The sequence below is a fragment of the Callospermophilus lateralis genome, chromosome 3 (genome assembly GCF_048772815.1).
Source record: "Callospermophilus lateralis isolate mCalLat2 chromosome 3, mCalLat2.hap1, whole genome shotgun sequence".
In the NCBI taxonomy this organism is placed as follows: domain Eukaryota; kingdom Metazoa; phylum Chordata; class Mammalia; order Rodentia; family Sciuridae; genus Callospermophilus; species Callospermophilus lateralis.
In genome coordinates, this window is record NC_135307.1 from 78,379,912 (window position 1) to 78,452,000 (window position 72,089).

The 72,089-nt window shown below is 36.5% G+C and overlaps 4 protein-coding genes across 4 annotated transcripts; all 4 read left to right on the top strand.

Annotated features, from left to right (window-relative positions):
• The first annotated feature begins 9,001 nt into the window (after positions 1–9,001).
• LOC143393900 (olfactory receptor 11H6-like) lies at positions 9,002–10,602 on the top strand. Its single transcript, XM_076848397.2, has 2 exons — positions 9,002–9,008; positions 9,656–10,602. Exons 1-2 carry the CDS (start codon positions 9,002–9,004, stop codon positions 10,600–10,602), a joined length of 954 nt encoding a protein of 317 aa, XP_076704512.2.
• A 12,284-nt stretch (positions 10,603–22,886) lies between these two features.
• LOC143394679 (olfactory receptor 11G2-like) lies at positions 22,887–23,849 on the top strand. Its single transcript, XM_076849342.1, has one exon. It carries the CDS (start codon positions 22,911–22,913, stop codon positions 23,847–23,849), a length of 939 nt encoding a protein of 312 aa, XP_076705457.1. The 5' UTR covers positions 22,887–22,910.
• A 17,400-nt stretch (positions 23,850–41,249) lies between these two features.
• On the top strand, positions 41,250–42,185 carry LOC143641520 (olfactory receptor 11G2-like). Its single transcript, XM_077109025.1, has one exon. It carries the CDS (start codon positions 41,250–41,252, stop codon positions 42,183–42,185), a length of 936 nt encoding a protein of 311 aa, XP_076965140.1.
• Positions 42,186–70,219: 28,034 nt separating this feature from the next.
• LOC143641531 (olfactory receptor 11H6-like) lies at positions 70,220–71,661 on the top strand. Its single transcript, XM_077109060.1, has 2 exons — positions 70,220–70,226; positions 70,706–71,661. The coding sequence occupies exons 1-2, from the start codon at positions 70,220–70,222 to the stop codon at positions 71,659–71,661; spliced, it is 963 nt and encodes a 320-aa protein (XP_076965175.1).
• Positions 71,662–72,089: the final 428 nt, after the last annotated feature.

Consider the following 72,089-nt stretch of genomic DNA (forward strand, 5'->3'; position numbering starts at 1 on the left):
TGTTGAAGATGCTATCCTTCCTCCATTGCATGTTTTTAGCCCCTTTATCAAATATAAGAAATTTGTAATTTTGTGGATTGGTTTCTGTGTCCTCTATTCTGTACCATTGATCCACCTGCCTGTTTTGGTACCAGTACCACGCTGTTTTTGTTACTATTGCTCTGTAGTACAGTTTGAACTCTGGTATCGCTATACCTCCAGATTCGCACTTCCTGCTTAGTATTGTTTTTGCTATTCTGGGTCTTTTGTTATTCCATATGAATTTCATGATTGCTTTATCTATTTCTACAAGAAATGCCATTGGGATTTTGATTGGCATCGCATTAAACCTGTAGAGAACTTTGGGTAATATCGCCATTTTGATAATGTTAGTTCTGCCTATCCATGAACAGGGTACATTTTTCCATCTTCTAAGATCTTCTTCTATCTCTCTCTTTAGGGTTCTGTAGTTTTCATTGTATAAATCTTTCACCTCTTTTGTTAGGTTTATTCCCAAGTATCTTATTTTCTTTGAGGATATTGTGAATGGGGTGGTTTTCCTCATTTCCATTTCAGAAGTTTTGTTGCTGATATACAGGAATGCCTTTGATTTATGCGTATTGATTTTATATCCTGCCACTTTGCTGAATTCATTTATTAACTCTAGCAGTTTCTTTGTAGACCCTTTTGGGTCTGTTAAGTATATTATCATGTCATCCGCAAATAGCGATAATTTAAGTTCTTCTTTTCCTATTTTTATGCCTTTAATTTCTTTTGTCTGTCTAATTGCTCTGGCTAGTATTTCAATAACTAAGTTGAATAGAAGTGGTGAAAGAGGGCATCCCTGTCTAGTTCCAGATTTTAGAGGGAATGCCTTCAGTTTTTCTCCATTTAGAATGATGTTAGCCTGAGGCTTAGCATAGATAGCTTTTACAATGTTGAGGTAAGTTCCTGTTATCCCTAGTTTTTCTAGTGTTTTGAACATAAAGGGATGCTGTACTTTGTCAAATGCTTTTTCTGCATCTATCGAGATGATCATATGGTTCTTATCTTTAAGTCTATTGATGTGGTGAATAACATTTATTGATTTCCGTATATTGAACCAGCCTTGCATCCCAGGGATGAATCCTACTTGATCATGGTGCACAATTTTTTTGATATGCTTTTGCATTCGATTCGCCAGGATTTTATTGAGAATTTTTGCATCTAAGTTCATTAGAGATATTGGTCTATAGTTTTCTTTCTTTGAAGTGTCTTTGTCTGGTTTTGGGATCAGGGTTATGTTGGCCTCGTAGAATGAATTTGGAAGAGCTCCTTCTTTTTCTATTTCTTGAAATAGCTTGAAAAGTATTGGTATTAATTCTTCTTTGAAGGTTTTGTAAAATTCTGCTGTATACCCATCCGGTCCTGGGCTTTTCTTAGTTGGTAGTCTTTTGATGGCCTCTTCAATTTCTTCTTTTGTTATTGGTCTGTTTAAATCGTGTGTGTCTTCCTGACTCAATCTGGGCAGATCATATGACTTAAGAAATTTATCGATATCTTCACTATCTTCTATTTTATTGGAATATAGAGTTTCAAAATACTTTTTAATTATCTTCTGTATTTCTGTAGTGTCTGTTGTGATATTGCCTTTTTCATCCCGTATGTTAGTAATTTGCGTTCTCTCTCTTCTTCTCTTCGTTAGCGTGGCTAAGGGTCTGTCGATCTTATTTATTTTTTCAAAGAACCAACTTTTAGTTTTATCAATTTTTTCAATGGTTTTTTTTGTTTCAATTTCGTTGATTTCCGCTCTGATTTTAATTATTTCTTGTCTTCTGCTATATTTGCTGTTGTTTTGCTCTTCCTTTTCTAAGGTTTTAAGATGTAGTGTGAGTTCATTTATTTGTTGGTTTTTTCTTTTTTTGAGGAATGAACTCCAGGAAATGAATTTCCCTCTTAAAACTGCTTTCATTGTGTCCCATAGATTCCGGTATGTTGTGTCTGTATTGTCGTTTATCTCTAGGAATTTTTTGATTTCCTCCTTTATATCTTCTGTAACCCATTGATCATTCAGTAACATATTGTTCATTTTCCAGGTGATGCAGGATTTTTCCTTCCTTCTTTTATCATTGATTTCCAGCTTCATTCCATTATGGTCAGATATGGTGCATGGTATTATCTCCACACCTTTATATTTACTGAGAGTCGCCCTATGGCATAATATATGGTCTATCTTTGAGTAGGATCCATGTGCTGCTGAGAAGAATGTGTATCCACTTGATGATGGTTGATATATTCTATATATGTCTGTTAAGTCTAGGTTATTGATTACGTTATTAAGTTTTATAGTTTCTTTGTTCAGCTTTTGTCTAGAGGATCTGTCCAAAGGCGAGAGTGGTGTGTTGAAGTCCCCCATAATTACTGTGTTGTGGTCTATTTGACTCTTGAACTTGAGGAGAGTTTGTTTTATGAACGTTGCAGCACCATTGTTTGGTGCATATAAATTGATAATTGTTATGTCTTGTTGGTGGATGGTTCCTTTTAACAGTATATAGTGTCCTTCTTTATCCCTTTTGATTACCTTAGGTTTGAAGTTGACTTTATTCGATATGAGAATGGCCACTCCTGCTTGTTTCCGATGGCCATGTGAGTGGTATGATTTTTCCCAACCTTTCACCTTCAGTCTGTGAATGTCTTTTTCTATCATATGAGTCTCCTGAAGGCAGCATATTGTTGGATTTGTTTTTTTAATCCAGGTTACTAGCCTATGTCTCTTGATTGGTGAATTTAAGCCATTAACATTTAAGGTTACAATTGAAATATGGTTTGTACTTCCAGTCATGTTTATTTATTTATTTATTTTAGATTGGTTAGTTTTCCCTCTTTGGTTATTTTTCTTCCCCTTTACTGAGATACCTCCCACTGTTAGTTTTGGGCGCTATTTTTCAGTTCCTCTTCTTGTAATATTTTGGTCAAAATGTTTTGCAGTGCTGGTTTTCTGGCTGCAAATTCTTTTAGCTTTTGTTTATCGTGAAATATTTTAATTTCATTGTCAAATCTGAAGCTTAGTTTTGCTGGATACAGTATTCTTGGTTGGAATCCATTATTTTTCAGTGTTTGAAATACGTTGTTCCAGGATCTTCTCGCTTTCAAAGTCTGTGATGAAAAATCAGTCGTTAACCTAATTAGTTTACCCCTAAATGTAATCTGCTTCTTTTCTCTCGTAGCTTTTAGTATTCTCTCCTTGTCCTGTATGTTAGCTATCTTCATGATTATGTGTCTTGGGGTTGGTCTATTATGGTTTTGGATGTTTGGGGTCCTGTAAGCTTCCAGGATTTGGCAATCCATTCCATCTTTCATCTCTGGGAAGTTTTCTAGTATTATCTCCTTTAGTAAGCCATCCATTCCTTTGGACTGATTCTCTGTGCCTTCTTCTATCCCAATGACTCTCAAATTTGGTTTTTTGATAAGATCCCATATCTCTTGGATAGATTGCTCGTGAGATTTCAGCATCTTTTCTGTGTTAACTATATTCTTTTCAAGTTGATAAACTTTGTCTTCATTATCTGATGTTCTGATTTCTACTTGATCTAGTCTGTTTGTAATATTCTCATTAGCGCTTTTAATCTGATTTACGGATTCTTGCATTTCTATGATTAAAACTTGATTTTTTTTTAACACCTCTATCTCCTGATAAAGCTCATTCTTTACTGATTGAATTTGTGTGGTTAGTTCCTCTTCAAAATATACTTTCAATGCTTGGATTTGCTGTCTCATGTCTTCTCTAATATTCCGTTCCATCTGAATTAGGTATGCCTTGATTTCTTTCCCTGCCCATGTTTCTGTTTCTGCTATGTCCTCTTGTACATTTAGATTGTCCTGCATTGTTTGTAACCCTTTTTTCCCTTGTTTTTTCATATTGTTCACGTTGCTATCCAGCTCTGTTTGACTGCTTTGTAACTGCTTTCTCCTATACATTTGTTTTGGCTTTGTATATCTCTGTTGTCTCTCTTTTGTGTTGGGAGATTATGCCTAGAAATGTTGGGCTTTGTTGTGCTTTAAAGCAGATTCATTCAATTCATATAAGGCTTCTAGGTTCTGTATGCATATAATGTTTTGCTGTTTGTTCTTAGGTCTATACGTTTAGGTTAGGTGCTCTGGTGGTACGATGGTTAGTATGTCTTGGCTACTTTAGAAGATTGCTCCACTGAAGGTGGATACTACCGGGCAATTGGATCAGGGTGTTGTTAGTAGCTAGGTATTTGGGAGTCTTATAGACAGCCTCGAGATATTCACCTATTTGCATTTAGACAATTACACGCAATGGAAGATGTAATGCTTGGGATGAGAGTTGGGGGGTAAGGGGATGAAGGTGCTGTTAAAAAGATAAAAGGATGGAGGGAGAGATAGATTAGAGGGGAATGAAAAGAACAATAAAACTTGAAATGGGATAGAGAGAGAGAAAGAGTAGGGGGGAAAGGATCAGGGAGAGAATAAGGAGAGAGAAAAAAAAATATATCGGCAGCATCAACAACAACAACAAAAAAATAAAAATAAAAATAATAAAAATAAAAATAAAAAATAAATTAAAGTCTTGGAGATCCTCCTTCTTCTCTTCCAGTAGGTGGAGCTGTGCCCTCCAAGCAGAGCGTCTGCTCCGTACCTGCCGAGAGCTATCTCTGTAGGGCGTCTCCTGGGAGTCTCTCAGACTTGTCAGTCCCGAGCCATTTCACTTCTCCAGCTCTTAACCCCCTTCCTCCTGTCAGCCTGCCAGCCAGGTCCTGTTCCCCATAAGTGATTCTCCAGAGGTCTAGTTACACTTGCAGCCCCACCGTGTGTCCCTTTGAAGCCCCAGTGCTGTGGTAAACTGGCGGCTAAGACCCTGGCGGTCACCGCTGGTGATATGGGGGCCTTGGGGTCTGGGATCCCCTCTGCTTCCCTACGGACACGACCCCTGAGAAGTCAATGATGTTTCCTGGCTGCTTGTATCAGTATGGGGAGTCACGCACCTGATAAAGTGGATTCTGCTGGGAAGGAATTCTGCCGGCCGAACTCCGATGACGTCACCTCTCAGCTATGGCGGGCCCCAGGCTCCTTGCTGTAGTGTCCTAGAGGAGGGGTGAAACTGGTCCGGCCCGGTTCGCCTCAGCTCCTGCGTCGTGGGGGCTTGGCTAAAGACTTCTTCCTGCCAAGCTGTGTCTCGGCATCTAGCAGGACCCAGTCACTTTTGCTGCGGGCGGGTGGACAGATCTGCAGCTGTGCCCGCGGTGCGCGGACTGTGGAAGGTGAATCTGGTACTCCGCGTCTAGCGGCAGGGTCCCGCTCGTCCGGGTCACATAGACGTTTTAAAAAAAATCCTAGTAGCTCCCAGGCGGTCTCTCTTCAATGGAATTTTGCTAGGAGAATCTCCGTTGGAAGGATCCAAGAGTTATCCTTGCAACTTTATGCCCCCATCACTGGGAGTACAGTGAAAGTGCAGCCTCTCTGCCCGCCGCCATGTTGGATCCCCCCATTTTAGTTCTTTATTGGGGAATTGATTTAGATCTACTATATTTTTTGACAGAAGTCTGGTATCTTTCCATGTTTTCTGATATGTATAGATCTCATTCTCCTCCACTGATTACTGTTTACTTTGGTTCATTTAAATTTAAAATTTTATTTACATAGTTTTCATTATTTAATAAAATTATAGAATATAAATGTACATGTACATTTCTGAATTATTTTATGCACAAATATGAAAGAAATTACAATAAAAATAGTATCTCAGATAAAACATTGAATTCAATAATTAATGATAATTGAATTTGATTTAATAAAGAAGCATGAAAGAGAAGAATACCATTGATTGAATATATACTTTATTTGAGGTACTTTACACATAAAATATTTAGTTTGTACAAATGTGCCTATGAGGATAGAGCTAGTTTATGCCAGACTAAAAATACAAATAAATATGAATCTGAATGCTGAAACAATGCTTATTTTATAAACACATCATATATTAATAAATTTGACATTTTTCTTCAGTAGTCATTGCAACCATTATTAACTCCTCCAAGTGAAACAAAACCATGTTTGATGCTTCTCATCCTCAATACTATCATTACTATGTCATCATCTTTTATGTTAAAACATAAGATGGGAATATTTGTAAATTGCTTCACTCATTAGGAAGGACAACTTTTCTATGTATTAGAATATATATTTAAAGATGAAAACTGATTTCTCATTTCCATCCTGTTAATTCCTGAAGATTAATACTTCAGTTCCATGTTAACACAGCCCCATCACCCACTGAGGGATACAGAAGTTTTTGCTTCATATTCTGACAGAGACTTAGGGTCAAGAAAATTGGCCATGTGCCTTCAAACACAAAAGGCTTTATGAATAAACATTCTGAAAACTCAAATACTTGAGCACCCTAGTATATAAATGTTCATCATTTTTTAAAGTATTGCTATCATTTAAAAGACAAAAATATTTCTACCACAGAAGAACAACATTGAGAAAATGAGCAAGTTCAAAAACCTTCCTTTGCTTGTAGTCAGTTTATTAACAACAGCATGGTCTCACTAGAGGTGGCTCCAAAACCAATAATGGAAAACAATCCTGTTCTATGCTTGAGATGGGATGTGCATGCCATGAATACACATGCACACACTCAAAAATGATGAAAATGAGGGGTCCAAAAGTTTGTCATCATAAACAATGCCTTACTTAACCAAAGGAAGCCAATTTCAACAATCATGTCCACTTTTAAGAACAACTGCTAAAAACATTAAAATAACCTAAAGGCAAATAGGGAGATGTATTCTAGAACTTCAGCATTTCACTACATACCTCCATGATCTGTGCTCTTGGATTTTGCTCACAGTGAAAGAATATGTATTTATGGGAATCATACTAGAAGTACAGAGCTGATCAGGTGAATATAATAATTTGCTAAACAAGCTTTTAAATACAAGAAAATTACATAAAATTTTTAAATGCCATACATCCTCTCAAATCATTGGGTCAGTAGGAAAGCAAATAAGAAATATAATGTAATAACTCTAACATTGACAAAAGATTCCAAGAGGTTCAGGAAGACTAAAAAGATGAATAATATTAAATGTGAAAGAACAGGAATCATTGCTTTAGTGTTTGTACCATCTTAATACCTACCTGTGAATAGAAGAAAATAAATGTGCACACTAAGAATGGCATGAAATGATGTGATTGCCACTGGAGACACTGGGTCACAGGAGCCCTTCGTGAGATCCAGGGGGAAGGGAACACTAGGGATTGACAGTCTTCTCACAGAAACCCTCATTTACAATCCACAAAAGAATATATCCCTTAGGATCAGTAGGTATCAAAGACTTAATAAAAATAATTCTTTGATTTGTAATAAATACACCAGTCCCTCTCCAAGTGATTCGTGTACCCCCAACCCTGGTTATGGTTACTGGCTTTCAAGGATGCCATGCCCTCTGCCCTGTCTGCCTTTTGCTGCAGTGAAAACAGAAGATGATGAGACAGAATCACTAATTCTTTGAGAAGATGGTTTTAGAAGAGGTACAAGTGTAAAACAACCCTAACCCATGCCCTTTAGCTCTGCCTTCTTTTGTGTGACTGAACAAACATAATCCCAAAAGTCACATGAATTGATGGAAAGAGATTCATCTTTACAAGCCAGAGGGTTGGGAAACTCAGGGAAGTGAAGGACAGGAGGATAAGGAAGAACCCTCAGAAGTAAATAACTTCTGTCTTTATTAACCACAAGTTGGACTCAGGGAGAATGAGCTCCTTAGGGAAGGGTACATTTTAGTGAAGTGGTATCTGGAAATACTGATTAAAAAGGTTATCAGGAGCAGGCCTGAAAGCCTTCTCTTATTTCCACAATGTTTATTTTAGCAATGTTTTCTTTTTCCGAAGAGCAGGTGATCAGCCTCTAGGAAGCGAGAGCAATGGGATAATGGAGCACACTGGGTTGGTGAGTTCACTCCCACTTGATATTTCTCACCAAATATTTTTTGCTGTTTTACTTTGTCCTGGTGGTTTCTGAAGTACTCAGACTTCCTGCTATAAAGGAAATGCCCACAGCTAGTCTATGCCTAAGAGAATCTATACACAGGTTTTAAAAAGAGTCTTCAATTGGGGTGTGTTGTGAAAACTTCAAAGTCCCTTCCATCCTATGCAATAATCAAACTTATCCTTAAAAGGTATGACCTGATGTGAATTGGAAGGCAGCGTATTTTGTAACTAAGATATTACTGAATACTCTTAACTATAAACTTCTATAGTGTCTGGGACTGTATTTTGCACCTATATCTACCTGAATAAACATCACTCTATCATTTGCACTTTGGCATTTAGGACCAAAAGATGACTGTCCCTCATTAATGGAAGGAATCCTGAAAATCAATCAAATATTAAGATGAAACGTCACACAAGCAAATCTTAGGTGATTCCATTGGCTTTGTTTTTCCTCTCTTTTGATGGAAGTCAGACCATGTCCCAAACTGAGTCTAATCAGAGGAGGAGGGTCTCATGAGGATTCTCCCTTCACTTTCCAAACAACTCCAACCTTCCAACTATAATGAGATTCAAGTGACAGAGAGAATAAGGAAACAAAAGAGAATCCCTATCCAGACAGACCTTCTGTGGCTCCCACCTTTGCCTTGGTATCTGCTTGGGAGTATAACGTCTATGACCCTGGGAACACTGGGGATTGACAATCACCCATCCAGAAATCAAAATACCAAAATCTCCCAGAAATCCTGATGCCCCACACAGAGATCTGAAATATCTTAAACTATAAGACAAATTCACTGTCACTTCTTCTACATATAAGTGGACTTAACAGACCAAGGTTTTACAGACAATTTATAAGGGTAAATAATGGAACCAAACTGAAAACCATTATGCAGATGTCTGGAGAGTCAAAGGTTTCTGAGTGAACAAAGTTTGGTGAACACAGAGGTAGGATGGCACTTTTGACACTTTCTCTCTGGGTCATTGTACACACCAACACTGATAACTCCAACAGTGATACAGAATGAAAAGTGAATTTCGCAATAAGAGGTGAAATGCACTAAGATTTCATTGTGTTTTTTTCTTACCTTTCTCTCTCCTCCTTTGATGCCTATCTTTTGTGTATCTCATTCTGAAGATATACATAATTATCATTTGAGGTCTTTTATAACTCTTTCTCTGGACACAAACACATAACTTCTTTATCTGTTTACACAAGTTGCATATACTGTCATTAACCTTCTCTGGCAGCTCATTAAAAACTTAAAAACAGTCCCTATTTTTGACTATGAGAACATTCAGAAATGCAAATGAAACAGAGTGCAAGAATCCAGTGTCTGGGACTAGAGATGTAGGTCAGTGGCAGAGCACTTCCCTGGCATGCACAAAGCCATGAATTCATCCTCAGCACTGCAAATAATAATAATAATAATAATAATAATAATAATAATAATAATAATAAATAAAATAACAATAAAAGGAAATAAAAGAATCCAAAGTCTGATCATTAAAGCATTCTCACAAAGTTTGACATCCCCAGCAGCGCAGTCAGCAGTATTGTCTTCAGTGGTTTTCTTAATAGAATAATAGAATCTAAGGAACTCATGACTCTAAAAAGAAAGGGAAACATCCCAGAGGATATGTGACATTGTCGTTTTTCTTCTCTGCCCTTAGGAAGCCATGAATGCATCAGGAGCCAACATGGTGACTGAATTCATACTTTTGAGTTTTTCCTGCTCCAGAGAGATCCAGGTCCTCCTCTTCATGCTGTTCCTTGTGTCTTACATCCTGACACTGTTGGGAAATGGGGCCATCATCTGTGCAGTGAAGCTGGACCAAAAGCTCCACACCCCAATGTACCTCCTGCTGGCCAACTTCTCCTTCCTGGAAATCTGTTACATCAACACCACTGTCCCAAATATGTTAGGAAACTTCCTGTCCGAGACAAAAACTATCTCTTTCACAGCCTGCTTCCTGCAGTTCTACTTCTTTTTCTCCTTGGGCACCAATGAGACCTTCCTATTGCCCCTTATGGCATCTGACCGATACTTGGCCATCTGTCGGCCTCTCCACTATCCCACCATCATGAGCAATCGCCTCTGCACAATCTTGGTGAGCCTCTGCTGGGTGACTGCCTTCCTCTGCTATCCAGTGCCTATCTATTTTATCACTCAACTCCCCTTTTGTGGCCCCAATATCATTGACCACTTTGTCTGTGACCCTGGTCCTCTCCTAGCCCTGTCCTGTGTTCCTGCACCTGGAATTGAACTTTCCTGTTCCTTATTGAGTTCAGTCATTATCTTCTTCACCCTTTTCTTCATCCTTGCCTCCTACACCCTGGTCCTCAGAGCTGTGTTTCGTTTGCCCTCAGCTGCTGGAAGGCGCAAGGCTTTCTCCACCTGTGGTTCTCACCTAGTCGTGGTGTCTCTCTTCTATGCAACACTGATGGTGATGTACATCAGCCCAAACTCTGGGAATCCAGCTGGGACACAGAAGGTTGTAACCTTGATCTACTCCTCAGTGACCCCACTTGTAAACCCACTCATCTACAGTCTCCGGAACAAAGACATGAAGGTGGCCTTGAGAAAAATTAAGATACTCACTAAAATTAGTCAAAATTCATGAGCGCTCGTAAGTGGATCATGTTTTCTCCCCCATAGATTCCTCCCATTTCCATCTATAGGTGACAACTGTGACTTTATTAATTTGCATTTAGAAATACAGCCTCAAATTCTTCTATTTCTGACTGTCAAGTCATGGACAAGAACATGATAATTAAAGTATGCATAGCATTTAAATCAAGATTTGGTGGAAGATAATTTGAATTAAATGAATTCAATTCCTCTGTTTTTCATATTTTTATTAGTCCATTGCAGTTGGAGATATTGGTGGTATTGTTTCATGTTCATAAATGTGCACAATATAACAAAGTACTTTAATCAATATCATTCCCCCTCTTTCCCTCCACTTCTCTCTCCTCCTTGCCCTTTCTTCTACTGTAATGATGCCCCTTTGATTTTAATGAGATCACCCACACACACTTTTATCTTCCTATTTCCCTCTATCTTCCACATAGGAAAAACAACATAGAACCCTTGACTTTCTAAGTTCAGTTTATTTTGCTCAACATGTTTTCAATTTCATCTATTTTCCTACAGATGAAATGATTTTATTTTTCTTTATGTTTGAATAAAATTCCTTTGTGTATCTATACCACATTTTCTTTTCATGGATCCATTGATGGGCACCTAAGCTGGTTCCTTAGTTTGACTATTGTAAATTATGCTGTTATGAATATTAGCAATACTCATGTATTGCTATCATATACTGACTTTAATTCTTTAGCACAAATACCAAGAAGCAGTATAGCTGGATCATATGATAGTTCCATTACCCATCTTTGGAGGAACCTCCACACTGATTTGAACTGATTTGTAATCCCACCAACAGTGTAAAGGTGTTCCTTTTTCTCCACATCCTCTCCCGCATTTATTATTGTTTGTATTCTTGATGGCTGCCCTTCTGATTGATGTGAGATAAAACCTCAGTGTAGTTTTTCTTTGTATTTCCCTTAATGTTAATTGTGTTGAATAGTATGTGTGTGTGTGTGTGTGTGTGTGTGTGTGTGTGTGTATTGACCACTTGAATTTCTTCTTTTTTTTTTAAAGAGAGACAATGAGTTTTATTATATTTCTTCTTGCGAGAAGAGTCTATTTAGTTCTTCTGCTCATTTATTAAGTGGATTATTTGGGGGTTTTTTGGTGTTAAATATTTTGAGTTCTTTATATAGTCTAGATTTAATCTTCTCTCAGAAGACTACCATGCACAGATTTTCTCTCATTCTGTAGGTTCTTTCTTCACTTTCTTCATTGTTTACACTGCTATTCAGAAGTTTCTTAATTCGGTGCCATACCATTTATGACCTCTTGGCATTATTTCCTGAACAGAGGAAACTGAGAAAGTCAATGCCTGTGCCTATGTGTTGGAATGTTCACTCTACATTTTCTTGTAGAAGTTGCACAGCTTCTGGTCTAATTTCAAGATCTTTGATCCATTTGGAGTTGATTTTGTCTAGGGTGACAGATAAGGATCTAGTCTCATTATTCTACATATGGAAACCAGTTTTCCCAGGACCATTTGTTAAAATTGCTATCTTTTATCCAATATGTTTTTGGCAGCTTTGTAAAGGATCAGATGACTGTGTCTGTGCGGATTTGTCTCTGTGTCTTCTATTATGTTCTGTGCGTGTGTTTTATGCCGGTATCATGCAGTATTTGTTACTCTAGTCCTGTAGTATCATTTGAAGTCAGGTATTGTAATGCCTCCAGCATTGTTTTCTCAGCTTAGAATTGTTTTGGTTATCCTGGTTCTTTTTTTCCTCTTGATGAATTTCAGGACTGTTTTTCCTAGTTCTGTGAAGAATGCCATGAGCGTTTTTCATACTTTCTATTTGTTCTTTTTAATTATACATGACAGTAAAATGTATTTTGTCATATCAAACATACATGGAATATAATTTCCCACTTTTGTGGTTGTACATGATGTGGAGTTCTACCAGTCATATATTCATATGTGAACATAGGAAAGTTATATGCAATTCATTCTATTGTCTTTCCTATTCCCATCCACCCTCCCTTAATTTCTTTCTTGTTTTCTCATCCAATGAACTTTTTTCTTTGTTCCCCTCCAGCCCTGACTTATTGTGAGTTAGCATCCACATATCAGAGAGAACACTTGGCCTTTGGTTTTATTAGGATTGGCTTATTTCATTCAGCACGATAGTCTCCAGTTCCATCTGTTTTCCAACAAATTCCATAATTTTATTCTTCTTTATGTCTGAGTAATATCCCATTGTGTACATATACAACATTTTCTTTATCCATTCATCCATTCATCTATTGAAAGGCACCTAAGTTGGTTCCATAGCTTAGCTGTTGTGAATTGAACTGCTATGAACATTGATGTGACCACCTCACTGTAGTGTGCTGATTTTAAGTCTTTTGAGTATATGCTAAGGAGTGGGATAACTGGATCAAGTGGTGGTTCCATTCCAAGTTTTCTGAGAAGTCTCCATACTACTTTCCAGAATGGTTGCACCAATTTGCAGTCCACCAGCAAAGTATGAGTATACCTTTTCCCCACATCCTCATCAATATTTATTGTTACTTATATTCGTGACATTTGCCATTCTGACTGGAGTGAAATGGAATCTCAGTGTAGTTTTAATTTGCATTTCTCTAATGCTAGAGATGCTGAACATTTTTTTTCATTTATTTGTTGATCATTCATATTTCTTCTTCTATGAGGTGTCTGTTCAGTTCCTTTACCTATTTATTGATTGGGTTATTTGTTTTTTGGTGGAAAGTGTTTTGAGTCCTTTATATATTCTAGAGATTAATGCTGTATCTGAGGAGCAGGTAGCAAAGATTTTCTCCCATTCTGTAGGCTCTCTCTTCACATTCTTGAATGTTTCATTTGCTATGAAGAAGTTTTGTAGTTTGACACAAATCCCATTTATTGATTCTTGATTTTGCTTCTATGATTCTTGTTGATAAACGTGGTTCCTAAGCCAACATGATGGAGACTTGGGCCTATCTTTTCTTCTAGTAGGCTCATGGTCTCTGATCTAATACCTAGGTCCTTGATTCACTTTGAGTTGAGTTTTGTGCATGGTGAGAAATAAGGGTTTAATTTCATTTTGCTACATATGGATTTCCAGTTTTCCCAGCACCATTTGTTGAAGAGGCTTTTTATCCAATGTGGGTTTGTGGCTCCTTTGTCTATGAGATAACTGTATTTATGTGTGTTTGTATCTGTGTCTTCTATTCTGTTCCATTAGTCTTCATGTCTGTTTTGGTGCCAGTTCCATGTTGTCTTTGTTACTATAGCTCTGTAGTGTATTTTAAGGTCTGGTGTTGTGATGCCTCCTGCTTGACTTTTCTCACTAAGGATTGCTTTGGCTATTCTGGGCCTCTTATTTTTCCAAATTAATTTCATGATTGCCTTTTCTATTTATATAAAGAACATCATTGGAATTTTTAATTTTTTATTTGTTCTTTTTAATTATACATGACAGTAGAATATATTTTGACATATCAAACATAAATGGAGTATAACTTCCCATTTTTGTGGTTGTACATGATGTGAAGTTACACTGGTCAAGCATTCATATATGAACATACAAAGATTATGTCCAATTCATTCTAGTGTCTTGCCTATTTCCATCTCTGTTCTCTTCTCTTCATTTCCCTTTGACATCATTTGAACTTTAATAGGAATTGCATTAAATCTGTAAAGCACTTTTGGTAGTATGGCCACTTTGGCAACATTAATTCTGCCTATATAAGAACATGGGAGAACTTTCCATCTTATTTCTTTAGTGTTCTATAGTTTTCATTATAGAGGTCTTTCACCCTTTTGTTAGATTGATTTGGCAATTTTTGTTTTGAAGCTATTATGAATGAGATAGTTTTCTTAATATCTCTTTAAATTGATTTGTCACCGGTAAATAGAAATGTAATTGATTTGTGAGTGTTAATTTTATATCCTGCTAATTTGCTGAGTTTGTTTATGAGTTCTTGAAGTTTTCTGGTGAAGTTTTTTTGAGTCTTCTAAAAATAAAATCATGTCTTTGGCAAATAGGGATAGTTTGAGCTCTTCTATTCCTATTCGTATCCCTTTAATTTCTTTCTTTTGTCTAATTGCTCTAGCTAGAGTTTCAAAGACTTTGTTGAATACAAAAGGTGAAAGAGGGCATTCTTGTCTTGTTCCAGTTTTTAGAGGGAATGCTTTCAACTTTTCTCTATTTAGAATGATATTGGCCTTGGGTTTAACATATATACCTTTTACAATGGTGAGGTATGCTCTACTATCCCTAGTTTTTTCTGATGTTTTAAACAGGAATTGATGATATATTTTGTGTGACCATCTTTTAAATTTAAATTTATTTTAAAATAATTATACATATTTATTAGGTACCATGTAAAGCTTCAATCTATGTATATATTGTGTAATGTTGAAATCAGATTAACAATATTTATCTCCACAGATATTTAACATTGTACAATGAAAATGTTCAAAATTCTCTCTTTTAGCTTTTTGAAATGTCCAGATATCCTCATTATCTCTAGTGACCTACTACATCCTGAGGCACCAGAACTTCCTGCTCCTAACTGTAATTCAGTAACCTTTAATCAGCCTTCCCTCTTTATCTCACCTTATTCTCCACGGCTCATGATACCCACCATTCTATTCTCAATGTCTATGAAAGCAACATTTTTACATTTCCATATTAGTGAGGTCAAGAGGTCCTTGTCTTTCCAGGCCTGAATCATTCCACTTAACAAAACAATCTCCAGTTCCATCTATACTCTTACAAATATCAAGGCTTCTTTCCTATGGCCAAATAGTATTCTATTATATCTATATACCACATTTTATTTATTTATTCATCAGCTGAGAGATACTTAGGTCATTTTTATTTCTTGGCTATTGAGAATCATGATGCATATTAATTTCACTTCCTTTGAATATACAACCAAGAGGTGGATTGCAGCATCATATGATATTTCTGTTTTTAAGTTTTTGAAGACCCTCCATACTATTTCCATAATGGTTTTTTTCTCATTTACATCCCCACCAACAGTGTGCAAGTGTATGAATTTCCTTTAATGCAAAGTGAGAAATGTGAAAACTTTATCTTTTAAATGATATTTGTTAATTGTAATTTTTAAAAAATAGGTCCTTTGGGGTAAGTTAAAGTTTTGCTGACTCCTAGATTTAGAAAAGTGTATTTCATACCAAATGATACAGAGAAAGAAAGAGATATAGTAAGAGATAGTCCTAAAAATATATATATGTATATATACTATAATCCCAGTGTCTCGGGAGGCTGAGGCAGGAAGATCATGAGTTCAAAGCCAGCCTCGGGAAAAGCAAGACACTAAGCAACTCAATGAGACCCTGTCTGTAAATAAAATACAAAATAGAGCAGAAGATGTGGTTCAGTGGTCGAGTGCCCCTGAGTTCAATCCTCAATACCCCCAAAATATATCCATATATAATATATAGAGAGGTTATATAGAGAGAAGTTATGTGAGAGAAAGACAGAGAGAGAGAGGGAAAGAAAGCTACTTCTTATAGCATCCGTAATAAAATTCAAAGTGATTGTGTAGAACTACAATTCAACACACAGTTGATTTAACAATTATGGTCCAAATATGAACTTTCTGATGGTTTTCTTTTACCAAGAATTGTAGCCCAAAATATTTTAAGATTAAAATGCAAACTATTTGCATGTTTACTCAACTCAAAAGTTAAAAGTTCCTTATGTATGGATACCAAGTTCTCTTCCATCAAAGAACTTTACTTTAAAGGAACATTCACAAGAACAGAAACAACTATTAATATCATAATGTTGCCTCAGTAAGTCTGTTAGATTATTTCTCCACTGGATTTTAACCTAGAGAATCTCCCACACCTGATTTCCATAGTGTGGAATGTGTGTGTGTGTGTGTGTGTGTGTGTGTGTGTGTGTGTGTGTGAGTGTATATATATATGTCTATACACATACATAGTTTTAGGTATATAAAAATATTGTTCAGCCCTTCAAAAGAAGATTATCTTGCCGTTTGCAACAGCTTGTTGAACGAGGAGAACATTATGTAAGTGACATAAACCACACACAGAGATAAAATACTGCCTCTTGTATATGTGGCTTCTGAAATGGATGGAATACATAAGCAGTAGAACAATGATTGCCAGAGGTGATGGACATGCAGTGATGAGCACATATGGGACAAAGTGTACCCATTGCAGTTATGAAGGATGAAAAAGTCCAGAGATTCATGAACAGCACGGGGGCTAGTTAATAACATTTTATCATCTGATGGAAATTTTCTAAGAGAATAGATTTTAAGTATTCTGGCCACACATATACACACAAAAAAAGTAACTATGTGAGATGATGAATGTGTTCCTTGGCTTAAGTGTAGTTATAATTTAACTCTGTATTTGTACTTAAAAACAAGTTGCACAACTTGAATATATACAAGAGGAAAAAAAGACAACAGCCTAATTTAAAATGGGCAAAACATTCAAAGAGACATTCAATGGAAAATTAACAGATAGAAAATAATTAAATAAATGCATGTTCAATATCATTCACCATTAAGGAAATATAGGCTAGAACCACAATGAGACTAAAATTAAAAGGACTGACGACATAAGAGTGGGTGGTGATATAAAGGAATTGGAGTTCACATACACTGCTGCTAGGAATTTCAAATGGTACAACTTTGGGAAACAGTTTGGAAGTTCCTTTAAAAATAAGCATGCATCTACCACTTGATACAGCCATTTCATCTCAAACTAGTTACCCAAGTCAAAGAAAAAAAATGCCATACAAAGATTTGTACATAAAAGTTGCTAGTAGGCTTATTTATAATAACCAAATACGGAAATAATTTAAACATCCATCAGATCCCTTGACAGAGGTTGTATCCTGTGAGATTGTTTATGATCAACAAGAGAATAACACAGCCTCACTGTGTCAGACCAGCCGGAACAGTTCTAAGGCCTCTCTGTGAATATGGCTCAGGTATGGGTATCTGGGGATGCTTTCCCCCTCAGGTAAGATTTAAGGTGTAAGATTTTCATTGGCCACACAGTAGGCACACTTAAGGGAGTTATAGCAAGTATTATTTCTTGATTGGTTAATTAATCTATCAATTTATTTATTGATATTTCATTCCACCTGTGAGAAATTTGAAGCAAGCAAAATATACTATATTTTAACATTCATAGGATAAACAAAAATAAAACATAAAAATTAATGCCTGCCCCAAGGGAAGAAAATAACAAGCACAGGGTATTTCTCAACACTCTTCTCCTTTGAGAACCAATAAAAGTTTCCTTAAGGATCAGGAGAAACAAACTGACTTACTGCCTGACAGGCTCTGCTTATTAACTCTCCACTCTTAATTCAACAAAATTAAGGATACATATCACAATTGCCACCTTATCTCTCCTCATGGTTATGGCTAAAAAGACTATAGTTGCTCTCAAAGAAAATAAAAAGAAAACGTCTGAGAAGCTTCATTTTGGGAGTCCCTCTACTCATACAGGTAATAACATGATATAGTGTTTAGAAGAGTATATCATATCATGCAGAATCTGGTAGTCTTAACCCACAGTTCTCTTTGAATTTACTGTGGTCATATACAGACAACCAATATTTCTTAAACTCTTCTTTTATCTCTTTTGGCAATACTGAAAATTAAACCCAGGAATGTGCTATATCTGAGCTACATCCCAGCCCCGTTTTTATTTTATTTTTGATACAGGTTGTCACTAAGTTGCCCAGGTTGGCCTTGAAAATACCATCCTTCTGCCTCAGTTCTCCCAGTAGCTGATTATAGTCATGCACCAGTTAGCCTGTCTTCTTAAAACTTACTGATCAGACACTAGTCAAGGTACTTTCACATTCATTTTCTCTTTCAGAATCATTATGATAGAACTTTTTAAAAAGCACAATTCTTCCCTCTTTTATTGGTGCATTGCAATTATACATTATTTTGGAATTCATCATGCCATATTTGCACACACATAATTTGATCAAGCTCATTTCCTACTACCTTCCCTGTCCCTCCTCTCCTCCCTCCCCCTAATCTGCTTGCTCTGCTCTACTGTCCTCCCTTCTATTCACATTATTGCATTATTATTTTAATTGCTGCATTACAATTTTATATTATATGTATGTGTGTGTATGTGTGGATTCATTTGTGATATATTTGTACATGGACATAATTATGTCTATTTTATATCTAAAGATATTAAGCATTAAATTCTGATGACTGGCAAAGAAAGCTCTTGATATAAATTTGGGGATTTTCTATTAGAAACAGCTGTTCATCATTTGTCCCAATCTCGACAAAGGTCCTTGCTTTTTAAAGATATTTTCTAGAAACTGATTACCCATGACCCAAAGTCACAATGTGCTCATCCCCTAGCTGAATTTGTGCAAATGCTATTGGAAGGGTCTGCATTGCCATGAGTCTTCTCGGGATTGACTGTGGAGGGGGGCCCAGAGAGTCAGGTACCAAGACTTTCACTCTACTGAAACTTGAGGGAAAATTATAATATCAAGAATATGCCTTCCTTGCACACTATGTACAACACAACCTGAATCAGGCATAGCCTGTTTTAACTTTTGGGGGGATGACTAAGAAGTAAATGAACCACCCCCCAAAAGGCAATTGTCATTGTTAGTCAAAAATCCATGCAGCCTGAGTCCACAAAAGCAATGTTGTACCTGGGTTCACAGAACCCTCTACAGCTGATGCACAGTGAATCAGCTGGACTTTTTTTGTTTTGTCTTGTCCTGCTTTGGTTTTCTGCAGTGCTGAGACTGGAGCCCCCGTCGTCTCACATGCTAGGCAAGTGCTCTACCACTAAGCTATGTCCTCAGCATAGACTTTTTTGTTTTAGGATGGTTTGGTTTTCTTCACAGCTCCAGCTCTGACTTGTGGTAGGTACACATCACAGTTTCTTCTGCACAGAGAGGGTAAGTAATAAAAGGTGAGGAGAAATGGCTAACTATGTCAGGTTGAGCATAAAATGATATTGGCTCACCCAGAATGGTTTACACATCTTCCCTGTTCTCTAAACAGTTGTGCAAGACTTTCTAGCATGGAATTACTGAGAATTCATAGATTGATAATCTGAATTTGAGAGAAGGCAGTGGTAAAAAAGAGAAGTGCAGAATTTGTATTTTAGTAACAGAAACAGCAAGTCTCACTCATGAATCACATGTGAGGAACAAGAAAAAATAAATAATAAAATAGGACCTACTGGGGCTGAAATATAGCTAATGATAGAGTGTTTGCCTAGCATGTGCTAGACCCTAAACTCAAGCCACAGTATTGCAAAAATAAAGAGATTTTAAAAATAGACTAAACCACGGGGGTATAGTTCTTGAATATTAACATAACCATTCAGCGCTGAAAATAGAAAAGTTAATATCTCAAAGTACTACCATTTAGAAACATCCTGAAAATCACCTTGATTAAAATGCTCAATCATAATTAATAATTTTTATTTGCAAAGATCTGACTTTGCTCTTAACTTGTACCAAACCTATAGATCTAAAACAGGATTTTTTTAACTTTGTGTAACTTAAAATCCATAAGTCAATTTCACCTGTTATAGTAAATCTTCCCTTGAATCACTCCTTCCATTGGTTAGCAGTTAAAGGACTCTCATGGCTCCAACATTCATTAACAGCCTCATTCAAAAAGAAGACTTTTGGTTAAATGGTTGCTTAAAACTTGTCTTCTTCTTAATATTTTCATTCTAAATGAGAATAATGCAAAAACTTATTAGGTATGTTTACATCTGATGTAAATTCACCTTCAAAAGAAATTAATATTTGAAATCTCGAAACCTAATCTCAGTCCTAGTCATATATCCTTAAAATCAGAGCCAAAGAGGACTTAGAAAATATAAGTTTTTAGTACATGGGGCAGGGCCTGCTCTTTCCACAAAAGGCCCGAGACAACATAAATTAAAACATGAACCAGCAGCATCTTGGAAAATTTTACTGGATACATAGTCCACCTGTAATGGAAGTCAGATAAAATCTAGAACTATATCTAGATAGAAAAGGAACATTTTTTCAAACATGCTATAAGTTCCAAAATATTAATCAGTTTTCTAGTCCGCTTTCAAATATCAATACACTGTAATCAACAGACTTTCCTATCATCACCTGCCATTTATCCAGGGAAGTCTTACTATTTTTCAATATTCCAAGTAGATTATTGTTAGACTCCTTGGATAACTACGCAAACTTTAAAGATAATTTGTGCTTGACTGGCTGATTATAGATGCTGTATTCCAGAAAGTGAAAAATATATACTTCTCATGTTTATTCTGCATGTCTTATTTATAAAGGATTATAATAGCCAAGAACAAGAACTGAGTAAAGGATGATTTAAAAGGGTTGTTGTTTTTTCAACTTAGAAAAATATAGTTACTATGCAAAAGTATATTCGTCCTAGTTATTCTGCCTTGGGTACTCCTAAGCTGTGCTTGGGAGGAGACAAAGAAAGAAAAGAATATTTTCTCTTCCCTTCAAGTTTAAATTTTCCTTAAAATTAAATCAATAATGACAGGTTACACATTTGGTATAAATGGGATAAGAAACAATGGACTCTGTAGACTTACATTTCCAACCCAGAAAATTAAAAAATTTGTTTCAACAAGAATCAATGAAAGCTGACTCCTTCCCTCGCCTACATCTAATATCAAGAACAGAAAAGAGAGAAAGCTACTTCCCAAAATTAATTTGAATGTTTTACTCCTGAAATTGGTAGACTGCAAATAGCATGAATCAACAAGCTAATTAACTATCAAAAAGAAACAAGTGATTACAAATAGTCCCAAGGGTCCCCTCTTCCATAGCCACAAATTTTTGAGTCAGCTTTGCCCCAAATAGACATATCTCTTTGGGAATTTAGGGAGTGCATTCATTCATTCATTTTATAAATATTTATTGGAAATTCTCTAGATGCAAAGCATTTAGTTAATTCCCAATCACTCCTAATAAAGTAACTTCTCAAGTAAATTGACATAAAGCCCATGGCAAAGTGCTATTTAAATCTTGCTGCACAGAAGATGCTCCTGAGTGAACCAATTTAAAGAACTCTCTCTGGGTAGAGACATATAGGAAAAGAAGCAGGTACAGTAAGGAAATGCCTGGTTTTAATCACAGGGCTGCTCACAAGGCTCATCAAGATGGATAATGAACTTCCCAGAGTGGTTGTTAATTACATTCTGCATTCAAGCCTAAATCAGGCTTGGAAACCTTTTCTTTATCACTCCTGGGATAGTTTTTCTTGATAATGAAAAAAATTTTTGATAAAACTGCCTCCTCAGAAAAAAAGTACTGCCAAGGAGAGAAGTGTTCGGCATGACCACCAGAAGAAATAAAAGAAGAGAAGTTGTTAAAATGTAGTCTTCATGACATTCCCAGTCTCTGCTACATTAAAATGCTGAGGACATTGACAATCTGATCTCTCATGTACTGCCACTGAGAGTGGAGAATAGTGCAATAATCAATGGACAACTGTTTAGCTTAATCTACCAGAGTAGAGGGTACACTGTCCCTGCAGAAGTTCATTTACCTGTGAGCTAGGAGAGATGAACTAAATGGCAATAGTAACATTGCTCTTAATAGCCTCAAATTGGAAATATTAACAATAACTTAAAATAAAACTTTCAACAATGGAATGGTTAAATAAATGGTGGTCTATTCATACAACATGATAGTATACTGCAGTGAAAATGGACCTCCTGCACAAAACATGCAACAACATGAATTTCACAAACTTACCATTGAACAAAAGAAACTGCCCGAAGTCCAACAGTACAATTTCATTTGTGCAAAGTAAAAAAACAGGAAAAAAAAAGAAAACAAGAGCATTGTTCAAGAGTGCATACATAGTTTATAAATTATACAGAAAAACAAGGAAGGAATCACCAGGAGGAAAAAAGAATGTCAAAACTGGAGCAGAGAGGCAGAGATAATGATTGGCATGGAACATGAGGGGAGAGCCCAGGGATAAGAGATATGCTGTTTCTTGACCTCAGTGGGAGTTGCAGTGGTGTTTTCTTTATAATAACTTATGAAGGTATAGATTTATATACTACGGATGTTTCCATACATTTCATAGTAAAGAAAACTGTCTATCTACTGATACTCACTGACTTCTAGTATTATTAAACAGGACAATATTTCAAGATTACAAAAAAGCTGGCTATTGCTGTATAAATGTTTATTGAATTTGTAAATATGACTTAAAAATATATCTGGGTTGTAATTGTCTTTCCACTGTTTTTTAGTAATTGCAGGTGGTTTTACAGCTCACAGACACATGAAAACCTTCAGCTCTCCCAGCAACTCCAGCACTATCACTGGCTTCATCCTCCTGGGCTTCCCTGGCCCCAGGGAGGGGCAGATCCTCCTCTTCGTGCTCTTCTCCACTGTCTACCTCCTGACCCTCATGGGCAATGGTTCCATCATCTGTGCCGTGCACTGGGATCAGAGACTCCACACCCCCATGTACATCCTGCTGGCCAACTTCTCCTTCCTGGAGATCTGGTATGTCACCTCCACAGTCCCCAACATGTTGGCCAACTTCCTGTCTGACACCAAGGTCATCTCCTTCACTGGGTGCTTCCTGCAGTTCTATTTCTTCTTCTCCTTGGGCTCTGCAGAATGCTTCTTCCTGGCAGTGATGGCATTTGATCGGTACCTTGCCATCTGCAGGCCCCTACACTACCCCACTCTTATGACGGGGTGTGTATGCAACATCCTTGTGGCCACCTGCTGGGTACTTGGTTTCCTCTGGTTCCTGATTCCAATCACTGTCATTTCCCAGATGTCTTTCTGTGGATCCAGGATTGACCATTTCCTATGTGATCCAGGTCCTCTGTTAGCCCTTACATGTTCCAGACACCCTGTAATAGAGTTGATGAGCTCCACCTTAAGCTCCCTGCTTTTATTTATCCCCTTTCTCTTCATCATGGGGTCTTATGTCCTTGTCCTCAGAGCTGTATTAAAGGTCCCATCAGCAGCTGGAAAAAGAAAGGCCTTTTCCACCTGTGGGTCTCACCTAGCTGTGGTCTCACTCTTCTATGGCTCAGTAATGGTCATGTATGTGCATCCAACATCTGAGCATGAAGGTGGGATGCAGAAGATTGTGACTCTGTTTTATTCTGTTTTTACTCCACTCATTAATCCAGTCATATATAGTCTGAGGAACACTGATATGAAGCAGGCAATGAAGAGATTACTGGGAATATATCACTAAGAGTCTGTTTAAAAGATCATGAAACAATCTGATTTTACCTTTTTTAAAAAAGAAAATTAAATGATATTATTCAGAATATCTTTCATATTGATTTTTTTATTATTTTTACATATTTTATTTTTATTTATTATTTGTTTTATTTATTTTTATTTTTATTTGTTTCATTTATATATTTTTTATTTTTTTAAAGAGAGAGAGAAGAGAGAGAGAGAGAATTTTTTAAGAGAGAGTGACAGAGGGAGAGAGAGAGAGAGAATTTTAATATTTATTTTTTTTTTAGTTATCGGCTGACACAACATCTTTGTTTGTATGTGGTGCTGAGGATCGAACCCTGGCTGCACGCATGCCAGGCGAGCGCGCTACCGCTTGAGCCACATCCCCAGCCCTGAGAGAGAATTTTTTAACATTTATTTTTCAGGTTTCAATGGACACAACATCTTTATTTTATTTTATGTGGTGCTGAGGATCGAACCCAGCACCCCGCGCATTCCAGGCTAGCGTGTTACTGCTTGAGCCACATCCCCAGCCCTATATATTTTTAATTTTTTATTATTTTCCAGAATTTGTGGGCTACAGTTTTCTCAAATATGGTCAAATTTTACAAATGGGAAAGTTATCAATTGAAAAAATTTAGTTGAACTTATTGGGGAAATAACATTAAAAACAAATCTGCCAACACAGAAAACTTCCAGTTTTATTATTGAAAAAGCAATAAACCAGAATTCAGTATTCAGCACAGACAACCCAATAACTGACTTGCAATGTAGAAGTTAGCCCACCAAGGTCAGGCTCCTTCCCTCCCACAGAAACTGGGAAATGAAGCTCTGTCTTCACTGATCATTACATGTCAAAGACACATTCCCAGGTCTTTGAGAAAGACAATCCTGGATCATAACACTGACCAAAAGCTTGAGCTTTTAAAGATTTACACACATCTTTTTTAAAAAGCAAATAATTTAATTACAAGTTTTCTAAAGTTAATGCTCTAAGAAAAGGGAGAAGAGAAAATCTCTTTGTTTTCAACAGAGATAATTAAGCTGCTTTTATTTTTACTGCATTTGCCCTTGTATGTTACATAAGACCATAACACTAAGACAAACCTAAAGTTTTCCTCTAATCTTTCAGCAACAACAAATTACCTTTACTCCTTTTGTTGAGTTTATATTTTTGTCCTCTAAAATATCTGTCATGGCAACAAAAATTAATATCTTTGAAACATGTAAATATCTTCATATAAATAAAAAAATACCATTGATACAATAGAAAAGATGCCAAATATATGAAAAAATCAAGAGTAAAAGCTTTTAAATATCCAGTTAATGTAAAAGCTTTTAAGTATCTAAAAAAATCTATTTTAGGGATAAAGAGAGAAATACAAATAAAAGTGTAATAAGTATACTTCTTTTTTTCCCAAAATTGACAAAGTCAAAAAGGAAAAACAACAGTCTTATACTTTGCCAGTAGAGCATAAATCGGCACAGCTTCTAGGGAGGACATTTTGCCAGTATCTATCAAAATTTAAATAGAGTTCCATTTGAAGTGCAATTTCACTCTTAGATATTTATCTTACAGTGCATGAACACAAGAAAATGGCATATATGCAAGAATATTGACTACTGTTTCTAACAGAAAACCATATTCTTTGGAACCATTGAATTCCCATTAATTAAGGATTAATTAGGTAAATTATTATACACCCATAAAACAGAAAACCATAAAACCTTATAATGAGGCTCTGTACATGTCTTTTAATGTGAAACTATCCTTAAGACAAATTGTTAAAAGAAAAGCAATGTGAAGGAAATCTTTATCCTGGGCCCCTTTAATGAAGAAAGAGTATATATATATATATATATATGCAAGTATTTATGTTCATAAATGCATAATATTTTCTTGAAAAAAATAAAGAAACTGAGCATGGTGGCACACACTGGTAATTCTAGCGGCTTGGGAGGCTGGGGCAGAACAATTTCAAGTTCAAAACCAGCCTCAGACCCTCTCTCAAAGTAAAAATTCCAAAACAGGCTGGGGATATGTCTCAGTAGTTGAACATCCCCTGGAGAACGGAGGTAGTGAGGAGGAGAAGGAGAGAAAGAAGGAGGAGGAGGAGTGGAGAAGAAGAAGAAGAAGAAACTAGTAACAGTGATTACTTTAGGGAAAAAAATCAAGTCTGGTAATAAGAACACTTTCACTATATATGCTTTGTGGTTCTTAAATTTCATATTATGTGAATTTAATTGCATTGAAACATACATTAAAATAAGATTAATGTAAAAATGTTTTTTAAAAAACTTCTAAAACTATACCATTATAAAATTAAAACCAGAAAAAAAGATTTCTTTATATTTGTTTGAAAAACCAGGAACAGGGCTGATTATTGATGGAAAATGAAAAACAAAAGAAATTTGGTGATGTCTTGGTATCATCTCTCTCTCAAATTCTCTGTGTTGGGATAAAGTGGAAAATGTTTTCCTCCTCTCATGACCTATAAGAGTTAGTAATCTATGAAAAATTGAAGGTGGCTTTTTTTTAAATAATCCTCATGTTATCTTCTTCCACTTAGTCATTTTACGAAATAGACAAATTCAATGTTCTAGGATGAGCTAGATAAACGTGAATAAATGATTTATTTATGATTTATAGATGAAATTTTTAATGAATTTATAAATGAGTAATATATTATCGCCTTCCCCGTGGGGTTCATAAACCCATGGTAGATAAAGCAAGTTGCTCTACAAACAAGGAAATAACAGTTGCTGTGGGAGCAAGTAGAAGAATAGCACAAATGAAAGCCCAGCATTCTAAGGGGTAAGAAATCATGGGTAGTTCTAACAACGCATATAGCTGGCCATTTCCATGTACAAATATATCACAATATACAAAACAGAAGTGTTCCAGAATGTGTCCACATGGCAGGCATGGCTGGCATGATTCATTGTTGGCCACACCTACTGATTTATTAATGGATATCCTTAATCAAAATAAATATGGCTCTGAGATGTAATAGAATTCCTAATTCAACCAATAGATACACAGGTAGATACAAAGAGAAATAGAGAGTAATAAGAAAATATGTCATTTGGGTATCCCAATATAAAAACTGATCTTCAAAGGATATCAAAGTACAAATATTATGCTGATATTCAAAGCATTGTGCTCAGAACTTATTTTCCTTTGAGCCAGAATCACATCATTTGAACTATACCTTATATATTTAACCTGATTATTATGGGTTCAATATATAGCTTTCTTTTTAACTCAAGGGATATACTGACACTTATTTCTATTTAAGGAAGACTTATTTAATGCAAAAATTTTTTCACCCACAATAAAAACAATAGCTTGCTCTTTTCTCAATATAAAAATCATAAATATTATTGTCATAATTCTGGAAACAGTAAAGCACAAAAATATTTGAAGTTACCTAAAATCTTGCCATTCTAAGTAATCACCATTAATATTTTAGTGAACAGTTTTCCTTGTGTTCTTTAACACACACATGGACGTGCGTGTACACAATTTTACGTGCGTGGGATAATGTACATACTGTTCTGGTAACTCCTTTGTTTATTCCCTGCCACTCCCAACCACCATCATTTTTTCCTTCAGTCTATTTCTTACTCCACTACCTTCCATCTCTGCTTGATAAGCAACATTGACAATCCAGGATGTATTTATACTTAATACTACGCTCCATGCTTCTAATTATATATAAATATTTATTATTATATATTCAGCATTTTTGGTTTTTTGTCTTTTGAAAATCAAATCATGCTGCATAGACTTATCCCTATCTTTCTTTTTTGCATTTAACCTCACCATAAGCAAACCCCTCCAAGGTAAGATTAAGTATACAAAATAGTTTTGCTTTTAAAATAGGCCAGAGATGAATAATAAACAAAATCAGTGTCCTTCATCAAAGCAGGAATATAATCGCTAATGTGATCAAACTAATATTCATTCAATAAATGACATGTCCAAAGAATAGGTTTCAGGTCCTTATTGAATAACCTGTCATTGAGAAACTTTAAGACTAAAGTCTTTATGAAGAATATCACCATAATTATGTGATTTATGTTCTTCATATTTATTAAATGTCCAGAGGTATAATTCATATACATCACCATGTGGTTAATATAACATGGACACCACCAGCAAATGAGACCTAAAGGTGGAAAAGGTATTTTGATGACTAGCTACTAATAGCACCTGAAGAATAACTCTTATCATCAATGCAAAACTGATGTTCCATAGATGAAGCACAAGGCTATCAGTGGGCCCTTGTATAGTGGATGCTATAAAGTGCTATCTAGACCTTTCTTCAAGACCAAGGCAATCAGTACCCCCAGCTGCCAGAAGTGTATATACTGATGAGGCTCACTGCTGAATCCCTGGCCAGAAATTTCCCTGACAAAGAAACTAGCCTGTCATTGACTAACTCCCTACCCAGAGGCAGTTCATATCCAGTGATTAGTCAATGCTGGTGTAAAAAGGTCTGACACTCAATAAAAAGGAATGCTGCTTCAGCTCCAGAGCTCCTCATGGTGTCAGCTATAACACCATGAAGAGAAAAAGCAAACTCAAATTACTAAAATACGTGATGAAGAAAGAAAATCACAATGGACATGTCTGAAATACAGAAGACAATTAAAAACTATTTTGAAAATTTTTATTCCAATAAAATAGAAAATATCAAAGACATTGACAAATTGTTAGAGACATATGACCTATCCAAACTGAATGAAAATGTCATACATGATTTAAATTGATCAATTTCAAGTAATGAAATAGAAAACTCTATTAGAAGCCTACCAAACAAGAAAATCCCAGGACCAGATGGATTAGACTTAGCTAAGTTCTACAAGACCTTCAAAGAATAACTAACACCAATACTCCTCAAAGTATTCCATGAAATAGAAAAGGAGGGAATCCTTCCAAAGTCATTCTATGAGACTAATATCACCCTGATACCAAAACCAGACAAAGACACATCAAAGAAAGAAAACTTCAGATCAATATCCATGATGAACATAGATGCAAAAAATTCTCAATAAAATTCTGGCAAATCACATACAAAAACATTAAAAAGATAGTGCTCCACAATCAAGTGGGGTTCATTCCAGGGATGCAAGTTTGGTTCAACATACAGAAATCAAAAAACGTTAATTCATCATATTAGTAGACTTAAAAACGAGAATCATATGATCATCTCAATAGATGCAGAAAAAAAATGTTTAAAAAAACCAGCACCCTTTCATGTTCAAAACACAAGAAAAACTAGGAATAGTAGGAACATACTGCAACACTGTAAAAGCTATATATGCTAAACCCAAGGCCAGCATCATTCTAAATGGAGAAAATTTGAAAGCATCCCCTCTAAAAACTGGAACAAGACAAGGAGGTCCTCTTTCACTACTTTTATTCAACATCATCCTTGAAACTCTAACAAGAGCAATTATACAAAAGAAAAAAAATTAAAGGAATATAAATAGATAAAAAAGAACTCAAACTATCACTATTTGCCAATGACAGGATTCTATACCTAGAAGATCCACAAAAACATTTCACCAAAAAACTTCAAGGACCAATAAATGAATTCAGGAAAGTAGCAGGATATAAAATCAACACCTATAAATCAAATGCATTTCAATACATCAGTAATGAATCCACTGAAAGAGAAACTAAGAAAACTACCCTATTTACAATAGCCTCAAAAAAACCACCTGGGAATCAATCTAATAAAAGAGGTGAAAGATCCCTATAATGAAAACTACACAACACTAAAGAAAGAAATTGAAGAAGCACTTAGAATATAGAAAGATTTCCCATGCTCCTGAATAGGCAGAATTAATATTGTCAAAATGGCCATACTACCAAAGGCATTATACAGATTTAAAGCAATTCCTATTAAAATCCCAATGACATTCTTCATAGAACTAGAAAAAGCAATCATGAAATTTATTTGGAAAAATAAGAGACCCAGAATAGCCAAAGCAATCCTTAGCAAGAAAAGTAAAGCCAGAGGCATCACAATACCAGACCCTAAACTTTACTACAAAGCTATAGTAACAAAAATGACATGGTATTGGCACCAAAATAGACACGTAGACCAATGGTACATAATAGAAGACACAGAGACAAACCCACACAAATACAGTTATCTATCTCACACTAGACAAATGTGGCAAAAACATTCACTGGAGAAGAGAGAGCCTATACAACAAATGGTGCTGGCAAAATTGGAAATCTAAATGTAGCAAAATGATATTAAACCTCTCTCTCTCATCCTGCCCAAAAATCAACTCAAAACTTAGGCACTATAACAGAAAACCTGCACCTAATAGAAGAAAAAATGGGCCCAAGTCTTCACCATGTCAGCCTAGGATCTGCTTCCTTACATAGACCCCTAAAGCACAAGAAATAAAATCAAGAATCAATAAATGGGATGGATTCAAACTAAAAAGCTACTTCTCAGAAAAGGAAACAATCAATAATGTGAGGAGAAAGTCTACAGATTGGGAGAAAATCTTACCACATGCACCTCCCATAAAGCATTAATTTCTAGAATATATAAATAACTCAAAAAACTTCAGATCAAAAACCAAATAACACAGCCAATAAATGTGCTAAGGAACTGAACAGACACTTCATAGAAGATGAAATACAATCAATCAACAAATACATGAAAAAATGTTCAACATCCCTAGCAATTAGAGAAATGCAAATCAAAACTACATTAAACATTCATCTCACTCCAGTCAGAATAACAATCATAAGAATACAGGAAACAATAAATGTTTGTGAGGATGTGGAGGAAACGGTACACTCATACATTGCTGGTGGGACTACAAATTGGTGCAACCTATCCAGGCACGGTAGTGGCACATTCCTGTAATCCCAGTAGCTCAGGAGACTGAGTGAGGAGGATTGCAAGTTCAAAGTCAGCCTCAGCAACTTAGCAAGGCCCTAAGTAACTCAGCAAGACCCTGTCTCTAAAATAAAATATTTTATAAAAGGGTTGAGAATGTGGCTAAGCACATCTGGGTTCAATTCCCAGAATAAAAAAAAAATGGTGCAACCACTACATAAAGCAGTTGGAGATCCCTCAGTAAACTCAGAATGGAACCAGAATTTGATCCAGCTATCTCACTCCTCAGTTTATACTCAAAGGGCTTAAAATAAGCATATTACAATGATGCAGCCATATCAATTTTTATAGCAGCTCAATTCACAATAGCTAAATTATGGAACCAATTTAGGTCCTTTCATAGATGAATGGATAAAGAAACTGTGGTATATATTCAATGGAATATATATACTCAGCCTTAAAGAAGAATAAAATTATGACATTTGCCAGTAAATGGATGGAGTTGGAGAATATCGTGCTAAATTAAATAAGCCAATCCCAAAACAACAAAGGCAGAATATTTTCTCTAATATGTGGACACTAATTCACAATAAGGGGGAGGGGCATTAGGGAAGAATAGAGTTACCTTAGATTACATAGAGGGGAGAGAATGGAGGAGAGGGGAGGGGATGTGGGGATAGGAAGGATAGTAGAATGAAACAGACATTATTATATATATATATATATATATATATATATATATATATATATATATATATATATATGACTGCATGACCAATGTGATTCTACAACATGCACAATCAGAAAATGAAAAATTATGCTTCATCTACATATGATATATCAAAGTGCATAAATGCATTCTACTCTTGTGTGTAACTAATTAAAACAAATTAAAAAATAAAAAACTCTGATACCATTTTCTTATGCATGGAAATTCACTATGAGAAGGTTCTGAGGTCTCCAAATATATTCAAGAACAGAATGAGAAGATATATGCTACCCAAGGCTTCCTCCTGCTGGACCCTGCTAAAAGTGGAGTTTGAGTTATTGAAATTAGAGTTTATGAAGACAACGGTATAAGCTTTGGAAGATAAACCATAAAATTAAAGATCCTACCTCCAGCTGGAGCACTCATTTACCCACTGAATGATTGGAGTGTCCCTGCCTCCTCTACAGAGCATCAGTTCTTCATATTGGCTGCCAGAGCCATACTGTCATTTACTTCAAGTACTAACTTTCTAAAATTCTACACCTGGAGTGTCCTCTAGTGGCTCAGCATCCACTTTGGGTTTCCAAACTGTATAAGTCTATGTAATCTTTTGATTCGTTTCTGAGAAAACACAATGAAGCATTTATTTTTTTATTATTATTCAAAGTGATTTAATAAAATATGTAGTTGGTCAGCCCAATACAATGTTTATTTCTTATCTGACACCAGTACCATTAATTCTCTTCATTCCTTTGGTCAGTTTTCCAGGTGGCTTTAGACTTCAATAAGTCATATCTTAGCAAGTTGCAATCTTATTCCCCAAAATTAATAAAAGGCTTTTCTCCAGGTGAGGGGTAGATAATGTTGGTTAATGCTAATTCATTTCCCAGATTTCCAAGAACTACAGTTTTGCCATGATTCAAATCTTAAGATTGATTTCTGTTGTTGTTTCTCAGACAGTAGCTCACTGAAAAATGATTCATAATGTTATTTGTTTTATTATGTTATTTGTAATTAAAGTAGTATTTAATGCAATTTCCAGTTATTTTCTTTGGAGACTTTTATGTTATTATTGCATTTCCTTGAATGTTGGAAAGATATAGTATGTGTTGCTTGCTCATTACACAAGAACAGAATGAGAAGATATATGCTACAAATAAGTAAGTACAATAAAGTGGATACTAAACCATCAAACACATACATCCCTGCTGTTTCCCTGAATATCTAATAAGAAGTATAGTAAATATTTTAATTATAGTTTTCCTATAAATATAACTTATAAGGAAACAATTGATAGGAATAAGACTTTATATTGCTAATTTTTAACTCTACTTGTCAACTTATGATTCATAGATTCGTCATATACAGTATTCAATGCACAAAAGTCACAATTGGTTCAAATAAGTTAAGTGACTTCAAAGTTAAACTCTAAAGTGTGAGTCAATATTTCTAGCTATTATTTTGTCTTCATATTCCTAGGGTTTGCTTATTTATTTATTTATTTATTTAGAGACTGGGAATTAAACTCAGGGGCAACCACTGAGCCACATCCTCAGCCCTATTTTGTATTTTATTTAGAGAAAGTGTCTCACTCAGTTGCTTAGCAAAGTTGCTGAGGCTGGCTTTGAACTTGAAATCCTCCTGCCTCCGATTCCAGAGCTGCTGGGATTAAAGGTGTGTGCCATAATGCCCAGCCTGTTTGCATATCGTATACATCTTTTTGGGGTTTGAGAGCACTGCATTTCAAGAAAGTTCAGAAATATATTAGGATAGAATGAAGCAGTTAAAAGTTTTACTTTCAGAGATATTTTAAGTGCTAATACTGGATTTAATCTTTCAAATGTTAATTTATTTTCTGGATGTGGTAGTTATTTTTAAAATCCCATAGGTCTGTGTGATGTTTTAATTGTATGTAACTCCTTTGTTGCCGGGCACAATGGTGCATGCTGAAATCCCAGATGTTTCGGAGGCTGATGCAGGAGGATAGCAAGTTCAAAACCAGCCTCAGTGCTTAACAAGTCCTTAGGCAATTTAGTGAGATCCTGTCAAAAAAAAAATTTTTTTAAAAAGGACTGAGGATGTGGCTCAGTGGCTAAGCTCCCCTGATTCAATACCCAATACAAAAAAGAAAAAACTTCATCTTTTACTTCATACCTGTTACAGTCTGTTGGTCTGCCTTTTAAACCCATTGCTATAAATTTGCTGAAATATTAACACATTAGTAAAACCTTTCTTAAACAACAATAAATAAATAAATATCTGATATCCCCTCCATAGTACCTAAAATTCTTACAACTTCTTCATTTTGACAAAGTTTATCACCTATTTGACCACTTTCTTCCTCCCGGCAATTGTGGCATTTGATGGTGGCTTTACTGCCATCACAGTCCCTTATGAATACTACTGGACATCTCTATGCTGAATTATTAATCATTTGATAAATATTTGGTTTTTGATCATTTCTGATCTCACATCAGTACCACTTACAAAAAGCCCTTAGGAAACTCCAAATTTCCTTACCATTTCATGTGGAAGACTTCTGATAGCTCTCACCTGACCCCCAGCACCTATGATAGAATTCATCTGCTCACCCATGAATTGTATGCTGTTAGGATCCCTTCCTCTGCCATGGGACCAGTGCTGTCTTCATGAAAGAAAGTTCAATTCATGAGTAAATGCTAGGAAGTTTTAAATTAAAGAGACAAGACTCTTATTACCTTTAAAACCAGCTCCGGGACAGCTTCTCCTAGCTCCCGCCTCCAGCCACCTAATGCGGTAGCAAGGTTTACAGAAGAGGAGAGAGAGAGAGAGAGAGAGAGAGAGAGAGAGAGAGAGAGAGAGAGAGAGAGAGAGACATGGCAGGGAGTGGGCTTTTATTGGGGAACAAAAATTCCAGGGAAAATCCCATCCAATGAAGGTTAAGGGGAGCAGCATCCCAAGGTCAGGGGCGACAATTGGGTCTTTGGGACAGTGGCCAGGCACGCCTCTGCATGGACAAGCCCTCAGACCTGGGAAAGGGTGGGGAAAGCTCTAACACAGCTGTGTCTAAGTGCCTCTCACCCAGCCAGGGAGGTAACTCAAATCATGTGTGAGGATGGCCTCCCACACCTTCCTCTAAATCAGGGGACCTTATGTGTTGACTCTGGGAGCTGTATTAGGGGTCCATTAAGCAGAAGTGCAACAAAAGGCTTGCTTTTATGCCTCCAACTTGGCATTGGCGTTATTCCATTGGCTTTATTTGACTTTGGGGGACTGGCTTATTTAACTTAGTATGTTAGTCTCCAAATCTATTCATAATTTTATTCTTCTTTATGGCTGAGAAATATTCCATTGTGATGTACCACATTTTTTTCAACTATTCATCTGTTGAAGGGCACCTAGCTTGTTTCCATAGCTTAGCTATTGTAAATTGAGCTGCTATAAACATTGAAGTGGCTGTGTCACTGTAGTATGCTGATTTTAAGTCCTTTGGGTACGTGATGAGAAATGGAATAACCAGGCCAAATGGTGGTTCCATTCAAAGTTTTCTGAGGAATCTCCATATTGCTTTTCAGAGTGGTTGCATCAATTTTAGTCCTACCACCAATATGAATGTGCTCTTTTCCTCACATCCTCACCAACATTTATTGTTATTTGTATTCTCGATAATTGCTATTCTGGCTGGAGTGAGATGGATTCTCAGTGTAGTTTTAATTTGTATTTCTCTATTGCTAGAGATATTGAACTTATTTTCATATATTTGTTAACCATTGATATTTCTTTTCTTCTGTGAAGTTCCTGTTCAGTTCATTTGCCCATTTATTGATTGGGTTATTTGTTTGTTTGTTTTTTAAGTTTTTTGAGTTCTTTATATATGTTGGAGTTTAGTGCTCTATCTAAGGTGTGTGTGGTACAGATTTTCTCCCATATTGTAGGCACTTTCTTTATGCTTTAGATTGTTTCCTTTGCTGTGAAGAAGCTTTCTAGTTTAGTTTGATGCCATCCATTTACTAATGATTGATTTTACTGCTTGTGTTTTAGGAGTCATATTACGGAAGTCAGTTTCTGAGCCAATATGTTGAAGTGTTGGGCCTATATTTTTTCCTAGTATGTGCAGGGTTTCTGGTCTAATACTTATATCCTTGATCCTTTATCCACTTTGAGCTGAGTTTTGTACAGGGTGAAAGAAAGAGGTTAAATTTTATTCCACTACATATGGATTTCCACTTATCCCAGCACCATTTGTGGAAGAGGCTATCCTTTCTCCAATATATGCTATTGGCAGCTTTATCTAGTATGAGATAAATGTATTTTCGTGGGTTTGTTTTTGTGTCTTCTATTCTGTTCCGTTGGACTTCTGGCTTGTTTTGGTGCCAATACCATGCCATTTTTGTTTCTGTAGTTCTATAGTTTAATTTTAGTTTGGGTATTGTGGTGCCTCCTGCTTTTCTTTTCTCACTAAGAATTATTTTGTCTATTCTGGGCCTCTTATATTTCCAAATGAATTTCACGACTGTTTTATCTATTTTTCATGAAAAAGTCATTGTAATTTTGATGGAAATTGCATTGAATCTGTTTAGTGCTTTTGGTAGTAGGGCCATTTTGACAATATTGATTCTGCCTCTCCAAGAACACAGGAGATCTTTCCATCTTCTAAGGTCATCCTCAATTTTTTTCTTTAGTGTAATTTTCATTGTAGAGGTCTTTCTCTTCTTAGATTAATTCTCTTCTTAGATTAATTCTTAGATTAATTTTATTTCTTTTTGAGGCTATTATGAATGAGATATTTTCCTAATTTCTCTTTCAGCTAATTCATCATCAGAATATAAAAATGCAATTGATTTATGAGTGTTAATTTTATATCCTGCTACTTTGCTGAATTTGTTTGTGAGTTTTAGAAATATTCTGGTGGAGTTTTTTGGTCTTCTAAATATAGAATAATGTCATTGGCAAATAGAGCTAGTTTAATCTCCTCTCTTCCCATTCATACCACTTTTATTCTATTATTTTGCCTAGTTGCTCTGGTTAGAGATTCAAAGACTATGTTGAATAGAAGTGATGAGAGTGGACATCCCTTCTTGTTCTTGTTTTTAGAAAGAATGCTTTCAGTTTTACTCCATTTAGAATGATGTTGGCCTTGGGAAAAACTGGCCATTTTTTTAAATCAAGTAAGCCTTCAAATATTAGTACACTTTTGAAAATATCAAGTTTCTAAAGTAGATTTCTAAAAACAAAGTCATTCTTTTTATAGACTTCTATGAATAACTTTTATACCATTCCATGAATATAAATTTATCATCAAAGTTAAACTTCAATATTTTAAAAATTAAAGTAACTGTCTTATAGTAGAAATAAATAATAGAATGGAATAAGAATTATTGAACTTGAAATGGCAAGTACTTATCTCATACTCTATACCAGATTTTTAAACATTTTTTTGTATAGAAAAAAATTAAAAATTATTTTCTGATCTGATCTGAGCTCATGCTGATCATTGAATTCGACTATTGAAGTCTATAAACTCACAATGAACAAAAGAGAATCAGAAGTTATTTACACCCTGAACTTTGTCTGCTATTACTAACACTAGTATTTTATGGTGTACAAATGTTTTGATCTTTGCCTTTCAAGTAGCTCACTATAAATATAAATGAATAGGAAAAATATTATGTAAATAGAACTTTATCAGCTCTTCTGAAGGTTTGGTTAACACAGATGTTTTCTTGTAACATTTTTATGACAAGTTCTTCTGCAAGGGATATATTTTTACATAATCATTACCAGAAATACAAATTCAAGCCAAAGGATTATTGAAATTTGATTGAAGTGTACATCTATGGTGAATAGATGCCTAAGTCTACACGATGTACTATTCATCAAATTATGTACCTGCTCATAATATCGATGATTTCCCAAATCTAATCAGAGGGACTAAAAGTGTTTGAAAAGGCAAAAGAAGAAAAACAAACATAGCAACACATGGATATTCTTGCATAGAATTAACCTGAATTCAGCTCTTTGGGTTATCACTCCACAGAGGAGGAGACTCCTTTCAAAATAAGGGTGTTCTTTCATCCCTTTCATGGGGTGAAATGATTCACTCAACAAATAGATGACTGGAATTTTCATGTGCCTAAATATGGCTGGAGCATAGGACATAGTGTAGGAAAATATGAGGCAAGATGCAAAACAGGACAGTGATGCTACGTTGCAGGGGACTCCCTCCCTAGGCCCAAGACTTTGAGTGTAATGCTATGGAAATTATAATAGTTAAGATAAAAATTCCTTCAAGGAAGATGAAGGGACAGACTATGAGTTGTACTTTAAAAACTGCTCCTTTGCTGGTGATGAAGAAAACTTGAAGTCCAATGGCAGCTTCTCAGTACGTTGCTACAGAGTGGCCCCTTGAGTATCTTCAGGCTTGCTAAGTGTTTCATGAGAGGCAGGCTTCCTCGGTGGAACTGTTGTGACTCAGAAGTTCTAACTGAAAGAAGAGAAAAGAAGATCACTGAGCAGACCATAGTGGTCTGAAAAGAGCTGGATTCCTTTTGAAAATATGCAGCCCCATTGGCTGAGGTCCATTACTTTCCAGTCCATCTCCTCTTCCTGCTAAGGATGGAAAATATGTCCTCAGAATCCACAACTGAATTGACTCATCAAAAGAACAAAAATAAAGAAATAAATCCCTGCAATACAGACACCTTCTACGTATTTTGCTTGACACTGAGCATATGATAGGTATTCTGAACAGGTTTGGTGAGTGATTGACAAATCTACTGATGGCATCACTGAGAGATTTAAACCCAGTAAAATAAGTATTACTTCCTCCACAACTGGGGGAAATCAAAGCAGAAATGAATGCACAAGGATTTGCAGAGAAAAATGGAAATCAGCAAGGGAATAACTAGTAGAAAGCTGTCTCTTGATACTATTCTTCTAGTAAATGAATTCCCAAGGAGCAAAGGTCAGGCTCTGCTTATAATTCCAGGATCCTACAACAAATATACTCAGAGATTTTCATCCCAAACTATTTTCACACCTTCTACCAGCTGCTTATGATAAAGACAACTACCCTAGTCCCAGAAAAGCCCTGCAAGAAGCTGATTGAGAAGTTTCACCTGGGATTCTCTTTTCTGCTTCAGGAAAAAAAGGTAATGTAATATTAAATGAGAGAAAATATTAACATATAACTGGAGAATCTATACCTCTGAGGGGGAAAAAGAGTCTCCTGCTAAATCTACCATAGTTTTACATAAAACATCTACTATTTATTGTCTGTCAGATATTGACAAAGTGTTTCTACCTTGTTTCATAAAAACACCTTGGGAAGGCATTATTATTTCCACTAGTCATTTGAGGAAAGCACTCAGCAATAAATAATTGGCTTGTAGAATTGCTATAATTAGGCAATGTAAGTGCTGAAATCCAAATTCCAGGGCTTCATCTTTCTATCCAGCCAGCACTGCTTGTAGTGTATCACAGCTGTCCACCACTTGCCATCAATGGATGATACTTATTGCCAAAGGAATTCAAGAAAGAGCTTATACAATAGGACAGAGGGCTATATAGCACTAACTGGATGTCAAGTACTTGACAGATATTACTTATTTAATCTCAAAATACCATATGTAAGCAAAGCTCTTACTCTCTCCACTTTCCAGAAAAGGAAACCAAAGCATTAAAAGGTCAATAATTTGCTTAATATCTACAGCTAGAAAAAGGTGGAGGCAGAATTCACACTCAGATGGTCAAGTTGGAGAAATAATAAGCTAAAATGGAATGGTTTTCACTAGCAAGAAAATTCTCTTTTTCATAATGCCCTTTCAGATGAAATCTCTATCAGCACTCTATTAATTTCAGAAAATACAGACTTCTTAAATTACACATTCCTGAAACCTTTACCCATCTTTTTTGTTTGTTATTAGGTTCACGTGTTATAAAAATCACTTTCATGTATATTATTTTAAGGCTTGGAACATACTTTAGCAAAATTTATTTTATTAATATATATTTTAATGGGTTTTTATTATCTTCCTTACTATGCATGCTTACTATCTAAAGCTTCTATGATAAACATTTTCTAGTAAGAAAAAATATTTTTAATAAACAGAGCAGAACTATTCAGTTTTACAACCATTTGTTGAACACCTAGTATGTGCTAGAAACTATAATAAAACAATGAATTCATCAAACAAGGCAGACAAATAAGTAAAGATAATAAATGATAATAAAAAGATAATAAAATGATTTCAGATTTTGATAAGTTCCAGAAAGGAAATACATAGGAAGTTACTAACACAGAATTGGCAGAGAAGCTTACATTGGGTGTTCAATAAAGCTCTCCCTGAGGAGAGAATACCTGGGACAGAAACTGAAGAAGGAGCTCCAGATGAGATTTCCAGATCTGGTCAGAGAATGATTTGATTTATTCTGGGACTGAAGACCCATGTAACTGAAGAAATGGAAAAAGGAAGGCAGACCAGGAAAGAGGGAAGAAGAAGGGTGGTAGTTAGTAGAAATAGGCAGAGGCCAGATTATTCAGGGGCTCATGCACCACAAAACAATACTTGAATTTCATTATAGGTTGAAGAAGGTACAAAATGTTTTTATGCAAAGAAATGACAGGATCTGATCTATACTATTAAAAGGTCAGTGTTGCTGCTGTATAGAGAAGGGTCAGTAAAGAAGCAGATAGATCATTCAGGAAGCCTTCATAGTGATCTGGAGAAATAATACTGGTAGCTTGAACTCAGGGTAGGAGGCAGTGGCAGTGCAGAGAGACAAGCAGATGGGTCAAGGCACATTCTGGAAACAGCCACTAGGGCTTATGACTGGGTTGTATATGATGAAGGATATGAGAAAGGGAAGAGGGACAATATTTGAAATGGAAAGGAGAAAGAGTCCTCAAATATTACTTAACTATTATTCATCCTTCTAGTAATGAAAATATTATTAAGTTTCAGGTTACCTATTCAGGGGATCTTAAGCTCTATTTTTTCAGGTAGTATTTCCCAGTAAATTTGATAATTCACTCATGATATGCATAAATAATAATATTAGAGATAATGAATCCACAAATTAGTTTAGATACAGCCACTGTCCAATAATATTTTAGGTGGCATCAAAAGTCCCATAGGCAAGGAGGGAGGGGAGAAGTGGTGGAAAGTGATTTTGGCCAAATTGTATTGTTATATTGTGTACATGTATGAATATGTAACAACAAATCCCATCATTGTATACAACTATAGTGCATCAATTTTAAAAGACCCATATTCTTTTCTTTTCTTTCTTGTTTTGCTTATGCAGTGCTGAGGATCAAACCAGGACCTCATGCCTCCTAGGTGAACACTCTTCCACTGAACTACAACCCAATGCAAATGTCCCACAGTTTTGTTCCCTAAATCAACAAGGCCAACAAGCAGCTGAATTAGGTGACTGTTCACAAAGTAGAAAGGAAGTATACTTATCCATTTCATTTTTTAAAACTTATAAGCCCTTCTAAATGCAAGAATTTTATATATCTCCAATCACAGCATTGTCCCTTGACATAGCAAAAATCTCTTTTATAAAGGTGTTGACCAAGAAAAGAGCTGAACTAGTATAGTTAGTTCAAGAGGAAAGAAAAAGAGCCATGACTGGGGACAGCTATATGAACTAAGGATTTTAATTTGCTTTATTCACTGCTATATTCTCAGTACTTAGGAGAAATACCTAGCAAACAGTAAATACTCCATAAATATTGATTTAATAACAAATAAATTTAGGTTTCTTATTTAGAATAAAAGCCCCACTGCTATTCCTAGAATATTCAGTAATTGCAGGTGATTTTACAGCTCACAGACACATGAAAACCTTCAGCTCTCCCAGCAACTCCAGCACAATCACTGGCTTCATCCTCCTGGGCTTCCCTGGCCCCAGGGAGGGGCAGATCCTCCTCTTCGTGCTCTTCTCCACTGTCTACCTCCTGACCCTCATGGGCAATGGTTCCATCATCTGTGCCGTGCACTGGGATCAGAGACTACACACCCCCATGTACATCCTGCTGGCCAACTTCTCCTTCCTGGAGATCTGGTATGTCACCTCCACAGTCCCCAACATGTTGGCCAACTTCCTGTCTGACACCAAGGTCATCTCCTTCTCTGGGTGCTTCCTGCAGTTCTATTTCTTCTTCTCCTTGGGCTCTGCAGAATGCTTCTTCCTGGCAGTGATGGCATTTGATCGGTACCTTGCCATCTGCAGGCCCCTACACTACCCCACTCTTATGACTGGGCGTCTATGCAACATCCTTGTGGCCACCTGCTGGGTACTTGGTTTCCTCTGGTTCCCAGTCCCTATCACCATCATTTCCCAGATGTCTTTCTGTGGATCCAGGATTATTGACCACTTTCTGTGTGATCCAGGTCCTCTGTTAGCCCTCACCTGTACCAGAGCCCCAGTGATGGAATTCCTCTGGATGATCCTAAGTTCTCTGCTCCTGTTTATCCCTTTTCTTTTCATCATGGGGTCCTATGCTCTGGTCCTTAGAGCTGTGTTGAGAGTTCCTTCAGCAGCTGGGCGAAGAAAAGCTTTCTCCACGTGTGGGTCCCATCTGACTGTTGTTTCACTTTTCTATGGCTCAGTGATGGTCATGTACCTGAGCCCAACATCTGAACATGAAGCTGGAATGCAGAAGCTTGTTACCTTGTTTTATTCTGTAGGAACCCCATTCATAAATCCTGTGATCTATAGCCTGAGGAATAAAGATATGAAGCATGCCTTTCAGAAATTTTTAGTAATATAAAATGTAGGACCTTACTCAAACAAATATCCTTGCAGACAACTCAAAAGCAAAAAAAAAAATTCTAAGTAATCCAATGGAACAAATTATGTGTGTATAAATTTCTCATAACAAAGCCACTATTGTGCACAATTATAATTTACTAATAAAAACAATTTAGAAAGAAACAAATAACCTTAACAGATTTCTCAAGAGAAGATATACAGTCAACAAGTATATGAGTGAACAAATGCTTGACATTCCTAATCATCAGCAAAATACAAATTAAACCCAAAAAGAGATATCATCTCATCCCAGTTAGAATTTCCATTATGAAAATTACCAAAAAAATAACAAATCCTGGTGAGTATGTGGTGAAAGGAGAACTTTGATACATTGCTGGGTGGAATATAAATTAGTATGGCCATTATTGAAAGTAGGGAAGTTCCTCAAAAAATAAATAAAAATAAAAGTGAAAATAAATAGAACTGCTATAAGATCCTGCTGGCCCACTACTAAATATATATCCAAAAATAAATAAAATCAGTATGATATTTATTACAGCACTCTTCACAGTAGACAAGATATGTATGTGTGTGGAATCATGTATCAATGAATGAATGGGTAAAGAAAATTATATATATATATATATATATATATATATATATATATATATATACACACACACACACACACACACACACACACACATCATATATATGTATATATATACACATCATATATATATATATATATATATATATATATATATGTATACACATCATGCATATATTTTATTATTTAGTCATAAAAAAAAAGAGATTCTGTCTTGTGCTGTATACATACATAGAGCTGGAAAACATTATGTTATGGGAAATAAGCCAGGCACAGAAAGACAAATGATACATGATCTCACTTATTTGTGGAAGCCAAAACTTTGATTTTTGTAGCAGTAGAAATAGAACAGTAGTTATAAGATCCTGGGAAGGGTAGGGGAAGGGAGTATGGACAGAATATGGTTAGTAGTTGGTACAGGGGTATGGTTGATGAGAAGGACTAACTTCTAACATTCTGTAACACAGTGGGATAACAAAGGTTGACAACAATTAATTACATGCTTTACAATAGCTAGCAGACAGGATTTTGAATGTTGCCAACATAAAAAATGATGAATTATTAAAGTGATATATATGCCAATGACCTTGAGATGATTACAGCACCTTATATATTTGTATTATGATATCACATTATACCTCCTACATATGTACAATTATTATGTATCATTTAAAAAAATAAAAATCTATTTAAAAATGAAATACATTCTAGGGTAACTGGCCTATCTGCACACTTTTCCAGGCAAAAATAAATAGAAATGGGCACCACTCTGAGAACTGTTTATTGTATGATGCTTAGCCTATATATATAATCAAATATGTGTGAAAATATTATCCACAAGAATATTTATGGCAGCATTGTTTGTAACAGCAAATTATTAGAAGCCATTTAAGAGCCATTCATTGAAACTTGTTTAGATTTAATTATGATATTTCCATACAGTAAAACATATCACTTTTTAAATAAGAGAGTTTTAGATATACAGATATGGAGCCACCAACCAGCCATAATGGTGAATGATGCTGCAGATGGAGAAGTACTAATAATTGGTCTAAAAGAGAGCCTGCAGCACTGTGCCCAAGTAAAAGTGGAACTGAAGAAAATAGAGAAGGAAATCACATTGGACTGAGTCTGGGTTAACATGCTGTTGCCTATGCAGGAAACAGGGAAGAGTGCCATTACACCCTACAACTCACTCTCAGGACCCCTGCATTAATTATAGCTTTGCCACTTATTGCCACACTGTGCAATGGTAGAACATTACAAATGTCCTCTGAGCCTGGGTTCCTTCCTAGATAAAGGTAAAACTAAATCTACCTTTCTAAACCCCAGAGGCACAGGGAAGATTGAATTAGATAAACGCATTGCTTAAAAGCTAGTAAGTACTAGACGGAGAACAAATGGTATTTTTGATGATTTTTCCATGTTTTGCCTTAGGTTGTGAATACGAGAACAGCTTATTCCAGGGTTTATGGTCAGGCTCTCACCTAATAGCCAATCAGATTAAAAAGAGGGTGTCATAAACTTAAGGTGATTTTGTTAAACAACTCACTTTAAATCATTAGTACGGGTAAAGTGATACATAGAAGATAAGGATAGCTACTATTGATGTTGTGACTAGGGTTTGATCTGCCTTATCTAGACTAAGATTGTAATTCCAGGCAGACACACACCATGTATACATTAAATATCTCTTGTCTGGTTCTTGAAACCAGAAGTATTTCAAGTTTCGATTTTTTTTGTATTTTTAAATATTTCATATACATAAAGGATATGTTTAGAATGAGACCCAAATCTCAACAAAAAACTCATTTATGTCTAATACATACTTTATACATACAGCATGAAGGTGATTTATACAATATTTTTAGTGCATCTGCATTTTGACTACAACCCACCACACAAGGTTAGGATTGGAATTTTCCACTTGTGGTATCATATTAAAGCCAGATTTGAGGATAGATAGTGTAGTTAAGTAAATCGGGTCTAATATCAAGTAACATAAATAAAATGGAGGCCGTTATTGAGTATAGAGTCCAGGAAGCCAGAGCAGCACTTGGGGAAATTGAAATGTTAATGTCTTCAAAGCCCAGAACCCATCCTAAGGAACTGTTAATAAAACATCTACCAGCAAACAGGGAAGTGGTAATCAAAAACCGCCCCAGGCCTTTCCTGCCCAGATTACTCTACCAGTCCACCTGTCTCCCACCTTTTGGGCCTTCCCACCAGCATTCTATCTCTGCAAGATAAAGGGAATCAAAGGACAGGAGTGTGGGAAAGCTAAAAGAAGACCTTAGCTATAAAAGAGGGAAGACCTCCCCCTTCCACTGATTCCACCTTTCAGGTACCCTTTTTCCTCTGGGGAGAAGTCTTATACTGTCCTTTAATAAAGCCTTCTATTTTCCACTCTACACTTGCCTCAGCGTGCTTCTCTGGTGTTATACTTCAACATTCGGGGAAGCAAGGACTCGTCACCGGTAAACAGCAGTAAGAGAATGGAAGTCCCCATCAAGACCTACACGGAGGTAAATGCCTCTCCATGCACCCCACATCTGTCTGAGGTTCATCTTTCTCTCTCTTTCTTTCTGGAGGGTGATGTGGGTACCCGACAGCTATTTAAACGCAACTAGTGCAGCTGCCACTCTTCAAGACTCGGGTGAGAGGTTTCCCGGCCTAGGCAGCTCTCAATCACCTTTCAGTACAGAGCAGGCATGTTGGGTTTTGCTGAAGCTGCTTCCCATTTTTCTGTCTGGGATCAGAGAGCAATTGGTGTGAGAACACAGTATCCCTAATCCCGATCTGCCTTGGATGCGTGGAGATGGAGAAAAGAGTTTGGGACAGCTGCAGAATTCCCATCTGGGCTACACTCAGACATATTCCTAAGGTTCCTTTCTCTTGATCCCCCTCCCGACAGCCCTAAAGGGTATCTAGGGTGATTAGTAGATGAATGGCACTGAGGGTAAGCCCCAATCACATTTGCCTCCGTGTGGGCTACACAACACTCCCAACCCTGCATCCATTCCCTCCTGGATGCTCCCCTTGCTTCGCCGGTCAGAAAACACTAGCAATTCAGGTTGTAGGACTGAGAAAGACATGGGTAAAGTAAAAAGGTGCCCAGGTTCCCCTCATGCACATCAGTAACTTTCACTAGTCTGTTTTAAAATTTCCCATTACTGCTCCAATGTTTAAAATGTGCTGTATTCTCTTTAAGCTGCCAGAGGGAATGAAGTGGCACCCTATTTCTCCACAGAAAAGACTTAACTGGTCTTCTCCAGAAACCTTCACCCAGACTGATTTTAGGATTGTCAGCAAAAGAGTCTCTGCAAAAGAGTTCAATATAGATAAACTTCCTATTTTCATGTCACCTGTTTTACGTGGCAACTAGACAAGAAGATACCAGCACTCCAGGTGCTGGACACCCCTTATTAGTTTTTCACAAACGTATCCAGTATAGTACTTTGAAGAAATGTACAAACAAGGCCTCTGGCCTTGATCTGGGGCTTCACAGAGATGTCTACATTTTTAAGATAAGTTACAACTGGGCTCCATGGTAACAGCTGGCAGGGAGAGGAAAGAAAGGGGAGAAGAAGCTCTCCCCTTCTCAGGTGTTGTCCTTGAAGGGTTAACTTGCCCAAAACAGTGAAAGAAAAAGCTGCTTTTATATGAACTTCTGCAGACTGTGAACTTCTGAGCCCCTCCCCTTACATGCTGGGTCTAAAACTCTGAAACTCTCTGAACTCGGAGTTCAGGGGATTAATTGATTACAGCAAAAGCTGTGCCCTCTGAACCTGGCTGCAGCCAAATAAAACTGTTTCCTGCTATCCTCAGTGCCTTGCTTCACTTGTCCCTACAACAGGAGGCATTTTTAGAATCAGTCCTTCCAAGAGTCCCTCCAATAGGAAGTGCTATATGCCTTACAACCAGTAGATATCCCTAACCCCCAGGAGATTCCTTTAGTCTACGAGGCAAAAAGGCACCAAGAAGAGTGGACAATTTTCTTTTGCTGTGGGTTTTATAGTGGCAGGAAGGAAAGCAGTAATGCCCTTAAGTCTGAATCCTCCCAGGGTCTCTGGCACAGGGCAAACTGGGACCCTAGCACTCTTCCAAAGGGGACCACAAACAACCTTGGCAAAGTAAGGTGAGAGACGGGTTTTCTGGACCTCAAGGAAGCTCAAGCTTAGGGAGATGTCCCTAATAAGAACAGTTTTCTCTGGCACAGGCACCTGAGTCGTGTTTTTTCTCTTCTCACTTAGATGGGAGCTTCTCTCTCCAATATACTAGGTGCACCACTAACGTGCATATTAAAAAATTGGGATAAGTTTGACCCACAGACGCTCAAGAAAAAGTACCTCATTTTCTTCTGCCACAAGGCCTGGCCTCAATACAAACTCCCTGATGGAGAATCCCAGCCACCAGAGGGAAGTATCAATTTTAATACAAATTTAAAGCTCGATAAATTTTGCAAAAGGGAAGGGAAATTGTGTGAGGTGCCATATGTCCAGGTTTTCTTTGCCCTAAGGGAAAACCCCAAATTATGCCAACAATATAAAGTAGACTTAGCTATGATATCTGCCATGAAGAGAGAAAATCTTAAGGAATTACCTACTGAGGAGAAAGTATCAGAAGGACCACAAAAGTTCCATCTCCTGTTGATGTGCATCAGTGGTTCCTGTCCTCCATACCCTGGCATCTCTGCCCCAATAGACAGATCAAATATATTACCTCTCCAGGAGATGCCAGGAGGAGAGTTTAGACAAATCAAAGTACATACCCCCTTCTCCCTTTAATACCTAAGACAGATAAAAACAGGGAGATTTTTAGAAGACCCAGATAAATATATTGAGGTGTTTCAAAACGTATGCCAGGTGTTTGACTTCATCTGGAGATATTATGCTATTACTCAACCAGACTTTGACTTCCAATGAGAAGGAAGCAGCCCCAAGATCAGCTGAAGAGTTTGGGGATAACCTATACCTTGCTTATGTCCCAGCAGCAGAGACTAGGAGCAAACCCAATTATCCATCTGGAGCACAGGCAGTTCCCAGAAATGATCCTGACTGGGACCCAAATGATGAGCAGGATGCTTGGAAAATTAGACATTTCCAAATGTTGATCCTTGAGGCCCTTAGGAGAATCAAGCAGAAGCCCATTAACTATTCTAAGGTTTCAGAAATTATTCAGGGTCCCCAGGAAAGCCCTGCTATTTTCATAGAGAAACTCAGGGAGGCAATGAGAAGACACACCACCATGAATCCTGAATCCACAGAGAGCCACCTACTTTTAAAGGACAGATTTATCACTCAGTCAGCCCCAGACATTCAAAGGAAGTTACAAAAATTGTCATATGGCCCTGATCAATCTTTAGATAACATCCTCCGACTTGCTACTTCCGTTTTTTATAATAGAGATCAAGAGGAAAAGAAGAAGAAAGAGTGCAGAGACAGAAAAAGGACTGAAGTGCTGGTATTAGCTCTTAGAGGGGTAATCTCCCAGGGTGACAAAGGAGGAAAATGAAATGCTCCTCAATCCACAAAAGGGACTTGTTTCCATTGCAGAGAGGAAGGACATTTCAAACGGGATTGCCCAATAGCCAAGAGACCACACCAAAAACCCTGCCCTAAATGTCAAGGCAATCACTGGAGGAGTGACTGTCTTCAAGCGTGTAGGTCTTTGAAGCCAGACTCCTCTACACAAGCCTGACAGGGCCCGGGCTTAATTCTGGCTCCCATAACTCCTATCACCTCACATGAGCCCCAGGTATGCTTCTCTGTAGGGAGCCAAGAGGTCAACTTCCTCTTAGATACTGACGCCAGTTATTCTGTACTTACTTCTTAACCCTAGACCTCTTTTCTCTAATACTATAACAGTACAAGGAGTGTCTGGACAGCCTATTACCAGAAAGTTTACTCCCCCACTGAGTTGTGAGTGGGATGGGATGATGTTTTCTCATGCATTTCTGATAGTCCCAGAATGTCCTACCCCTTTATTGGGAAGAGACTGACTTTCAAAATCTCAGATATCCATTACAATGAATTTGGGCCTGTGAGGGCCATTATGTTTGCCTTTATTAGAATGTAATATAAACCTTGAAGTGTGGGCTACTGAAGGCAAAATTGGACAAGCAAAAAGTGCAGTTCCAATCAAAATAGTCTTAAAAGATCCTTCTGTCTTTCCACATCAGAGACAATATCCCCTATGCACAGAGGCAAAAAAGGGCTTATTGAAGATCATTCAGAACCTCAAAAGACAGAAACTTTTAGTGCCCTGCAACAGCCCATGTAACACACCCATTTTAGGAATACAAAAACCCAATGGGGAATGGCGACTAGTTCAGGACCTGAGAATAATTAATGAAGCAGTTGTTTCTCTCCACCCTATAGTTCCTAATCCATACACTCTGTTATCTGAGATTCCAGCAGCCACCACTTGGTTTCCTGTGTTAAATTTAAAGGATGTCTTTTTCTGTATACCCTTAGACTCCCAATCACAATATCTGTTAGCCTTTGAGGATCCAGATAGTGGACCTCAATTAATTTGGACAGTACTGACCCAAGGGTTCATAGATAGCCATTATTTGTTTGGCCAAACCCTAACTAAGGACTTAACAGAATTCAGAGATAAAACATCTCTGACTGTCCTTCAATATGTAGATGACATACTTTTATGTGCCTCCACTCAAAAGGAATATCAGGAAGCCACTAAAGAACTTTTAAACTTCTTAGTTGATAAGGGTTATAAAGTCTCAAATAAAAAAGCTCAATTGTTCCAAAAACAAGTTCAATATTTAGGATTACAGCTGTCTCAAGGATCCTGCAAACTAGGACCAGAAAGAATAACCCCTATAGGACAATATCCTCTACCTCAAACCATAAGGCAACTTAGAGGCTTCCTAGGGGTAACTGGACACTGTAAGCTTTGGATTCCTGGATATGGGGAATTAACTAAGCCTCTTTATCGCCTCTTCAAAGAGACACTACACCAAGGAACAACTTCCCTGATATGGGAACCAGAACATATTAAAGCCTTTAAGGCATTGAAAGGAGCCTTACTCCAAGCCCTTGTCCTCAGCCTACCTACTGAACAAAAATTCAACCTATTTGTCACTGAGAGAGGAAGAATAGCCCTGGAAGTGGTCACACAAAAGAAGGGACCAGCTCAACAGCCAGTAGCTTATCTCAGTAAGGAGCTTGACCTAGTGTCTTGAGGATGGCCTCATTGTTTGAGGGTAGTAGTGATATACCTAGTCTAATTCTCTCTTTAGATTAGGAGCCAGCTTGTCACAAGTTATAAAGGATTCATTTCTGTTTTCTGTAAAATTATTAGGATTTCTGTTTAGCCTGGCCATAATTTGATGTTGTAAAGCTGCTTGGAATGCCTGCCCATGCCTTGAACTCACCCATACTGGGTTTTCTCTGACCAGATAACAAACCTCTCTGAAACTTTAATGGTGTCTCATAACTCTTGGCTTTCCCTGGCTAGATAACAACCCTCTCTGAGGCTCTAATGGCCTTTCTTCATAAATTCTGATGTTGGGGCCAGCAAAAAATGTGAACTAGCCTTTGTGCTATACTTGTCATAATTTTATTATCTGTAAGATCCTCAAACCCCCTTCTGTGTAACTTTCTGGGCTATAAAGCTGGGCTTCTAGAAAGATTGGCTGCTGTCCTTGGCTCCCACGATTTTGTTGGGAGAGGCAGCCCAGCTGGTGGAAATAATAAGCTTGCTTTACTTTGATTTTAATTGAAGTCAGTGGTCTTTTCTTGTGTAGTGGTCTAACAGTAGCAGCAGTAGCCTTACTAGTCTCTGAGACAATTAAAATCACCCTAGGAAGAGACCTTATTGTCTATACTTCCCATGATCTCTCAGGGATTTTAAATACAAAAGGAGAACTATGGCTCTCAGACAACTGCCTTCTAAAATATCAAACCTTACTTTTAGATGGACCTATAACTCAAGTTAAGACTTGCCCTAATTTAAACCCAGACACCTTCCTCCCAGAGAAATTAGAGGGAAATCCTGAACATGTCTGCCAACAAGTCCTAGCTATAAATTACTCAGCCTGGAAGGACCTTCAAAACCTTCCCCTGTCCAATCCAGACCTCACCATGTTCACAGATTGGAGTTCCTTTATGGAATAAGGAGAATACAAAGCTGGATATGCTGTGGTAACTTCACATGACACCATAGAGGCACAATCTTTGCCTCAGGGCACAAGCTCACAACTAGCTGAATTGATAGCCCTAAGGAGAGCACTTGAAATAGGGAAACAACAGAGAATTAATATTTACACTGACTCTAAATATGCCTACCTAATCCTGCATGCACATGCAGCAATTTGGAAGGAAAGAGGATTTCAAACAACTGGGGGAACATCCATAAAGAACTATGAGCATCTTAAAACTGCTAGAAGCTGTTCATTTACCCAAAGAGATAGCAGTAATTCACTGTCAAGGACATCAAAAAGAGATAAATGAAATAGCAGAAGGAAACAGACTAGCAGATCAACAAGCCAAAGAGGCTGCTAAGGGAAGTTTCAGATGACAACCTTAGCCCCTTTGATGTGGACAGGCCCTCCCCCAGAGATAAGACCTCAATACACCCAGGAGGAAACAAACAAGGCATTATCTAAAGGAGGGATTCTTTTACCTCTGGGTGGATTCAAATCAAAGATGACAAACTTTATTTACCTGCTAATTCCCAGTGGAAGATTTTACATACCCTATACCAATCTTTCCACCTAGGAGAGGAAAATACTCTCAAATTAACCCAAGAGATATTTGAAGGAAAACAACATTTAAACTTTTTTTCCTTAAAATATTTTCAGATATTTGAAGGAAAAAAATATCTAAATTTTTTTTCTTCAAAAAAATATTTAAAGACTATCCACCAAATAGTCAAAGCCTGTGAAACATGCCAGAGAAATAATCCACTCAATTCTGCCAAGAAGCCTCCAGGATTACAAAGGACAGGACAGTTCCCTGGGGAGGACTGGCAACTTGATTTTACCCACATGCCCAAGAGTAATGGATTCCAAAATTTATTAGTTATGATAGATACTTTTATTGGGTGGATTGAAGTCTACCCCTCCTGAAGTAGTCAAGGTATTATTACAGGAAATAATCCCACGATTTAGGTTACCTCGTCTATAGAGTGACAATGGAGCAGCCTTTAAGGCAGCTGTCACTCAGGAAATATCCAAAGCCTTAGGCATCAAATACCATCTCCATTGTGCATGGAGACCTCAATCCTCAGGAAGGATAGAAAAAACTAATAATATTTTTTAAAGACATCAAAGGAAACTCACTCAAGAAACCCACTACCCATGGCCTAAGGTGCTTCCTTTGGCACTACTGAATCATCTAGCTTCACTGTTTATTCCACAAATTGGTTTTGAAGATGTAATGTGGCATGTAGAAACTTTAATCAATTATACCCAAACTGCCCTCCGTGAGTTTGAGGAAAATATCTCTCTCCTTAACACTGAAGTAACACTTATGAGGAAGGCCATCTTACAAAACTGGATGGCTTTAGATGTCCTCACTGCAGCCTAAGGTGGTACTTGTGCCATTATTAAAACTGAATGTTGTGTTTACATCCCTGACAATTCTGGCAATGTAACTAATATCCTTAAAGATTTACATGCTCAGATAGAAGCCATGAACTCGACAACCTTGTCATGGGAACAATTTCTTAGCTCCTGGTTCTCTGGTACTTCCTGGTGGAAAATATTGTTAGTCTCTGACCATTGTTATCATACTTATTGGCATATTCCTATGCTGTGGCATTTATTTTTGTGTCAATCTCATTCTAGTACTAACAACTTCTTGTTTCTCTTATAGACCATCCATCACTCAAATGGCCCTCCAGCCTGTTACTTCTCAATCAGACTTCTATCATTGACCACTCAAGAGACCTGATTTTTAAAAAAGGGGAACTCAAAACTGCTTGCTCAACACCACCCCCTTTCAGCTCCAAGAAGCCAGAACGGTCATTGCCCCCTTTCCTTATAGCAGTAAGGAATTCCTGAAATTAGAGGGGAGGAATGAAGCCAGATTTGAGGATAGGCAGATAGTGTAGTTAGGTAAATCGGATCTAATATCGATTAAGATAAATAAAATGGAGGCCATTATTGAAAATGGAATCCAGGAAACCAGAGCATCACTTGGGGAAATTGAAATGTTAATGTCCCCAAGGCCTGGAACCCATCCTAAGGAACTGTTAATGAAACACCTCCAAGCAAACAGGTAAGTGCTAATCAAAAGCCACCCCAGGCCTTTTCTGCCCAGATTACTCCTTTAGCCCACCTATTTCCCACCTTTTGGGCCTTCCCACCTGCATCCTATCACTGAAAGATAAAGGGAAACAAAGGACAGGAGTGTGGGAAAGCTGAAAGAAGACCTTAGCTATAAAAGAGGGAAGACTTCCCCCTTCCACGGATTCTGCCTTTTGGGTCCCCTTCTTCCTCCAGGGAGAAGTCTTTTCTACTGTCCTTTAATAAAGCCTTCTACTTTCCAGTCTGCACTTGCCTGGGCATGCTTCTCTGGTGTTATACTTCAGCATTCGGGGAACCAAGGACTTGTTACAGGTAAACAGCAGTAACAATATCAGTGCTCAAAAAGTTCTGGATTTTGAAGCATTTGGGATTTTGAATTTTTTGGAATTAGGAATATTCAACCAATATGGCTTAGAAGTGGCTGACTCTTAATAGAAGAAAAAGTAGGCCCAATTCTTCACCATGTCAGATAAGGCCCTGACTTCCTTAACAAGACTCCTAAAGCACAACAAATAAAATCTTTAATCAATAAATGTGATGGATTCAAACTAAAAAGCTTCTTCTCAGCAAAAGAAATAATCAATGAAGTGAAAAACAGAGCCTACAGAATGGAAGAAAATTTTTACCACTTGCACTTCAGATAGAGCACTAATCTCTAGGATGCATAAAATACTCAAAAAACTTAACATCAAAAAGACAATCAACCCAATCAATCAATGGGTTAATGAACTGAACAGACTCGTCTCAGAAGAAAATATACAATCAATCAACAAATATATGGAAAAAAATTTACAACATCTCTAGCAATTAGAGAAATGCAAATCAAAACTAAGATTTCATCTCACTCCAGTCAGAATGGCAGCTATCAAGAATATAAGCATCAGGGCTAGGGACGTGGCTTAAGCAGTAGCTTGCTCACCTGGCATGCGCAGGGCGCTGGGTTCAATCCTCAGTACCACATAAAAATAAATAAAAAAAGGTGCTGTGTCCAACAAAAACTAAAAAATAAATATTAAAAAATTCTCTCTCTCTCTCTCTCTCTCTCTCTCTCTCTCTCTCTCTCTTAAAAAAAGAATATAAGCAACAATAATTGTTGGCAAGGATGTGGGGAGAAAGGCACACTCATACATTGCTGGTTGGACTGCAAATAGGTGCAACCAATCTGGAAAGTAGTATGGAGATTTCTTAAAAAAAACTTAGAATGGAACCTCCATTAGACCCAAATATCCCACTCCTCAGTCTATACCCAAAGGACTTAATAACAGCATACTACGGGGACACAGCCACATCAATGTTTACAGTAGCACAATTCACAATAGCCAAACTGTGGAACCAACCTAGATGCCCTTCTATAGATGAATGTATAAAGAAACTGTAATATATATACACAATGAAATATTACTTAGCATTAAAAGAGAATGAAATTATGGCATTTTCAGGTAAATGAATGGAGTTGGAGAATATCATACTACGTGAAGTAAGCCAATCCCAGAAAACAAAATGCCAAATGTTCTCTCTGATAAGAGGATGCTAATCTGTAATTGGGGGATGGGTGGGACCACTAGAGGAAACTTGTATTGAGCAAAGGGGAGGGAGGTGAGGGGGTAGGAAAGATGGTGGAATAAGATGGACATCTTTAGGTATGCGTATGATTGCTTGAATGATGTGACCTTACTTCATGTAAAACCAGAGAAGTGAAAAACTGTGTTCCATTTGTGTACAATGAATCAAAGCTGCCATGTATAACTGATTAGAACAAATTTAAAAAGTGGCTGGCTCCACTATAAGTCAATGTGAACCAAACTGTCATGTTAGTCTTGTTTATACACATCATGATTAAATCTAAATCTAAACAATTAACATAAAGAGATTTAACAAGGAAAATAATGGAGATTTTTCATAAAATGTTAGTCACTCTAATGTCACCTAAACATGATATCAGAAACATCAAAATTAATGAATTCCAAAAGTCCTCTGGCTTTTTATTTAGGTAGTCATGCAGAGCTAGTGACACCCATGTGACTTGAGCAGATGTCCATGGCAAATATTGACTCCAGCTCAGCAGTCAATGTACAGCTCCTGTTCATCAATGTTGCAAAGGAAGAGCGAACATGACTTAGGTCATTAAATTAGTCTACAAATCAATCTATCCCAAAGAAACAACTCTTTTTTTATTTTTTAATAGTTCATTATACTTATGCATCATATTGGGGTTCATTTTGATGTTATTATATATAAGGATGAAAATAATTTGTTCACAATTCAGTCACCAGTACTACCCTTTTCCTCTCCTCCTTCCTTTCCCTGTCCCTTTCCTCTACTCTTCTTATATTTCTTCCATTTATTTACAGATTTTTTAATTTGAGTATTATGAATATACATAAAGATAAAATTCACTGGCATATTCATATATGTACACAAGAAAATTTGTTCAGATTCATTTTGTTCTTCCCTTTCCCCGTCCCTCCCCCTCAATCCCCTTCCTCTGCTCCACTGATCTCTCTTCTATTTTCATGAAATTTCCCACCCACATTTTTTTTTCTTTACTTATTTTGATCTAGCTTCTCCTTCTACATATGAGGGAAAATGTTCAACCCTTGATCTTGAGTCTGGCTATTTCCCTTAGTATGATGTACTCCATTTCAATCTAGTTACTACAAAATGCCATAATTTTCATTCTTCTTTATGGCTGAGTAAAGCTTCATTGTGAACATATAGCATGTTTTCTTAATCCATTCATCTATTGATGGGCACTTAGGTTAGTTCCACTGCTTGGCTATTGGGAATTGTGCTGTTATAAATACTGGTGTGGCTACATTTTGATAGTATGCTGATTTTAAATTTTTGAATGTATATTGAGGAATGGGATAACTGGATCATATGATGGTCCCATTCCTAGTTTTTTGAGGAATCTCCATACTGATTTGCAGAGTGGTTGCACTAATTTGTAGTCCCACCAACAAGGTATGAATCCCCACATCCTCACCAGCATTTATGATTATTTGTATTCTTGATAATCACCAATTTGACTGAAGTGAAATGAAATCAGAGTAGTTCTGATTTGTATTTCTCTAATTGGTAGAGATGTTGAATATTTTTTCATATAATTATTGGCTATTTGCATTTCTTCTTTTGAGAAATATCTTCTTAATTATTTTGCCCATTTATTGATTGGGTTGTTTTGTTGTTGGTGGTGGTGGTGGTGTTAAACTTTTTGAATTCTTTATATATTCAGAATATTAATCCCTAGTCAGAGGAGTAGCTATCAAAGATTTTCTCCATTCCATAGGCTTTCTTTTTGCACTCTTAATCATTACCTTTGTGGGTGGAAGATTTTTAATTTGAGCTATCCCACTTGCTGATTTTTAATTGCATTTCTAAAGCTTGTCAATGTCTGAACCAATATGAAAGTGTTGACCCTAAATTTCTTATATAAGTCTTTGATGCACTTTGAGTTAACTTTTATGCAGAAAGAAAGATAGGGATCTAGTTTCATTCTTCAAGATATGAATATCCAGGTTTCCCTGCACCATTTGTTAAAAAGGATATCTTTCTCCAACATATGTTTTTGACACCTTTGTTGAATATCAGATGATTTTATCTATGTGGGATTGTCTCTGTATCTTCTACTCTATTTTTTTTGCATGCCTGATTTGTTGCCAATACCATACTGTTTTAGTTACTATTACTGTGTAGTATAATTTGAGATTGGTATAGAAATACCTTCAGTATTGCTCTTCTTGCTCAGAATTACTTTGGCTATTCTGAGTCTCTTATTCTTCCACATGAATTTAGAACTACTTTCTCTAATTCTGGGAAGAATGTTATTGGTATTTTGATAGAGATTGCATTAATTCTGTATACAAATTTTGGTAGTATTACCGTTTTGATAATATTAATTCTGCCTATATAAACACATAGGAAGTATTTCCATCTTCTAAAGTCTTCTTCAATGACTCACTTCAATGGTTTTTTTTTTAATTTTCATTGTAGGAATCCTCCACCTCCTTCATTAGATTTATTCCTAAAGTGGTATGTCTTTGTTTTTTGAGGTTATTATGAATGGGGTAGTTTCCTAATTTCTTTTTCAGTAAATTCATTATTGGAGTATAGAAAAGCAATTGGTTTATGTTTGTTAATCTTGTATCCTGTTTCTTTGCTAAATGTGTTTATCAGGCCTACAAGTCTTCTGGTGGAGTTTTCTTTGGGTCTTCTCAATATAAGGTCATGTCATCAGCAAACAGAGATAACTTGATCTCTTCTTTTTCTGATTGTCTCCTTTTAATTTTCTTTTCTCACTTAATTACTCTTGCTAGGGTTTCAAGGATTATGTTGAATAGGAATGGTGAGAGTGGACACCCTTCTCTTGTTCCTGTTTTTAGAGGAAATGCTTTCGGTTTTTCTGCATTCAGTATGATGTTAGCTTTATTCTAAAGCCCTTTTATTGAGGGGAAGACACTCAAGAAACTCCCACCCAAATGAGGCAAGGAGTCAGGACTCAGGGGGTTGAGTCTAGCTTCCTGATGTCTTGCTGTCAGCAGATTGACTGACTTCTTGGAAGGCCATGCCCATCTCAGGTGCTATGTGGGATCAAAAGGCAGAGCAAGCAAAAGGGACACTTACATGCACAGCCCAGAAATAGCAGCAACGTCAGTCCAGTCCACTAGTGTGCTCAAAATGTCCACACACACCACCCATGGCTGTCCCAAAACAAGTATAAATTTTCAAAATAGTTTCTAAGAATCCTCTGGATTTTAGCAATGCTGATATCTCCTTTTGAATCTCAGATTTAATTAATTTGGGTGTTCTGTCTCTTTCTTTGGTTAATTTGGCTAAGGTTTGTTCAAACTTGCTTATTTTTTCAAAGAACCAACTCTTTGTTTTATTAATCCTTTGTATTTTGTCATTGTTTTTCTTCTCAATTTCATTAAATTTGGCTCTGGTTTAATTGTTTTTTGTCTTCTCTGGATTTTTGTATTATTTATTCTTCTTTCAGAGACTTAAGGTATAATATTAGATTTTTTATTTGGTATCTTTCTATTTTTTAATGAAAGAACTCAATGTTATAAACTTTTCTCTAAGAACTATCATCATACTGTCGTAGAGAATTTATTTTGTATTTTGTTTAGAGAGAGGGTCTCATTGAGTTGCTTAGTGCCTCGCTTTTGCTGAGGCTGGCTTTGAACTAGTGATCTTCCTGCCTCAGCTTCCCCAGCTGCATTTGCCACCACGCCCAGCTATATGTTGTACCCTTTTTCTCATTTGTTTCTAAGGTCTTCTTCAATGACCTTAGAAACAAAAATTCTAAGATTTTTTTTATTTTTCCCCAATTTCTTCTATGATACACTCCTCATTCAAAAGTATATTATTCCCAGCAGTGGGGAGGCTGAGGCTGGAGAATCACAAATTCAAAGCCAGCCTCAGCAACTTAGAAAGGTCCTAAGCAACTTAGCAAGACCCTGCCTCAAAATAAAAAATATAAAGGGCTGGGGATGTGGCTCAGTGGTTAAACACTACTGGGTTCAATTCTTGGTACAAAAAAAGGTGTATTATTTAATCTCAAGGTATTAAAATGGTTCCCATTTTTTATCTTATCATTGATATCTAATTTCACTCCATTTTGATTTGATACAATGGATGCAAAGAATTATATCTATTATTTTGTATTTGCTAATATTTGTTTTATAATCTATTTTACAAAATGTTTTATGTTCTACTGAGAAGGAAGTGAATTCAGTTATCAATGATTCAAATATTTTATAGATGTCTCTTAGATTCATTTGATTAATTGTATGTTTTAGTTCCAAAGAGCCTTCACTTAGTTTATGTCTTGGTGACCTATCTAATAATGAGAGATGTGTTGAAATCACCCAATATTATTGTATTGTGCTCTCTTTGATCCTTTATATTGAGAAGAGTTTGTTTTATACATAGAAGTGCACTGTTGTTTGGGACATAAGTATTTACAATCATTATATCTGTTGTTGGACTATTCCCTTAACCAGTATAAAGTGACATTCTTTGTTTTTTCTGATTAGTTTTGGCATGAAGTCTACTTTGTCTGGTATAAATATAAATACCTCTCTTTGTTTTCATTTTTTATTTCTCATTCTTTCACCTTCAGTCTGTGGTTTTCTTTGTCTATAAGATGTCTCTTTTAAACAACATATGGCTAGGACTTGTTTTTAAATCCAATCTGCCAATCTATGTCTTTTGAAAATAAAAAAATAGTTCAGACCATTTACATTCAATGTAATTATAGAGAGATGATTTTTATTTCCTGCCATTTTGATTTATTTTTAATGCTTAATTCAGATTTGGTTCTCTTTTAATTGACTATTCTTCTAGTACAATTCATTACTATGCTGGTTTTCATTTTTATTTTACATTTCTTCTATTGAATATGTCTTACGTTTTAGGCTTAGTGGTTATGAATTCTTTTAGCTTCTACTTCATGTGGAAGGCTTTTTTTCCATCTTCAATTATGAAGGATAGTTTTGCTGGGTTAAATAATCTTGGTTGGTACCTATATTCTTTCAGGGCTTGGTATATGTTATTCTAAGTCATCCTGGATTTTAGGGTCTGGTTGAAATTCAAATTGGTTTACAGAACCTACCATTTTTCTCTTGAAGCTTTTAAAATTTTTATTCTGCACAGTAGGCATTTTCATTATAATGTGTCTTGGAGGGAATCTTTTTTTAATCTTACTTATCTGGAGCTCTATATACCTCTTGTATTTGGATTTCCATTTCCTGCTTAAGATTTGAAAATTTTTCTAACATTATTTCACTGAAAATAAGGTGCATTCCTTTAGTTTGTATATCAGATCCTTCTTCCAGCCCAATGCTTCTTAAATTTTGTCTCAATATTTTTCCATATTTCTTGAATATACTGATAATGGTCTCTTAACATCTCTTTTATTGCTAATTTTATTTTTAAGAGTGTATACATTATCTTTAAATCCAAAAAATCTATCTTTATCTATCTTTAAAGTGATCTAATCTATTGGTGATGCTTTCTATTGGGTTTTTTTATTTGTAATTAAATCCTTAATTTCCAAGATCTCCATTTGGTTCTTTTTCAGAATCTCTTTTTATTAAAATGATCATTCACTTCCTACACTTTCTAAGCTCATTCCTTATGTCTTGTTTAGCTTGTTGAACATTTTAACTATGAACTTTCTAAATTCTTTCCCAACATTTTCTCTACATGGTGTCAATGGGGTCAGTTGTTGAAATGTTATGGGTTGTTTGGGTGGTTTTTTCCTCACTTTTTCATACTGCTTGTATGTCTCCCCATCTTCTGAGATGATTATTGCTTATTCTTTTATGCCAGGAACTATTTAGTGAGTTTCTTTCTCTTAAGAGCCCTGAGTTAGATGAATGTCCAGGTATTTATAGTTTCACTCTATGTGTGTTATCTCCTGTTCCCAGTATAGGCACCACTTTGAGAGAAGATACTGAATCCTATTCATTACAGTCACTTCAGAGTAAAGCCACATAATATTCAACCTTATGAAAAAAAGAAAAATATATCAATCTTTACAGTTCCTCTACTTCATGTGGAAGGTTTTTTTTTTCATCTTCAATTATGAAAGATAGTTTTGCTGGGTTAAGAAATCTTGGTTGGCACCTATTTTCTTTCAGAAAATAATCTAGACATAAACTTGTAGAAAAGATCTGGAATAGGTTGAAAATTAGTTATTAAATATAGTAGAATTGGTATTATGTTATATAGGGACTAAAAAGAAGAGTGGAGAAAAATTGGACAAAAGAAGAGAAGAAAAAAAAGGAAAAGGAAAGAACAGAATATTACAAACTGAGGTAAAAAGAAGAAAAAAGTGAATGGAGAGGGGAGTTTGAGGGACAATCAGGTATGTAAGAGGAATAAGAGGAACAAGGCAAACCTGAGCTAGGAAAGCAAAGATAAAATGATTCCAATTAATATTACAAGAAATGCCATTAAATGAGTTGAGGACACAATATTGAATACTAGGGCAAAAACTTTCAATCAAAATAAAGACCATGATAAAAGTTGACATTACTTATGATAAACCGTGCAAGATGAAGAAAATTTTTATTGAGTCTAGGTTTGAATTTCATTTCAATTTTAAGAAGATATCCATCATTTTTTGACTTTGAATTTTCCCAAAGATACAAGAGCAGAGAAAGTAACTTCCCTATTTGCTGTGGACTTTCCACCAGCCAGCTCTCACTTGTCAGACCAGGGACCTGAGGCTGGATTCTCAAAGGACACAGTACTGTGTCTGATGGTTTTTTCTATTATTTCTGTTGCTAATTACATATATTAAGTGCAGAGCATTTTAAGAGTAATGTTAAATTATAGTTAAATACATTATTACATTTTTAAAGAACTGGTATATTTTATGTTTATTCATTTATTATGAAATCCATTAACTCTTAATCCAACTCATGAAATTTGTGTATAAGTTCAAAATATGTTTTTAATTTTCTCAGAACTAAATCTAGTGGTTTAATCCAATTCAATAAATTTATAGGGAATAGGGAGAAAGAAAGATGAGGAAAATGTTTAACAATTAGAAAAGAGAGAGAGAAGAGATAAAGAGTTGGGTGTCTCTGTTCAGCTTGATCTCTTTGGTACTACAGAGAATATGGAAACTTCCTTTCCTCTTAAAACTTCTTAGAATATGCTAAGTGCAAAGAAAAATAAATAAATCATTTCCAGGACACACTGAGACAATTGTTGGAGCCTGCTTTGCTCAGAATCTCCATAAGAACATCCTACAGATCTCTGGAAAGTTTATCTGGGAAACTGGGACAATATGAGAATGGACAACCCAGTGCTCTCCTGGAACCAGCCAGGCCTTATCCTGCTATGGATTAGGCAGATTACAAGAGCTACCCTAGACCTACATGTTAGGTAGGATAATAGCTTCCCAAAGATGCCTGTGCCCTGATTCCTAAATGCCACGCAACCTTTCATAGAAAAAGAAACTTTGAAGATATAATTGAAATAAGTATCTTTTTACATTTTTTAATTGACACATAGATATTTTATATACTTATGGAGTACAGTGTGATATTCAACACATATATAAAATGTGTAAAGTTCAGATAGGAGTAATTGGCTTATCTATCACCTCAGATATTTATAATTTGGAATTAAGGATCTTGAGACAGAAAGACAATCCTGGATTATCTGTGTGGCTAATACAATACAAAGTTCTTCACATGTGAAAGAAAGGAGAAGAACCAAAGTCAAGAAGGAGATGTGAAGTTGGAAGTAGAGGTTAGTAGTTTTGCTACTGCTGACCTCAAAGATGACAGAAGTGGCCACTAGACAAGTAATGTAGGAGACATCCAAAAGCTAGAAAAGGGAATAGATTCTCCCCTACAGTCTCCATAATCCCTGCTGACAACTGAATTTGGTCCAGAGGAACCTACTACAGACAACTGTGATCTTGAACTCAGAGGTAATACATGTGCATTGTTTTTATCTGCCAAATATATAATGTCTGTTATTTCACCAAGAGGAAATAATACAACCAACTAGATAAGAGGTTGAAATAGTTGGGTTGTGGCAATGTGATGAAGGAAACTATGTGCCTAGAAGGACATATCTTTTATTTTGACTGTTTAAGTGGCTACTTCACAAATCAATATACAGTGTAATACTGTACAACTAGACTAGAAGATCAGAAGATAAACTGTTGGACAGCATGATCCAATTTTGCAGCTAGCTTCAAAATCATGACAATAAGTTTACAAATTGAAAGAAGATAAATATAAGGTAAATTTATTCAAGAGGCAAGGAAAATGGTTTTGTCAATAAGAAATTCTGATGATGAGCCAGAAACCAGGTTTTGTCAATAAGAAATTCTGATGATGAGCCAGAAACCAGGGTGGGGTGTGGGACACATTTATATTCCCAGCAAATCAGTAGGCTGAGGCAGGAGGACCTAAGTTCAAGACCAGCCACCACAACTTAATCAGACCCTGTCTCAAAATAAACAAATAAAAAGACCAAGTGCCCCTGGGTTTAATCTTTAGTACTGCAGAAAGAAAGAGAGAGAAGGACAGAGGGAGGGAGGGAGGGAGGGAGGAAGGAAAGAAGAAAATAAGAAAGAAAAAGATTAATTCTGATAATGTTCATAATAAAATTTTAGTGCAAACTCAGCCTCAAATTATTAAAATGCTGAGCAAGTTTTGATATGTGAATTTGTTTCCAGAAGTAAGAAATCTCTCTAAGATGGTTAAAACTTGGCCAGGAAAGGAAGAGAAAACTTAATAGGGGAGTGGCGGGGAAGAAGGAAGAAATGGAAGGCAGAAGCAGATGGAGGCAGAAAAGAAATGGAAGGGAAAAGAAAGTGAGGAGGAAGTAAGGAGGAGGAAAGGTAGGAAGAAGGGTGGAGGAAACTTTAGTCAAACTAACAATAATGGGATTTAAAACAGGTAATGTTGATGGGAAACCCAATACCAGAATAGAATATGAAAAACAGGTGGTATCATTATGTAGTTGTTTATAGCCTGAACTAGCCAATGATACAGACTTTCTAGGAAGGGGGGATCTGTCATAGCCTCATTGAGAAGCACAACAGAGACCACTGGCTATAGAATGAGGTGAGGTCTTCTGTACATTCTCTATGAGAAAGAGATTTTATATCGAGTCTCTCTGCCCCTGAGGCCATTGGTGACTACTAAACTGAGTGGCTATGTGAGTTTGGAGATTATATATATATATATATATATATATATATATATATATATATATATATATATATATATATATAATCACAGAATATTTGCTTATAATTAAATCTTTTCTAACTTTTATGACCGATAAAAAGAAAATTTCAGAATTAAGTAAAACAAAAATTTTTTTCTACCTTCCATTAAATGTGGTGTGAGAATTCCATATAGATGAGATATTTATGCCTTTTGCAGAGTTAAATTATTGCCAATGTTTTTGTTTCATAAACTTTTATAATTCACCTTTCCAAACAAGCAAGTAATATGCTCAAAGAAACCATTAAAATGAAAAGCATCCATCTAAAAAACAGTATTTAACTCCTCAAAAAGTATATTTGGAAGTTGGTTGTTTGAACTGAAGCAAATTTGTCCTTGTGAACAGGTATATTATGATCTAACTGGTTCCAGTGTCCCCCAGAAAAGACTTCCACACCCTTGTGCATTCTTTAGATAGATAGATAGATAGATAGATAGATAGATAGATAGATAGATAGATAGATATCTTGCTTTCCTCTTATATATTATAGTATAGGATATGGTAATTTAAACAGAGCCTAACCCAATTTTTCTAAGATATGGTAGGGGGGAAGGTGTTGGGATTTCTGTTCGGAATGTTAATTAATCAGATCAAACATCCTATACCCACAAGTACCACTTTGAAACCAATGTACCCATATTCATACTCCCTTCTGCAGCCAGTTCAGAGGGATCTGCCTGCCATCTGGACAGCTCCAGCTCATCTTATGCCAGATAAACCCCTCTGCTGCTCTATGAGCAGAAGAGCCATTTCTTATACTCTTGTAAGAAATGTGTGGCTTTCACCCACTGTCAACCTGATGAGGTCAAACATAAAATGGTGATAGCACCCAGAGAATCATTTCTATACTCTTCTTGTTTTCTACAGCAGCTCTGTCAGACTCAAAGCTGGAGACTTGCCCCAAGAGGCAGCTGGCATAAATCCAGTGGGTTCATGGACAAGTGATGGACCATCCAACTTGTGTTTTCATCTGAGAAATGTAACTGAAACATCATCTCTGGATTCATAAAGTTCTAGTAACATAAATATTTGTGGTACACTTGGAATAAAAGCAAATGTGCTATAATAAAAAATAATTAAAATCAAATAATCAACTCCCTTTTCCTTTGAAAGAAATGAAATAAGTATCATAGAGGCTAAAAATCTACTCAAAAGCTCCTAGAATTTTTATCCCCTCTCCTACTTCCACCTCCAAATCCCTGATACCCTAACTATCTTTAGCAGTCAGAGATGGAAGCATCTGGGGTGGGACATGTTCTACCACTGAGAACAGTCAATTTTCATCATCTCCTTTGAACAGAATTCCTCTCAAGTCTGGGCCAATGTCCAGGAGCCTCACCAATGCCTTTCTTATAGATCTTATTTCCTCACAATTTATTTCACAGGTTTTTTTTAAGTGCAAAGGAAGCAATTGGTAAATATCTATGTATCATTCTCACTAGATACAACTCTAGGTGGTTTTACCAAAGATTCAATCACTGAGGTGTACACAACCAAATTGTACCTTGTGACACCAAGGAGACAAGATCATTTAGGGGACACATGCCTGGGTTTCCAACCATCCTGATGCATAAATACAGCCATACTAGTTGGACAGCAGTTTCATAAAGTCACTTCTTATAATTTTTGAAGATTACAAGAAAACTACCATTACTGTGATGTTTCTGAATACTACCAAACAGATTCACTTATCTGTGATCTTCAAAAGAACTATTTATTCAATTATAAAAAACATTAAAATGGGGGCTGGGGTTGTGGCTCAGCAGTAGAGCGCTCGCCTCACACGTGCAAGACCCTGGGTTCAATCCTCAGCACCACATAAAAAAATAAATAAGTGAAATAAAGGTGTTGTGTCCAATTACAACTAAAAAATAAATATTTTTAAAAAACCATTATAATGGCCCAGTTTTACCCCCCCAAAATAACAGAAGAATAAAATTATTTAACACATGATAATTTTATGACATTTCACTGTATTTAATAAAACTTTATTGGAACAGCCACATGCATTCATTTTAGTGTTGATGACAGCTACTTTTGCAATACAACAGCCGAGCAGAGTAGTTTCAGCAGAGACTGAATGGCCCACAAACCTAAACTATTTAAAGAAAGCTTGGCCAGCTCTTTGTACAAAGCTTTACAAAAGTGACATCACTGTCTACTGAAATGCTGGTTACTATGTGAGTTGTCCAAATATGTACACCCCTAAGTGGAACCTGGAGAGCTCAGGGATGATATTCATATGTTCTTTTACCTCATGGTGGACTAGCATTTTTCCCAAAGAACCCTGTTTTATAGTTGCTGGCTTAAATTTGTGGACTATGTATGTGAACTTTTGAATAATACAGTGTATATGAGAAAGAGAGAGTTTCTTCATGTGTGTTTAACAGGATAGTTTATGAGGATGAAGATGTTAAGAGGACTCAAAGACCACAGCTTTGAAATTTTATTTAATTGTAAGTCTGCATAGAAGGGAGAGGCTGATCTGATTTTATTTTTAAAAGAGTTACTATGGCTAAGACATATATTTATATATAGTATATCTTGTATATATTCATATTACATACAGTATATACATTTAAGTATTTATGTATATAATATGCATATTTAATATGGATATATATACTGACTCCTCAAGGAGAGTATTGTGAGTTTGAAGGTTATATTAGACTTTAATATAATAGAGTATATGTGAAAGGTTATCCATTCTGACCAATAGTTTTCTTGAGCCCACGATGAAATGTGCATTGGAGCAAAGGATTAACAAAGTTGAATATTACATACATATATATATATATTTTATTGATCCCTATGTGTTTTCTTTCTCAAGATTATCTAAATATAAATCTGTCACCATCTGCCTTTATTTTGTTATTGGGTAATGATTATTGATTTTACAGCTCACAGATACAGAAAAAAACTTCAGCTCCCCTAGCAACTCTAGCAACATCCCTGGCTTCATCCTCCTGGGCTTCCCTGGCCCCAGGAAGGGGCAGATCCTCCTCTTTGTACTCTTCTCCACTTTCTACCTCCTGACCCTCCTGGACAATGGTTCCATCATCCACACTGTGCACTGAGATCATAGACTCTGTACACCCATGTACATCCTGCTGGCCAACTTCTCCTTCTTGGAGATCTGGTAAGTGACCTCCATTGTCCCCAACATGTTTACTGACTTCCTGTCTAACACCAAGGTCATCTCCTTCTCTGGGTACTTATTCCAGTTCTATTTCTTCTTCTCCTTAGACTCTGCAAAATGGCTTTTCCTGGAAGATATGGCATTTTATTAGTTCCTTGCTATCTGCAGGCCTCTACATATCTGACCACTAGGACTTGGTATCTTTATACCAATTTTGTGGTCAACTGCTGAGTTCTTGGTTTTCCCTGGTTCTTGATTCCCATTATCATAATTTTCCATTAACCTCTGAAGCTTAATAGTTCAGGGATGTTGCTAGAGTTTCTGGGGGAGCTGAAGTTTTCGTGTGTCTGTGAGCTGTAAAAACACTAGTCATTACCCAATAATAAGATAAAGGCAGATGGTGACTTCGATTTATATTTAAATACTTATTTTAATATTTAATATATTTTAATACTTCTGAAGCTTAATACTTCAGTTTAAGTGTCCACGTAGTCCCATCACCCAGTATATCCCATCACTGAGGAATATAGAAGTTTTTGCTTCATAATAATTCTGACAGAGACTTAGTGTCAAAAATTGGCCATTGTGCCTTCAAACACAAAAGGCTTTATGAATAAACATTCTGAAAGCCAAATATCTGAGCATCCTAGGATATAAATGTTCATTATTTATAAAAGTGTTGCTACCATTCAAAAGACAAAAATATTTCTACCCTATGAGAATAATGCTGAGAAAATCAATACATTCAAAATCTTTCCATTGTTTATTGAATATCTTGTAGTCATATTATTAACAATGCTTGGTCTCACTAAAGATATCTCAAAAAAATAATAGAAAAACAATCCTGTTCCATACCTGAGATGGGATGTACCTGCCATGCTTACACATGCACACACACAGAAGCATAATGAAAATAAGAGGTCTAAATATGTGTGTCATATTTTAACCAAGGCCTTAATTATTCAAAGGAAGCAAATTTCAAAATCGTGTCAACTTTTAGTGACATCTGCTAAAAACACTGAAATAACCAAAGGCAAAAATAAGGAGATGTATTCAAGAATTTCAGCATTTCACTATATACTTCCATGGTCTGTGCTTCTAAATTCTGGTCACAGTGAGAGAGTACATATTTATATGGGTATCATGCTAAAAGCACAGAGCTGACCAGGGAAATCAAATTGTTCCTTAAATTTTTTAAACAAAAAAATTTATTTAAAATTTTTAAATTAAGTTGCCCTTATTGAGCCATTGATTAAGTCAGTAGAAATAATATAAGAATTCTAATGCTGTGACTCTAATATCGACAAATAAAAAAATTCCAAAATCAATAGGCTCAAAATATGAATAAAATTGAATGTGAACAGGATAAACATGCTTTACCTAAGCTGGTGTTCCTTTAGTGTTTGCACCATCTTAACAGTTACCCGTGAATAAAAGAAAATAAATGTGTGCACCAAGAATTGCATGAGATAATGTGATTACCACTGGAGACTGGATCCCAGGAGCCCCATATGAGCTCCCAATAGAAGGGAACACTGGGGATTGACAATCATGAAACAGAAAGCCCACTTTTGCAATCCACCAAAGACTATATCCCTTAAGACAAGGAGGTGGTATCAGAGCAACATAGATTAAGTCTCTCCTAGATAGTAAATATGCCAGTCTTTCTCCAAGCCTATGTGTACACCACCACTATGGTTGCTGGCTGCCTTCTGCCCTGTCTACCTTTTGCTGCAGTGAAAACAGAAGATGATGAGACAGAATCACCAATTCTTTGAGAAGATGATTTTAGAAGAGATACAAGTGTAAAACAACCCTAACCCATAACCTTTAGCTCTTCCTTGTTTTGTGTGACTGAACAAACATAATCCCAAAAGTCACATGAATTGATGGAAAGAGATTCATCTTTACAAGCCAGAGGGTTGGGAAACTCAGGGAAGTGAAGGACAGGAGGATAAGCAAGAACCCTCAGAAGTAAATAACTTCTGTCTTTATTAACCACAAGTTGGACTCAGGGTGAATGAGCTCTTTAGGGGAACAGATATTTTAGTGAAGTGATATTTGGAAGGATTAACACAAAATGGTTATCAGGAGCAGGCCTGAAAGCCTTCTCTTATTTCCACAATGTTTATTTTAGCAATGTTTTCTTTTTCCAAAGAACAGGTGATCAGCCTCTAGGAGGGGAGAGCAATGGAATAATGGAGCACACTGGATTGGTGAGTTCACTCCCACTTGATATTCCTCATCAAATATCTCTTGCTGTTTTACTTTGTCCGTGTGGTTTTGAGGTACTCAGAATTCCTGCTATAGAGGAAATGCCCACAGATATTCTATGCCTAAGAGGATCTATACACAGGTTTTATAAAGAGTCTTCAATTGGGGTGTGTTGTGAAAACTTCAAAGTCCCTTCCATCCTATGCAATAATCAAACTTATCCTTAAAAGGTATGACCTGATGTGATCTGGAAAGTAGTATATTTTTAGCTAACATATTACTGAATACTCTTCACTATAAACTTCTATAGTGTCTGGGACTGTATTCTGTACCTACATTTACCTGAATAAACATCACACTATCATTTGTACTTTAATGACCAAAAGATGACTGTCCCTCATTAATGGAAAGCATCCTTAAAAATCAATCAAATATTAAGACAAAACTTCTGGTAAACAAGTCTTAGGTGATTCCATTGGCTTTGTTTTCCCTCTCTTTTGATGGAAGTCAGACCATGTCCCAAACTGAGTCTAACTCAGGGAGGAGGATCTCGTGAGGATTCTCCCTTCACTTTCCAAATAACTCCAATCTTCCAACTATGAGATTCAAGTGACTGAGGGGATGGAGAAACAAGAGAGAATTCCTATCCAGACAGACCTTCTGTGTCTCCCAATTTTGCCTTGGAACACACAGGTGTCTTCTTGGGAGTATGATATCTCTGACCCTCTTCACCCATCAATAAATCAGGATACCAAAAATCTCCCAGAAATCCTGATACTCCACACAGAGATCTGAAATATCTTAAACTATATTCCAAATTCACTATCACTTCTTCTACATATAAGTGGACTTAACATAGACCAAGGATTTAAAGACATTTTATAAGCATAAATGATGGAACTAAACTGAAACCATTATGCACATGTCTGAAGAGTCAAAGATTTCTGAGTGAACAAAATTTGTTGAACACAGAGGTAGGATGGCACTTTTGACACTTTATGTGTGGGTCATTGTACACACCAACACTGATAACTTCAACAGTAATGCAGAATGAAAAGTGAATAGCACAATAAGAAGTGAAATACAGGAAGATTTTATTGTGATATTCATTATCTTTTTCTCTCTTCATTCCTCCTGTGATGCTTATAATTTGCGTATCTCATTGAGAAAATTCAATTATTATGAAGGATATTTTTTATATCATTCTAAGAAAGTGAATACATAACTTTTACATCTCCTTCACAATTTCTACTTATTGTCAGTAACCATCTCCAGCTGTTTACATAGATACTTAATTTGTGAGAAAATTCAGAAAGAAAAATGAGACAGAGTGAAAGGGTTCAGAGTCTGATATAAAAGCATTCTCACAAAGTTTGACAGTCATCAGAGTATAGTTATCAATATATTCCTCAGCAGTTTACTTAATAGAATAATAAAATATGAGGAATTTACAATCTCAAAAATAAGGGAACATATAAGAAGTTTAGGAAATGAGGTTATACATGATGTTATTTTTTCTTCTCTGCCCTTAGGAAGCCATGAATGCATCAGGAGCCAACATGGTGACTGAATTCATACTTTTGAGTTTTTCCTGCTCCAGAGAGATCCAGGTCCTCCTCTTCATGCTGTTCCTTGTGTCTTACATCCTGACACTGTTGGGAAATGGGGCCATCATCTGTGCGGTGAAGCTGGACCAAAAGCTCCACACCCCAATGTACCTCCTGCTGGCCAACTTCTCCTTCCTGGAAATCTGTTACATCAACACCACTGTCCCAAATATGTTAGGAAACTTCCTGTCCGAGACAAAAACCATCTCTTTCACAGCCTGCTTCCTGCAGTTCTACTTCTTCTTCTCCTTGGGTATCAACGAGACCTTCCTATTGCCCCTTATGGCGTTTGACCGATACTTGGCCATCTGTCGGCCTCTCCACTATCCCACCATCATGAGCAATCGTCTCTGCACAATCTTGGTGGTCCTCTGCTGGGTGACTGCCTTCCTCTGCTATCCAGTGCCTATCTATTTTATCACTCAACTCCCCTTTTGTGGCCCCAATACCATTGACCACTTTGTCTGTGACCCCGGTCCTCTCCTAGCCCTGTCCTGTGTTCCTGCACCTGGAATTGAACTTTCCTGTTCCTTATTGAGTTCAATCATTATCTTCATCACCTTCTTCTTCATCCTTGCCTCCTACACTCTGGTCCTCAGAGCTGTGTTCCGTGTGCCCTCAGCTGCTGGAAGGCGCAAGGCTTTCTCCACCTGTGGTTCTCACCTAGTTGTGGTGTCTCTGTTTTATGGAACCATTATGATGATGTACATCAGCCCAAATTCTGGGAATCCAGCTGGGACACAGAAGGTTGTAACCTTGATCTACTCCTCCTTGACCCCACTTGTAAACCCACTCATCTACAGTCTCCGGAACAAAGACATGAAGGCAGCCTTGAGAAAAATTAAATACTCACTAAAATTAGTCAAAATTCATGAGCGCTCATAAGTGGATCATGTTTTCTCCCCATTTGATCTGCCCCTCATTTCCATCTTCAGGTGATATTTGTGGCTTTATTCATTTGCATTTAGAGACAAAGTCTCAAATTCAACTTTTGACTCTCAACTGATAGAGAAGAACATACTAATTAAAGTAGACATCACTCTCAAATGAAGATTTGGTAAAAGGTAATTTGAATTAAATAACCTCCATGCCTCTATTTAGACCCTTCTACTCTAACCTCCAATAACTGCTTGCTCTTTTTTCATGAAATCACTCACCTAGTCCTTGTTCTCATAGTCTTTGACTTTTAAGATGACTTTATATTTCATTCTTGCACTTAACTTTTCTGGTCTAATAATCTCTAAATTCTACTCCTAATGGAAGAGCAGAGAATGCCTTTTTAGCTCAGATGAAAGAAATTTGGTGCTTATCAG

What these genes read in the sequence shown, in the direction of transcription:
- LOC143394679 (XM_076849342.1), top strand. Translation starts at nt 22,911, where the DNA reads ATGAAAACCTTCAGCTCTCCCAGCAACTCCAGCACTATCACTGGCTTC.
- LOC143641520 (XM_077109025.1), top strand. Translation starts at nt 41,250, where the DNA reads ATGAAAACCTTCAGCTCTCCCAGCAACTCCAGCACAATCACTGGCTTC.